The 72,089-nt window shown below is 37.9% G+C and overlaps 1 protein-coding gene across 2 annotated transcripts; it reads left to right on the plus strand.

Annotated features, from left to right (window-relative positions):
• Positions 1-16,426: 16,426 nt before the first annotated feature.
• UAP1 (UDP-N-acetylglucosamine pyrophosphorylase 1) lies at positions 16,427-55,411 on the plus strand (the record flags this gene model as incomplete). Of its 2 annotated transcripts, XM_079696767.1 has the most annotated exons (11): positions 16,427-16,526; positions 26,083-26,419; positions 34,112-34,316; positions 36,407-36,582; positions 37,971-38,143; positions 42,850-43,043; positions 48,121-48,261; positions 49,052-49,240; positions 50,367-50,417; positions 53,997-54,063; positions 54,838-55,411. In XM_079696767.1, 10 exons carry the CDS (start codon positions 26,140-26,142, stop codon positions 54,928-54,930), a joined length of 1,569 nt encoding a protein of 522 aa, XP_079552893.1. In that variant the 3' UTR covers positions 54,931-55,411. The 2 variants fall into 2 exon arrangements, with proteins under 2 accessions (XP_079552893.1, XP_079552894.1); XM_079696768.1 differs by lacking the exons at positions 26,083-26,419; positions 50,367-50,417 and having other exon boundaries at positions 16,433-16,526.
• Positions 55,412-72,089: the final 16,678 nt, after the last annotated feature.

The following is a 72,089-nucleotide window of genomic DNA, read 5'->3' on the forward strand; positions in this document are numbered from 1 at the left end:
GCCAAGCCTGATGGGTAACATAACCCTTCTCTTTCTAATCTAAGGAATTAGTATGATATAGGAAGTTATATTTTTCCAATCCAAAGACATTGTTCGTAAAAAAGCAGGCACCATGTTAAAAAAAATCTAGATGGAATAATTAAGATCCTAGATATAAGTTCTGAACAAGAAACCAGGGAATCCCTGATCATTTTAGCAGAGTTTTGGGGTGGCTTTCACAGATTGAAAAACTATTACGATTTCACAAGCTGCATTTTATAGCTCCAAAGAGAATTCATCTTTTCTTTGGGGGAGCAATTTAATGGGCATTTGGGCTATGTAAAGATAGTTCTCACAGACGAGTGTGTGGAAATAAGGAGCCCAACTGCTTTGTATGTCAAAGGTTGTGTTCCTTGGGTACAGAGCATGTTGAGTGGTCACCTGATTTTCTGCTTGTGGGGAACCCAAAGACATGAAATTGGGAGTATCTTATTTGGATTTCAAAAATATCTTGCTCTCAGAAGCTAAAAAACTACAGTGCAGATGGACTACATATTGGGTCCATTTGAGATAGTTTGGAACTCTGGTGCAGTACCCACATGCATCTTAGACTGATAGCTTCCCTAGAACTGAGTCAAGAGCAGATCCTCACCATGGCTACCAAATGGGTTTTCAGAGTCTGCACTGACTGATCAATCAATCTCTTCTTCCACAACCCCCTCTTCCCTCAGTTCTCCTCTGTTCTCTCACAGCCTCTGCCATCAAACTCCCTCAACTGAGTGGCCTCACGGCTTCTGTTCTCTTGGGAGATTCCAGTCCTATCTACTGGAGAAGGAACTTTTTCCTCTCTCTTTCTCAGCATTTCAGGGGAATGCCTCAGGCTTTGGTTAGATGGTAATGATGACTCCCTTCCACTCAGACTGTGTCAGCTCCTGGGAAAAGAGGAACTAGCTGTCCTTTCTGGACTGAGAGTTATGGGGATACTCCAGTTCTATTTGTTTCCCCATCAATGAGAGCAGCCAACGATTTCCTACTCACTTCACCTAAAAAAAATGATTAAAACTCAAACTAACCAAGAACAGCATTTATTTTTTCCCTCCTGGGAGAAAAAAGACAAGACATTAAAGATTGCTATTGATTTGGCTGCTCCTTTCAACCAACATACCCTTGGTTATTGAAGATTTGCTTTCTCCTGGGCCTGGCTGTAAATTACATTTTGATTCCTATTAAAAAAAAAAAAAAGAAAAAGAAAAAGGGGGAAGCACCAGCTCAAATTAAGATTATTTTCTTCTCTAGTCCAAGTTTTCTCCTGATGGCAGTCTATCCTACTGTTAACAATAATTTTTAAGAGCAAAGCAGTATCAATCCATATTTATATTTTAAAAATTCTTAGAGGATAAAATATGCACCCACAAGGAAAAAAAATCTTGCATATAGAGGGCAATATAGTTTTTGGAGCTAAACATCTGGTTTCTCCTTAAAGAACAGAATCTTTGCTTATCTTTGTATAACCAAAATGTATGTCTTAGGCACTGTTCAAGTTCAAAGGGCTATGGCTTTCTCTTCTACCCCAGTAGTTGGTATGAGAAAAAGATTTTTACAAATCTTAGAACCTTGGAAGAGGGCTATGATCTTGAGAGCAGTAGGAGATTTAATTCCCACCTTCTGCAACTAATTTCAAAACACACACCCACACAGATTTAAAGGGTGGAGGGAGAGAGGGGAAGTAGACTGATATTAAGTATGTCTTTCTCTAGATGGTGACATTATAAAATATTTCTGGAGAGACGAATCTTTTCTGTATTGTTAAATTTTTCAAAAACCAGTTTGTGTTGCATTTACAGTTATAAAAAGCCCACAATCATTATTTTAAAGAGAAATAGAGCATGAGAAAGTGTATCATGCCAGTAGCCTAGTATATGCTCAGTAAATGTAAGTCCCCTGTTATCTCTGATAAAAAGGAACTAGCTGTACTTCCAACAAGAAAAAATAAAGTTAAAATGTGACACTTGGGGCTTCCCTGGTGGCGCAGTGGTTGGGAGTCCGCCTGCCGATGCAGGGGACACGGGTTCGTGCCCCGGTCCGGGAAGATCCCACATGCCGCAGAGCGGCTGGGCCCGTGAGCCATGGCTGCTGGGCCTGCGCGTCCGGAGTCTGTGCTCCGCAACGGGAGAGGCCACAACAATGAGAGGCCCACGTACCACCAAAAAAAATAAATAAATAAAAAATAAAATGTGACACTCTAGAGCAATAAGTTTCTATAATAGGATAGGAAATTACCCCTACTGCCCTGAGCAGCCAAAATTATAAAGCGTTCTTAAGTCAATGGCTGTTCTAAGCATTAAATCCTTTGAGAATATTTAATCTATATAAATCAGAGAGCAGTACTTCTGGCAGAAAATGCTCTCCCCAAAAAACAAGTATAAAACTAGACAAAATTTTCAAAAAATGATCATTTCAGGAGTCTGGGAAAAGACCAAAGACAAACAACAAATTAAGAAATATTTATTTGTGAGAAACGGCTGAACTTCTATACAAGCAGTGGGAGTCTGTGGTATTCTTGCCTGGGGATGTTTCCAACTCCCCAACCCTAATACCTTGATAGTGCTACCAAGGTGGGGCTGGCTGTAAAAACCAGCAGCTTCACTGCTAGAAGGGCTGGCTTGATCTGGGTGGAAAGTGAGAAACCCATATCCATTGGAATTGTCAGTGAAAATAGCAAATTTGATGAGAAATAAATGAGTAAACTTCATGTTCTGGAAAACCATGCTTCAAAAAATGAGGGTAAATTACAAATATTCCCAGATAAAAAAAATCTTAGGGAATTTATTCCTAGCAGGCCTGCCTTCAAGAAATACTAAAGGATGTACTTCAGGCTGACAGGATGTGGTGCCAGTTGGCAGTTTGAATCCATACAAAGAAATGAAGAGCATCAGAAATGGTAAATATGTGTAAATATAAGACAAAGATAGATTTTAATCTTTTCTTCTCTTAACTTAAAAAAAAAAGACCCAAGATCATATAAAAGAATAACTTTAACACTTTACTTTTGGGTTTATAACATATAAATATGTAATATATATGAGAAAATGAAGCTATATTAGAGCAAGTTTGTTAAACTTCACCAGAATTGTGATTATTAACCAAAAGTAGATTGTGAAAACTTACAAGGCATATTGTATTTCTTAAAGTAACCGTAAGAAAATAACACCAAACAACTATAGTTAAATCAGCAGAGGAATTAAAATGCTACACTAAAAATAATTGTTTAGCATAAGGAAAGCAATAAAGGAAGAACGGAGGTCCAAAAAAGACATGAGACATAAAGAAAACAAATAGCAAAATTTCAGGTATAAATCCAACCATATTAATAATCACATTAAATGTAAATGGGCTAAACACTAATAAAGTGGCAGAGGTTGTCAGACTGGAAAAAGGTCAGGATATAACTATAAGCTGTCTATAAGAGATAAACTTCAGAATAAAAGACACAAATTCATTGAAAATAAAAAGATAAAAAATAATATACCAACTCAGTTAAAAAAATGGGCCAAAGACCTTAACAAACACCTCACCAAAGAAAATATGCAGATGGTTGGTAAAGAAGCATATGAAAAGATGCTCCACATCCTATGTCATCAGGGAAGTGCAAATTAAAACAATAAGATATCACTGCATTACTGATTAGAAGTACACAGATATTTAATTTGTCACCATTGCCTTTTTTAGACATCACCAAGCAATATATATCTAAATGGGTGGTGAGTGATGAGGAGAGTACTTACTGGTTTGGAAATTAAAGGGTTGGAGATATGGACTTATTAAAACTGTGATTAAGAGAATGAAATTTTTAGTCAGACAAATATGTGTTCAAATTCAAAATCTGCCACTGGTATGAGACCTTGCAAAAGTCACCTAACATTTCATGTAAAATAGATAGCTAGTGGGAAGCAGCTGCATAGCACAGGGAGATCAGCTCGGTGCTTTGTGACCACCTAGAGGGATGGGGATAGGGAGGGTGGGAGGGAGGTGCAAGAGGGAGGGGATATGGGGATATATGTATACATATAGCTGATTCACTTTGTTTTACAGCAGAAACTAGCACAAAATTGTAAAGCAATTATACTCCAATAAAAATGTTTTTAAAAAATCACTTAACATTTCTAAGCCTAAGGTTTTTGATGTATAAGATGAAGATGATATTGAAATTAGCCTAGTGGATTATTATGAAGATGAAATGAAACTATAAGAAAAAAATGCATGTAAAATTCAATAAAAATTGTTCTGTACATCTTAGTTGTTTTTGAGAAGAGCTCAATGATTTAGAAACATCCTTGCTTTCTAAGCCATGATTCACTTGATTGATATTTATTTCTTTTGTTGAAACTGTTGATTGCTGAGAGAAGTTATGACAGCATAGAATCACTTAAGGGGCACTTTCACATTTTAAAAAAGCTGTATTTTAGGCCTACTGTTTCACAGTATGCACCTAAGAAATAATGGAAATTTACCTATAATTATAAATAACTAAAGGATTTGCATACATTAATTTTATACTAAATTTAGCCAAATGTACTTTGTTGTGCATAACAAATGTCAAGTCAATATATTTAATAATGAAATTCTGGAAATCTGCCAATCTTGTAACTATCATATTTAGGGCATTGTTCATAAATACTTTTTTTTTCAGTTTTTTTTTATTTTGATTAGTTTCTGCTTTATAACAAAGTGAATCAGTCATACATATACATCTGTTCCCACATCCCTTCCCTCATGCATCTCCCTCCCTCCCACCCTCCCCATCCCACCCCTCCAGGCGGTCACAAAGCACTGAGCTGATCTCCCTGTGCTCTGCGGCTGCTTCCCACTATCTATCTACCTTACGTTTGGTAGTGTATATATGTCCATGCCTCTCTTTCACTTTGTCACAGCTTACCCTTCCCCCTCCCCATATCCTCAAGTCCATTCTCAAGTAGGTCTGTGTCTTTATTCCCGTTTTACCCCTAGGTTCTTCATAACATTTTTTTTTAATTCCATATATATGTGTTAGCATACAGTATTTGTCTTTCTCTTCATAAATACTTTTATTGGATCAATTGTGAGGAGAATGGGTGATGAAAAAATGACCAAAATAATTAGTAGAAAATGTTCTTAAATTTTTGTGGTCAGAAAATTTTTAAGCACATAATTGGAAAGATTTCATATTGTTTGTTAATTAAATGTGTACTTGCCTCATTCTAAAAATAATCCAGGGCTTCCCTGGTGGCGCAGTGGTTGAGAGTCCGCCTGCCGATGCAGGGGACGCGGGTTCGTGCCCCGATCCGGGAGGATCCCACATGCTGCGGAGCGTCTGGGTCCGTGAGCCATGGCCGCTGAGCCTGCGCGTCCGGAGCCTGTGCTCCGCAACGGGAGAGGCCACAACAGTGAGGGGCCCGCGTAAAAGCAAAAAAAAAAAAAAAAAAAAAATAATCCAAACTGGCTATAATTGGATGCTGTAATCAATGAGTCACCAACTGCCATTTGGAAAGTTTCATTTATATTTTAAAATTTCTAAATTACTTTTTATCAATTACTATTTCTGTGTACTAAATTGTGACCTAAACTTCATCTTTCATGGCTAACAATAAATAGCAATCTTTAAAGAGTTATTTAAACAAAAATGATGTCCAAACAAAATATTACAACTTTTTAAAAGTTACAATAGAACCTAATAAAACCTAACACTAATAGGATAGTATATTCAGTGACAGATAAATAAAAGGAGAAATCAATTTTTAAAAAACACAGAGATCAGTAGAATTCTATCCTGATATAATTTAATGAGGGATTCTAGTGAGAAGAAGAGAGTTTGTATGGTCATTTCAATTTGAAAAGATTTATTCTATTCTTGGGTAGCCTGCTTATATTTTATCACTCATTCATTAAACTGCTGAAAATGTAGTACAACTAAATTTATCGTTTTTCTATCAAGAGAAAAATCCAGAATCTCTTTTAAAAACAGCCTTATGGCCAAGACAAAACCTAGTCAGAAGTTACTTGAGTGAAATGCCAGAAAAGTCATGGACTCATAAGCAAACCCCAGGAAGTCTTTTCGAAAACTTGTGGGTGAGAAGTGAACTCAGCCAGGGCAGGGTGTGGCATCCTAAATGAAGTCAGGCCTTCAGAGGAGAAGCCACTGTTCCTCCCACTTCCCTGGGGAGGGGAGGGGTGGTGGTGATTTAAAAAGTACTTTAACATAATTGTTAATAGGAACTGTTTCGTGTGGCAGGCTCTTCGGATGATTTTCTTTCCCTTTTCTCCCTTCCTTCCTTCCTTCCTTCTTTCTTTCTTTCTTTCTTTCTTTTTCTTTCTTTCTTTCTCTTTCTTTCTCTTTCTTTCTCCCTTTCTTTCTCTTTCTTTCCTTCATCTCTTTTCTTTCTTTCCCTTCCTTCCTTCCTTCTTTCCTTCCTTCCTTCCCTCCCTCCCTCCTTCCTTCCTTTCTTTTCTTCCTTTCTATCTCTTTTTCTCTCCCTTCCTCTTTCCTCCCTCTCCTTTCCTCCCTTTCTCCCTCCTTCCTTCCTTACCTCTTTTGTACATTCCAAATTTTAATATTTATAATACTTGTATAATACAAAAAATTAAGAAAAAACTTTTAAAAACATTAAGAATATCAGTCTTTAAATTTTCTGCTTTTAATCTTTCTTTTGGCACAAAAAGGAAAATAAGAAATGTATCTCAAGCCCCACCAACTATGCAAAGGGATCCTTTGTGCCCTTGCTGGGGGCAACAAGGCCCATCGCAACAATTTCGTAGTAGTGCAAGTCTGTGATATTAGTTGTCTATCTTTTGTCCTATGTTATAGGCAGAGAAGAAAGAAAGATGGCTTGTAAAACTCATCAGGGGCTTCCCACCACTCTCAGGACAAATTCTAAGCTTCAGTGTGGCTGGAGTCTGGTGAACCAGGGCAGGATATGGAGAACATAAAAGGGGGGAGTTAGAGAAGGACTGTATGTGGGGGTGGGGTGGGGGGGAGATCTTGTAGGACCTTGCGGGTCTTTTGATGATTTTGCCTTTTACTCCCAGTGAGATAAAAAGCCGTTAGAGGGTTTCGTGCAGAAGAGTGATGCAATTCGAGAGATCATCCTGGCTGCTACATTGAGAATGGCTGGCAGAGGGGCAAGGGTAAAAGCAAGGAGATCTGTTGTGGAGTTATTGCTGTGTACAATTCAAGTAAGAGATGATGGTGGATTAGACATGGATGGAAGAAAGTGATGGTGAAAACGGGCAGGATTCTGGATACATTTTGAAGATAGAGTGCATGGGATTTACTGTAAATTGGATCTGGGACGAGAGAAGGTGCCAAGGATGACTCTAAGTTTTTTGGCCTGAGAAACCAGGGGCATGTAGTTACCATAGAGATAGAGGAGACTGAGAGAAGTAGGTTTGTATGTGGGGCAGAGTGGAGAGGATAATAGGAGTAGATCAGGAGCTTAGTTAAAGACATGCCAATTTTGAGATACCTATTAGGAATCATGATATCCTTAAGGAGGCATAAGGGGATGGGACCTTGCTCATGGGTAGAGGGATTGGACCATGATAGTTTATCCTAAGCACTTGGAGACAAGATAAAAATACAGGTACAGATACAGTAGATGGGTGGATGTGGTGGTGGGAGCTTGAGGAAGCTCTTTTCTGATTGTTCCTATTTTCTCAGTGAAAGGAGAAGCAAGGTTATCTGCTGAGAATGAGCATGGAGGAGAAGGTTATTACAAACGTTTCTCTTTGAGAGAAATAAAAGATGTGAAACATGTTATCTAGGAGAATTGAAAAATGAGTGGACTATAGAAATATAGTATATGGTATTTGCATAGTATTGTAGTTATGAATTTAAAGTGACTCCAGTCAGAATGGTTGTGTGTTTTTCTCCAACCTATTCAGCTACCTGGGGCATCTGGTTCAGGGTCTCTCAAAAGGCTGTAATCAAGGTGTTGGGCAAGGCTTAGTCTTCTGCTTCAAGGTCTCACTGCAGTGCAATCAAGGTGTCAGCTGGGCTGCATTCTCTTCTGGAGGCTCAATTGGAGTAGAATCCACTTCCAAGCTGGCAGATTGTTGGCAGAATTTATTTCCTGATGGCTGTAGGACTGCAAACTTCAGGGTTTTTTGTTTATTTGTATTTTTACTGGCTGGAGGCCACTCTCAGCTCCTAGAACATGTGTGAAGTTCCCTGCCATGTGCTCTCTCCATAGGCAGTTCTCAACATAGCAGTTTGTTTCTTCAAGGCCAGTAAAAAAAGTCAAAGTGAGTCTGCTAGCAAAAAGTCTTAAATAATATAACCTAATAATTGGCGTGACATCCCATCACTTCTGTCATATAGCATAATGTATTCATGGGAATAATTATCTCATCACCTTTTCCATATTCTATTGGAAGCGAGTCATGGGTCCTGCCCACCTTTGAGGGGAGGGGATTACACAATCCAGGAGGCAGGGATCATGGGATTTACTTTAGAGTCTGTCTGCTGCACCATTCTAGTCCCAATACCTGACACCCAGTAAGCCAAACTTAGTAAATATTAGTTTTTAAACAAAAGCTTACCAAGGTCTTATTCTGAGTCAGAAACTGCTCTAAGCACTTTAAAAATATTAATCCCCACAGCAACCCTAGTAGGTAGGTCCTATCATTATCCCCATTTTACAGATGGGGGGATGAGGGACAGAGACATCAATTAATTCAGGGTCATTCAGCTAAGTAATTGCATAGTCAGCACTTAAACTCATGCTCTCTGGCTTCAGAGTCCATATTCTTACCTATTATGCTAAGCGGCCAAAAACAAAGTGAATGAATAAATGAGTGCTGTTGAGAGGTAGAGGAAATAATTACCCAGCAGCTCTAAGAACCAAGTAAGTTTTGAAACTGCATTTTGTATTTCAATTTTGATGCTAAGCCAGTTGGCACTATCAGAGACTTTTATTGCGATTTTAGGTCTTTTTTCTATTAATATTAAGTAACACAGGCCAAGTGGAGAGGTGGAGCCTGGAACAAAAAAAATGTGTGGAACTCCTTGCTGTGCCTGAGATTTCTCGGAGGTGACATGCCATTTTTATCTTTTCCTTATTTAAAGATATTACCTGGAAAATATAAAGTAAATTTCAGCTGTAGTAGATTCATAAGGAAGGAATAGGTGACTAGGAGATATCTCCAACAATAACAACTTATGCTCTACCTTGGTTTGTCATTCATATTGAGTTGAGAGGCATAAGAGAACAATGACCAGATAGGTGGTGAGACAGGTTTAGAACAAAATATGTTGCAGCTCTGGTTTCAGTGCTGGCCAGATGCCATTCTAGGCTAAGTTTCTAAGGAATTTCCCCTGGGGACAGCCCCCCTGTGCTTTAGAAATATCCAGCTAAGTGGCCTCCAAAGAGGGTGCATTAAATATTTGACCCAGGACTCAGAATGGTAGAGAGCCTTTTAGCTTGAAGAGAAGAAAATACACTCGAAACATGTATTATGGTGGTTGAGGTTTTTAATGACTGGATTATTTTTCCACTCATTAAATCCAGAAAAACCCTGTTATACAGTGTTAGGCTTCTAATTTTGGTTCTGCTTCTTAATTATCTGTTCTATCCTTCAATAAATCACTTAACTTTAGGTGGGTTTTGTTTCCTTTTCTGTTAATTAAGGGAGATGGACCAGACAATCTCTGGCTAACAGCACTGGAATGGAATTTAAAGTCCACTCTCCCACACCATAACAGCCTACTCAGTTTGGAGTCCTGAGGCTGTGTATCTCTGTAATGATTACACACAGCACTCATCTACTCTCTCCCTGGTTCATTTCTTCCTGTTATTTATTTACTTCCTAGATTATAGTCAGTTTAGTGGGGCTATACTTTGAGTAAATATATATATATATATATATATATATATATATATATATATATATATATATATATATATATATATATAAAACAGGGCGTATTCGTTATTTCACAATATTTCAAAACACAGCCTGAGCTACAGAAAATTTAGAGAGTGGGAGGAGTGATGAGCTATTAAGTTAGGATGACTCAAGTTCTAGGAAAATATCAACAGGAAAGTCAAAGCCCTAATTCCTCCACCACTCATCTGTTTGTCTCTTGGAAATAGTGATCTCATGAAACACTCATGCAAGCCTTGAGCTAAGCCAGACCTCCTGGTGATCTGATGAACTGCTGGGAAATAACCTGGGTCCTTTAGATGTTCAGGGGCCTAGCTGAGACCATCACATTCAGGACAGTGAAGGGAGGACTCCTGGTGTATGCTCACTAATACCAGCCCGCTGTTTGAAAAGTCTGTGGGGATCCTCACTGGTTGTACTACAAAAGGAAGTGTGGACAGACTGGCACATATCCGATACAACTGCAGGGAAAAACAAGCAAGCAAGTAGCCTCTTTACTTGTTAAGTAACATACCTGCTTTTCTGAAATTAAAAAATATATATTCTCTTAATTGTAAAATAATTTTCACTTTAGTAAATTTAGAAAACACCCCAAAGTCACCGGAATCCCATTGTCCCTAAAAGACAAAACATAAGATCTTCTTTGGTATACACTTCTGAATTTTTGAATGTGTCTGATAATAGCCCATTTAAAACACCTTTCTTGGAATCCCAACATGATTCTGTCTGTTTAATAGAGGACCACTCCATTTCCCTTATTTTCTGTATTTTTCTTTCCTTCTCTTATTAATTCACCTAACACTTACTGAATAATTGCTGTGTGATAGGTCCTTTCTCTTTTAATTCTCTTATATTGCATGTACTGTTATCTCTAGTTTGTAGATAAGGAAACGGAAGTTCAGTGAATTAGGGTGATTTTTCCTAATCTCACAGCCTCTACCTACCTATTTTCTCAACTATCTAATCTATCTTACCTATCTATCTAACTAATGAAAGTTTTATCTATTTTTATTTTAAAGCCAAGCTGGGATCATACGTACTACCTAAAATACATACCCTTTGGTAAATATTCCCTTTTCGATGCTTCTGATTTCACAGTTTATTTAGTACCAACCCTACTAGATCTCTTGCTAAGTTCTCTGAGTACAAATTCCTTGGTTTCTTTTGCTAAGGAGGCATCAGGTGTTGCCAGTGTGAAAACAAATAACTGGCTCGTAGAAGCCCCATTATTAAGGCTGAGGATCAAGGGGTGGTGCCTTAAAGAGTGAGGCTTCTCACCTCCTGGCTCTCTCAAACCCTATTGGCCTATCCATTTTTTTTTTTTTTTTTTTTTTTTTTGCGGTACGCGGGCCTCTCCCGTTGTGGAGCACAGGCTCCGGACGCGTAGGCCCGGCGGCCATGGCTCACAGGCCCAGCCGCTCCGCGGCATGTGGGATCTTCCCGGACCGGGGCACGAACCCGTGTACCCTGAATCGGCAGGCGGACTCTCAACCACTGCACCACCAGGGAAGCCCTGGCCTATCCTTTTAAGAAATTTCTTTATTTTATTCTCTCCCTCCTTTGAGCTCTGAAATCCTTCATTTGTGCATTCACTGTGGCACTTACGGCCCCTTGGCTTGAAAAAGGAACATCTCCCCCATGTTTATATATTCCCTGGGGACCCAGACCCTAGCTTTTGATTCCCCTTGGTATCTATCAAAAGGACTGGCACAGAACAACCCAATAAACATATTTTGAAAAAACATCTATTTGTTCTTGATTGAATACTGAAAAATGTGCCAGTTTGTTCTTAAGAGAATAGTTCAAGCCCAGGGACATCCATATAAATATCCAGGGATTCCAGGCCATTCCCCACTCTGCACAACACGTTTCCATACTCCTCATCTAAGCTTCACTGTTTTCAACTGGAAGGTTGAGAATTAGAGAAAAACACTTTCCTAGCATTATTCCTGTCCTAAGGGAGCACAGCTGTCACCCAAAACAGCACTGTGTGGCATTTACAGCTTCCCAGGTGATGAGGCTTTCCAACCCGGTGATTGAGGGCATGTGACAGGGGACAGGCAAACGATTCTGTTGACTCTCACACCCTCGGTCCTTTCCTCCAGAGCTGTGTGCTCCGTGGGTTAAAGATTTTCTTTTTTTGTTTGGACTGATAGTGAAGAACTCCACCATTAGTTGTATTCTAATTTTTTGAACTTTAAAATTTTTATATAATTTCAACCTTACAGAGAAATTGTCGAGCAGTACAAAGAAGTTCCATATACCCGTTACCCAAATTCACTAATTGCTAGCATTTCCCCCCAAATATGCATTTCTATCACATATACACACATAAGTATGCAATTTCTGTACTGGGATTAATAATCATGAGTTCATGCTAACTTCAATTCCAATCTGCACTAAAGAGGTAATTCTAGCCTCTCTGCCTTTCCATATGTGTAATTTTCTTCTCCAGAAGTAACTTCTCTCTCATTATCTTCAATATATTGTCATTTGCTCACCTCCAGGATACAAAGTTTCAGAATTGCTAACCCACACCACTGTGAAAAGCCAACCTACTAACTAGTTTAACACTTGTTTACAATTCATTTTGTCTTTAGATTGAGGGTAGAAAGTTAAAATACTGTGCCCACAGGTATATTCATATGTCAAAATCACCAAATTTTGTCCATTTTAAATATCTGTAGTTTATTTTAACTCAACCTCAATAAAGCTGTGAAAAAATACTGTCTTCAAAAGTTACTTGGGTTAATTCCCCCAAGGAACCTTCTTAAAAAGTTATGTTATTTAAGATATAATTAGGTTGATTTGTTTCTCTTTGGTTTCTGTTTCAGGGTTCAACCTCCCTCTTTGTTATTTTTATTTCATTTTTTGAATATGTAAAGCATTAACAGGGTTCCAAAAGTCAAAACTATACAGAAAGTTGTATTTAGAAAAGTGCGGCTTCCCTCCCCATTCCTCCACTTGATTCCTACCCACCCTCTGCAGGTAACTAATCTTATTGGTTTCTGTGTTGTCTTTCCTGCTTTGTTTTGTTTCCAAAAATAAGCAGATGTTTGTACATTTTCTTATTTCCCCTTCTTTCATTATGTATACTTGTTTGCACTTTGCTTTTTTTCCCACATACCAATGTCCTGAAAGTCACCCCTTTTCGGTTCGTATCAGTCTCTCTTTTTGTTTTTTGTAGTATTCCATGTAGCTATGTAGTATTCCATGTTTTCTTCTACTACCTGTATGATTTCATACTTTACTCTTAGATCTCTGATGTGTTTGGAGTTTATTCTTATGAATGGTGTGAAGTATGGATCTAGTTTCATCTTTTTCCAAGTGGCTACCTAGTTGTCCCATTTACTCAAAAGTCCAGTGGTTTGAGATGCCACCTTTATGATATAGTACTTGGGCCTATTTTGGACTGTCTAGTCTATTCCATTTGACTATCTATTCACAATTGTTCACGTTGTTCACAGCTATTCACAATCTACCACATTGTTTTAATTACAGAGGTTTCATAGAAAATTTTGGTATCTGGTAGGTAGGCTTCTTATTGTAGTTTTTTTTTTTTTCAGTGTTTTCCTAGTTATCCTTTCATGTTTCTTTTTCCATGAGCACTTTGGTATCAGCTTGTCTAGTTTATACATTTATAAGATGGAGTGTAATTTATACACTAACAAAGGGTGTTTTTCCTTTTATCAAGTATCTTTGTGGCTTTTGTGTAGGAATGTTTTACAGCTTTCTTTATACAGGTTTTGCACATTTTGTGTTACATTTAATGTCCTTTGTTGTTATCGTAAATGGGATTTTCCTCTATTATCATGTCTTCTAACTAGTTGTTTGTGTATATGAAAACGATTGACTTCTATCTGTTCATTTTATAGCCTTACTGAAATCTTTTATGATTTAGTCTTATCATTGATTCTCATAGTTTGAATTAATCTTATTGATTTTCTAGAGTTTCCCAGGTACTCTCATGTCATTTGAAATTCAAGGTAGTTCTGCTTATTCTTTTCTAATTCTTAAGTTTCTTACAATTCCTCTTAATTGCATTAGAAGAGATCTTCAGTGTAATGTTAAATAATCATGGATAGTGAGCATCCTCGCCTTCTCTGCCAGTATTTTTTAATTTAATTTTATTAATTTTTTCTGCCCCACGTGGCATGCGGGGTCTTAGTTCCCCAACCAGGGATCGAACCCACACCCCCATGCAGTGGAAGCATGAAGTCTTAACCACTGGACTGCCAGGGAAGTCACTGCTGTTAGTTTTTAAAAGACTATGTATATAAAAAATATTTTAAAAGAGAGAAATAACTCTTTAGGTAAGACGTTTCTGGATATTTATCTGGTAAGATGAGATTATGGACCTTTTTATGCCTAGAAACTAGAAAAATATTTTTAGCACAAAGGGTAAAAGTAAAAATTTGATTTTATAATAGTTCGTTGAAAACACTTGTGTTGGGCTCAGTTCTTCCTTTTTTCTTTAATGAACTCTTTAATAGTGATTTTTCTCTTTATTCATTCATTCATCTAAGATTTATAGAATGCCTATAATACTCCAGACACTATTACAGAGTCTTTATCTTTTAATTTTTACTACACCCATGTGAGTTAGGTATTATCCTCATTTTATAAAGGAAGAAATCAGGGTTGAGCTGTGATTTTGAATCTGGTCTCCTACGTCATATTTTTCTAAATTCTCATATATTTCTTCCTCAGGGAGTAGAAATGTAGATGAGTGACACCCAGTATATTTTTAGAAAGCAATTGTCTTACATTCTCTTCCCTTCCTTAAAGGTCACAAAGCTGTATTATTGTGGGGAGGCTTCTAGGTCTCTTCAAGTGGGAACTCAGCAACATTAATGGGAGTAATTTTGTTTTTAGTTATCATGAAAGGTTTGAGGGAAATGTTCTTTATAGTATCAGGGGTCCAAACAACAGAAGGTTTTCCAGATGATGGTAAGTATATCAAGGTATTCAGGACCTAGAACAGTGCCTGACATAGCATAAGCACTCACATAAAAACAATTACAATTTATTTAGTATTTACTCTGTTCCACATTGTTCTTGTATTGACTGGTTTAATCCTCACAACACCCCTAAGGGGCATAATTATTATTGTCTGTATTTTATAGATGAGAAAACTGATGTAGAAAAGTTAAGTTGCCAAAGATTCCAAGCAATAAAGAAGCTGGAATTCTGCAGATCTCATGTTCATAACCACTACAACTATAAATCTTTCAAACAAATGGATGACATTCTGTGATCATGAAAGATAGTGTTCAATCTCCTGAATGTATAACTACCAGCATTACTCATCCAGGGTAAAATTTTCAGTTACTTAATGCAGTGGATGATTTTGAAATTGATAAAGAAAATTAAAAGGCTCTTGCACTCAAGAAGGTGGAAGAAAGGCACCGAGATGCCTGAATTTCTTAGTCAGGTATTTTGTTAAATCTAGATGTTTTGGTATTTCAACATTTTGGACTTCTTGCAGAAACTGTGCCAAGTGCCACGCGTAAACACATCTTTTAAAGGCACAGTGCCGAGCATATAATCGCATGTGCACATCCACACAAGGTTATATGGTATACAGGCAATAATAAACAGTCGCACAGCAACGGCCTTGGAGGTCAACCAGTCCAACGACACTTTTCGTGTCATATACTGAGGCCCAGGGAGGTTAAGACCACAGTCACACAAAGCTGACATCAGGCTCAGTCTCTATGGCGCGCGCTTTTCATTTTCTCAGGTTACCTAATACATTTGCTTGCATTTCCTCTCTTGGTTTTTTTTTTTTTTTTTTTTTTTTTTGGTGCCCATTTGTGCAAAGGTAAATGGGTCTGGTTTCACGTGCTTGCGACCCCAAACACTACAGAACAGAAACACGGTCAGGGCCCTGACTACCTAGCCAACTTGAGACGAAATAGTAGCGCAAGGTCAGAGGGCGCGACAGGCCCGCCCCTGGGGTTCTGCGCTGAGACGTCTGCTGCCGCGCTTTCGCAACCCTCCGTGTGGGTGGTCGGACAAACGCAACCCGGATGACACAGCTCCCAGTCCAGCTCCGCGGTCCGTTTTGGAAAAAGGGGGGCGCCCCGAGCCGTGGGGCCACAGGAAAGACTAGGAGCCGCAGGAGGGCACCTCGAGGAACAACACAGTGACGTCAGGGATCTTAGGGCCTAGCCGTAGTACCTCCGCTAGGCTCGAAACTCGCCCCACCCAGCGAACGCAAAGGACACCCCTCCCAGCCGGAAGGACGCTGGGGGCGGGGCCACCTACTGACAGGACCCTCGCGCCCTCCCCATTGGACTGGAGAATGAGTGATGCGAGAGGCCCCGCCCCTCCCCGCCCCGCTCCTTCGCGGCGCTCCTCTCCGCGCCCGCCTCGTCTCTTGCGCTGTGGGCGCTGACGTGTCTGGGCGGGTGGTTGCGACGCCTCCCCGCGCGGGCAGCCACTCGTCGCGGCGACGGAGGGGCGGGGTGGCCGGGGCCGGCGCTCCCCCTGGCCCCAGCTCCCGGCCCGCCCCGCCGCCCCGGCCCCCTGGATGAGGGTATATATTCGGAGCGGGCGCTGGACGCCGATGAGTGGCCGCGCCGAAGGAGCCGGAGCCGGGCGGAGCTGTGGGCGCGCCGAGAGAGGTGAGGGCCTCCCAGCTCAGTCGCTGTCTACTCTTGGCACCCTGGAGGAGACGGCGGGACTCGGGACCCGGGGCGGGTGGGGGCCTGGTGCCGCCACGCACACGCTTCCACGGCCACGCGCGCGACGTGGACACGCGGCGCACGTACGTGCAAAGAGCCAGCAACCTGGCACACGCCGAGGAGCGCGCTGCCCACCCACACTGCTCCCGTGTGGCCCGCAGCGCTTCTCAGCCTCGGCGACCCCGCTGGGAGTGCTGGCATGAGGGCGCCCACATGGGCAATGTCTGCAATCAGGGGTTTGTCAAGCGGTTGGGAGCGGAGCCTCGCCTGGACCTGGGATGGGGGCCTTGAGGTTCTCAGGCTAGGGCCTTGTGCACAGTTATGCCAAGCTTGGGGGGCCTACAGTGGGGACAAGTCGTTGGAACTGTGCGGTGGGAGTGAGTTGGGGTGTCCTGTGTAAATGAGGGAAAGACTCTGAAAGCGTTGATGGTAAGGATTGGAGATACTTGTGGGGGCCATGAGAGTGGGACAAAGGCTACTTGCCACTTTCGTTTTGTTTTAATACTGGTGATGGAAGAGGGTTGAAATTTCTGGCTTTCCACTGGCTTGGCCAAGCAGAAACATGGGATTGGAGGGTTCAGAGCACACATGTGCCGTATGGCTTCCCGAAGATTTTGTTAAGTTTGGCCTGACCCTATGCTATATTTATTTGTATATGGTTTATGAAATCTGAAATCAGGGAATAGTGATTATGATAATGTGTGTATGTTATTATGTAGTGCCTTTAGTTTAAGGGTTTTCTGGTGAAATTAACTAGGTGTGGATCGAAGGCAGTTTCTGTTCCTTCACTGTTATTGAGTTGCCTCACTTAGCTTGGGCTAAAAAAGACTTAATAGGCTATGCTGTGAAGCATTTAAAGGGTTCAATGGTCATGTCTCCTACCCATGACTATTTTTCAAACGCTCTAAGAGGTTACTTATCAATTTGGGGGACATAATATAGCTGCAGATACAGAGGTAGGAAGGAGACCAGAAAAGGAGGGGGAAATACTAAATATCTTTTAAACTTGAACTTAAATTCTAATAAAGTTATATTTGATAATGGTGGGCTACTGCCAAATATGTCATTGTTTTAATGCAGATGCATTGCTATGGCCATGTAGCAAGTTCTGTCATAATTTCTAGATCAACTTTTTCAGACTTTGGTTGTCAAAGTAAAAATCCTTGTCTAATTCTCTTATTTACTACTGCTTACCATTACACACATGCACACACCTCTTATCAGAATTAATGGAGAAAATAATACTATTTTTGTGGCATGGAGGTGGTTATGTCTGGTTCATCCTGTAAAGTTCCTCTCCTACTTGTCCTGTACATTTTCTTCCTTTCTCCATTCTGTTGGCTTATGAACTCAGTTTTGCAAAGTGAGTCAGGTATAAGAAAATCAAGTGTGTCTGTATTTTTGAATAAAGTACAAATCACCTGTTTCTCTTGCCACCCCTCTCTTTTTACACACATACACACATGCACATACACACGCACATGGAGATAACATAGTCTCCTGAGGGTCAGTATAGCATGATGGTTAAGAATGTGAACTTAGGAGTCAGGCTGTTAGGGTTTGAATCCTAGCTCTGTCACTTTACTGGTTTTGGACCTTGAGCATGTTATCTCTGTGGCTCAATTTCTTCCTCTGTAAAGCAATCCCAATAACAGTACCTTAGAGTTGTTTTGAGGATTAGCAGCTATCTATAAAGCAATAAGAATCGTGCTGCCATATATATGTTAGTGTTCGTTGTTATTGCCCCTTCTAGGGACCCACAGATGTAGCTTCTCTTAACCTGAGTTTGTAAATGGTGTTTGATGTTTAATAGTCCTCATGAGGTAGAGAGTATTATTAATCCCACTTTACAGGTGGGGAAACGGAGGCATAGGGAAATAAAGCTGAACTCCAGAATTTTGCTCTCAACTACCTTGTATACTGCCTTTTACTATTCTTACAGGAGAAGATACTTGCTTTTTCTTTGGTACCTACTTTTCCTCTGTCCTTTATATCTAAGCTAAGCAATTACAATGCAGTGATGATTCTTTACAGTGTGTCTCAAATTTATCCCTTTCACTCTTATTTCCTCTGCAACAAATCTGGTTGCTCTTTGGTTTTTCACACCTGCAGTTGTCTTTTAACTTGTTTTCCTGCTTCTAATTGTCCCTCCTTACAGTCTGTTTTGTGCCATGCTCTTTTCTCTCATCTCTCTAAAGCATGGTGGAAGGACCCTGTTTAGTAATCTGTGTTGGCTTCCTGTTACCTCCTCTGTTTGGTCTAAATTCCTTTGCTTAGTTTTCAAGGCTCTTCATGGGTTAGCCCTAACCTACATCATTTCCCATCATTCTACATAAAACTTCAACTTTCTTACTGCTCTCCATCCTACACATGTTTACTTATCATGGCCACCAGGCTCTGCTTGTTTCCTAATCTTGTCTATATAATCTCTTCAACCCTTGAGACACAGCTAGATCATACTTACTTTGTGAACTCTTTCTGGACAATGCCTGTCTTCTCTTGCATTTATCTGTATTAGCTGAGTAGATTAAATATTTCCTCATTCTCCTATTTTTTATTACTATTAACATTTGGCTGGATTATCATGGAATGCTCTTAAAAAGCATCTCCTTATCACTTGATTGTTATGTGTGTATTGCTTGTCCTTTAGGGGTCAATTCTTTTTTTTTATTTCATTTATTTTTTATACAGCAGGTTCTTATTAGTTATCTATTTTATACGTATTAGTGTATACGTGTCAATCCCAATCTCCCAGTTCATCCCACTGCCACCCACCACATTCCCCCCTTGGTGTCCATACGTTTGCTCTCTGCATCTGTGTCTCTATTTCTGCCATGCAAAATGGTTCATCTGTACCATTTTTCTGGATTCCACATATACACATTAATATACGATATTTGTTTTTCTCTTTCTGACTTACTTCACTCTGTATGACAGTCTCTAGATCCATCCACGTCTCTAGAAATGACTCAATTTCGTTCCTTTTTATGGCTGAGTAATACTCCATTGTATATATGTACCAAATCTTCGTTATCCATTCGTCTGTCAATGGGAATTTAGGTTGCTTCCATGACCTGGCTATTGTAAATAGTGCTGCAATGAACATTGGGATGCATGTGTCTTTTTGAATAATGGTTTTCTCTGGGTATATGCCCAGTAATGAGATTGCTGGGTCATATGGTAATTCTATTTTTAGTTTTTTAAGGAACCTCCATAGTGGCTGTATCAATTTACATTCCCACTATCAGTGTATGAGGGTTACCTTTCCTCCACACCCTCTCCAGCATTTGTTGTTTGTAGATTTTCTGATGATGCCCATTCTAACTGGTGTGAGGTGATACTTCATTGTAGTTTTGATTTGTATTTCTCTAATAATTAGTGATGTTGAGCACCTTTTAACGTGCTTCTTGGCCATATGTATGTCTTCTTTGGAGAAATGTCTATTTAGGTCTCCTGCCCATTTTTTGGTTGGGTTGTTTTTTTAATATTGAGCTGCTTGAGCTGTTCACATATTTTGGAGATTAATCCTTTGTCCGTTGATTCGTTTGCAAATATTTTCTCCCATTCTGAGTGTTGTCTTTTTGTCTTGTTTGTAGTTTCCTTTGCTTTGCAAAAGCTTTTAAGTTTCATTAGGTCCCATTTATTTATTTTTGTTTTTATTTCCATTACTCTAGGAAGTGGATCAAAAAAGATCTTGCTGTGATTTATGTCAAAGAGTGTTCTTCCTATGTCTTCCTCTAAGAGTTTTATAGTGTCCAGTCTTACATTTAGGTCTCTAATCCATTTTAAGTTTATTTTTGTGTATGGTGTTAGGGAGTGTTCTGATTTCATTCTTCTACATGTAGCTGTCCAGTTTTCCCAGCACCACTTATTGAAGAGACTGTCTTTTCTCCATTGTATATCCTTGTCACCTTTGTCATAGATTAGTTGACCATAGTATGTGGGTTTATCTCTGGGCTTCCTATCCTGTTTCATTGATCTATATTTCTGTTTTTGTGCTAGTACTATATTGTCTTGATTACTGTAGCTTTGTAGTATAGTCTGAAGTCAGGGAGCCTGATTCCTCCAGCTCCATTTTTTTCCCCTCAAGACTGCTTTGGCTATTTGGGATCTTTTGTGTCTCCATACAAACTTTAAGATTTTTTTGTTCTAGTTCTGTAAAAAATGCCACTGGTAATTTGATAGGGATTGCATTGAATGTACGGATTGCTTTGGGTAGTATAGTCATTCTCACAATATTGATTCTTCCAATCCAAGAGCAGAGTATATCTCTCCATCTGTTTGTATCATCTTTGATTTCTTTCATCAGTGTATTATAGGTTTCTGAGTACAGGTCTTTTACCTCCTTAGGTAGGTTTATTCCTAGGTATTTTATTCTTTTCGTTGCAATGGTGAAATTAAGGATTGTTTCCTTAATTTCTCTTTCTGATCTTTCGTTGTTAGTGTGTAGTAATGCAAGAGATTTCTGTGAATTAATTTTGTATCCTGCAACTTTACCAAACTCATTGATGAGCTCTAGTAGTTTTCTGGTGGCATCTTTAGGATTCCCTTTATATAGTATCATGTCATCTGCAAAGAGTGACAGTTTTACTTCTTCTTTTCCAATTTGTATTTCTTTTATTTCTTTTTCTTCTCTGATTGCCATGGCTAGGACTTCCAAAACTATGTGGAATAGTAGTGGTGAGAGTGGACATTCTTGTCTTGTTCCTGATCTTAGAGGAAATGCTTTCAGTTTTTCACTATTGAGAATGATGTTTGCTGTGGGTTTATCATATATGGCCTTTATTATGTTGAGGTAGGTTCCCTCTGTGCCCACTTTCTGGAGAGTTTTTATCATAAATGGGTGTTGAATTTTGTCAAAAGCTTTTTCTGCATCTACTGAGATGATCATATGGATTTTATTCTTCAATTTGTCAATATGGTGTATCACATTGATTGATTTGCATATATTGAAGAATCCTTGCATCCCTGGGATAAATCCTACTTGATCATGGTGTATGATCCTTTTAATCTGCTGTTGGATTCTGTTTGCTAGTATTTTGTTGAGGATTTTTGCATCTATATTCATCAGTGATATTGGTCTGTAATTTTCTTTTTTTGTAGTTTCTTTGTCTGGTTTTGGTATCAGGGTGATAGTGGCCTCATAGAATGAGTTTGGGAGTGTTCCTTCCTCTGCAAGTTTTTGGAAGAGTTTGAGAAGGATGGGTGTTAGCTCTTCTCTAAGTGTTTGATAGAATTCACCTGTGAAGCCATCTGGTCCTGGACTTTGTTGGAAGATTTTGTTTTTTTTTTTTTCTTGTGGTACGCAGGCCTCTCACTGTCGTGGCCTCTCCCATTGCGGAGCACAGGCTCCGGACGCGCAGGCTCAGTGGCCATGGCTCATGGGCCCAGCTGCTCCGTGGCATGTGGGATCTTCCCAGACCGGGGCACGAACCCGTGTCACCTGCATTGGCAGGCGGACTCTCAACCACTGTGCCACCAGGGAAGCCCTGTTGGAAGATTTTTAATCACAGTTTCAATTTCATTACTTGTGATTGGTCTGTTCATATTTTCTATTTCTTCCTGGTTCAGTGTTGGAAGGTTTTACCTTTCTAAGAATTTGTCCATTTCTTCCAGGTTGTCCATTTTATTGGCACAGAGTTGCTTGTACTAGTCTCTTATGATGCTTTGTATTTCTGCGGTGTCCATTGTAACTTCTCCTTTTTCATTTCTAATTTTATTGATTTGAGTCCTCTCCCTCTTTTTCTTGATGAGTCTAGCTAAAGGTTTATCAGTTTTGTTTATCTTCTCAAAGAACCATCTTTTAGTTTTATTGATCTTTGCTATTGTTTTCTTTGTTTCTGTTTCATTTATTTCTGCTCTGATCTTTATGATTTCTTTCCTTCTACTAACTTCAGGTTTTGTTTATTCTTCTTTCTCTAGTTCCTTTAGGTGTAAGGTTAGATTATTTGAGATTTTTCTTGTTTCTTGAGGTAGGATTGTATTGCTATAACTTCCTTCTTAGAACTGCTTTTGCTGCATCCCATATGTTATAGATCTTCATGTTGTCATTGTAATTTGTCTCTAGGTATTTTTTGATTTCCTCTTTGATTTCTTCAGTGATCTCTTGGTTTTTTAGTAGTGCACTGTTTAGCCTCCAAGTATTTGTGTTTTTTACAGTTTTTTTCCTGTAATTGATTTCTGATCTCATAGCGTTTTGGTCAGAAAAGATGCTTGATATTTCAGTTTTCTTAAATTTTCCAAGATGTGATTTGTGACCCAAGATGTGATATTATCCTGGAGAATGTTCCATGTGCACTAGAGAAGAAAGTGTATTCTGCCACTTTTGGGTGGAATGTCCTTTAAATATCAATTAAATATGTCTGCTCTATTGTGTCATTTAAAGCTTGTGTTTCTGTATTAATTTTCTGTCTGGATGATCTGTCCATTGGTGTAAGTGAGATGTTAAAGTCCCCCACTATTATTGTGTTACTCTCAATTTCCTCTTTTATAGCTGTTAGCAGTTGCCTTATGTATTGAGGTGCTCCTATGTTGGGTGCATATATATTTATAATTGCTATATCTTCTTCTTGGATTGATCCCTTGATCATTATGTAGTGTCCTTCCTTGTCTCTTGTAACATTCTTTATTTTAAAGTCTATTTTGTCTGATATGCATATTGATTCTCCAGCTTTCTTTTGATTTCCATTTGCATGGAATATCTTTTTCCATCCCCTCACTTTCAGTCTGTATGTGTCCCTAGGTCTGAAGTGGGTCTCTTGTAGACAGCATATATATTGGTCTTTTTTTTGTATCTGTTCAGCGAGCCTGTGTCTTTTGGTTGGAGCATTTAATCCATTCACTTTTAAGGTAATTATTGACATGTATGTTCATTTTACCATTTTCTGAATTGTTATGGGTTTGTTTTTGTAGGTCCTTTTCCTCTCATGTGTTTCCCACTTAGAGAAGTTCCTTTAGCATTTGTTGTAGAGGTGGTTTGGTGCCGCTGAAATCTCTTAGCTTTTGCTTGTCTGTACAGCTTTTATTTCACCATTGAATCTGAATGAGATCCTTGCTGGGTAGAGTAATCTTGTTTGTACATTCTCCCTTTCATCACTTTAAATAAATTGTGCCACTCCTTTCTGGCTTGTAGAGTTTCTGCTGAGAAATCAGCTGTTAACCTTATGGGAGTTCCCTTATATGTTATTTGGTGTTTTACCCTTGTTGCTTTCAGTAATGTTTCTTTGTCTTTAATTTTTGTCAATTTGATTACTGTGTGTCTTGGCGTGTTTCTCCTTGGGTTTATCCTGCCTGGGACTCTTTGCACTTCCTGGATTTGGGTGGCTATTTCTTTTCCCGTGTTAGGGAAGTTTTCTACTATAATCTCTTCAGGTATTTTCTTGGGTCCTTTCTCTCTCTCTTCTCCTTCTGGGACCCCTGTAATGCAAATGTTGTTGGTTTAATGTTGTCCCAGAGGTCTCTTAGGCTGTCTTCATTTCTTTATTCTGTTCCGCAGCAGTGAATTCCACCATTCTGTCTTCCAGGTCACTTATCCGTTCTTCTTCCTCAGTTATGCTGCTATTGTTTCCTTCTAGTGTATTTTTCATTTCAGTTATTGTACTGTTCATCTCTGTTTGTTTTTTCTTTAATTCTTCTAGAATTTTGTTAAACATTTCTTGCATCTTCTCAATCTTTGCCTCCATTCTTTTTCTGAGGTCCTGTATCATCTTCACTATCATTATTCTGAATTCTTTTTCTGGAAGGTTGCCTGTCTCCACTTCATTTAGTTGTTTTTCTGGGGTTTTATCTTGGTCCTTCATCTGATACAACATCCTCTGCCTTTTCATTTTGTCTCTTTTTCTGTGAATGTGGTTTTCCTTCCATAGGCTGCAGAATTGTAGTTCTTCCTGCTTCTGTTGTCTGCCCTGTGGTGGATGAGGCTATCTAAGAGGCTTGTGCAAGCTTCCCGATGGGAGGGACTGGTGGTGGGTAGAGCTGGGTGTTGCCCTGGTAGGCAGAGCTCAGTAAGACTTTAATCTGCTTGTCTGCTGATGGGTGGGCCTGGGTTCCCTCCCTGTTGGTTGTTTGGCCTGAGAAGACCCAGTACTGGAGCCTACCAGTGGAGCTCTTTGGTGGGGCTAATGGTGGACTCTGGGAGGGCTCACGCCAAGGAGCATTTCCCAGAACTTCTGCTGCCACTGTCCTTGTCCCTGTGGTGAGTCACAGCCACCCCCCACCTCTGCAGTAGGCCCTCCAACACTAGCAGGTAGGTCCAGTTCAGTCTCCCTTGGGCTCACCGCTCTCTCCGCTGGGTCCCGGTGCACACACTACTTCGTGTGTGCCCTCCAAGAGTGGAGTCTCCACTTCCCCCAATCCTGTCAAAGTCCTGCAATCAAATCCCACCAGCCTTCAGAGTCTGATTCTCTAGGAATTCCACCTCCTCTTGCCGACCCACAGTTTGGGAAGCCTGATGTGGGGCTCAGAACCTTCACTTCACTGGGTGGACCTCTGTGGTATAAGTGTTCTCCAGTTGGTGCATCACCCACCCAGCGGCTATGGTATTTGATTTTATTGTGATTGCGCCCCTCCTACCATCTCATTGTGGTTTCTCTCCTGTCTTAGGATGTGAGGCATCTTTTTTGGTGAGTTCCAGTGTCCTCCTGTCGATGATTGTTCAGCAGTTGTGATTCTGGTGCTCTCGCAAGAGGGAGTGAGCACACGTCCTTCTGTTCCACCATCTTGAACCAATCTCCTGGGCTCAGTTCTTAGTAAAGACAGTGGACATATTTTATTGCTTCTTTGTGGAAGTTGCTCTTGAAATAAAATGTATTTTTTATAATTATAGGGTTCCTGTCTTCTTGATATTGTTGTATTCTGAATTCTGTGTTTCTGTCCTTAGAGATAAAAGGAGAAGGGTTGAAATATTAAACAGTCAAGTGTTCTTTCAGCAGTAGCTTAGTGGTCAGAGAGGAGTAGTATAGAGGCAACTAGAGCCCTGGGATCAGACTGTCTGCATTCACACCCTAGCTCCACCAGTCAGCCGGGTTGCTTTGCCTCTCTGTGCCTCATTCTCCTCAACTGTAAAGCGATGATAATAATAGTATTTATGTCATAGAGCTGTTGTAAATTACATGAGACCATGTAGGTAAAGTACTTGGTGCAGTGCCTCGTATATAAGAATAATTAGCATTGTCTTACAAGTTTGATCTCTTATGAGTATGATCATGATGGAAAGGCAGAATTTCCTTAACAGCAAGGGTTTTTAAAATTTTTTTATTTTTTATTTTATTAAAGATTTATTTTGGCCACACTGTGGGGCTTGCAGGATCTTACTTCCCCAACCAGGGATTGAACCCAGGCCCTGGCAGTGAAAGCGCTGAGTCCTAACCACTGGACCACAGGGAACTCCCAAGACTTTTTTTTTTTTTTTTTTTAATGTACTTACTTTTAACAGGAAAAGTCTCCTCAGGTTTTGAGGTTGGACTTTGACCTGCTATTCATTTCTTTTCTCTTTCAGGTTTACAGGTACAGAAATTACACCCCAGTTATCACAAAACTTGGCTACCAGAGCATTATGAACGTTAATGCCCTCAAACTCAGGTTGTCCAAAGCTGGGCAAGAACACCTGTTGCAATTCTGGAATGAGCTGGAAGAAGCCCAACAGGTAGAACTTTTCACAGAGCTCCAGGCCATGAACTTTGAGGAGCTGAACTTCTTTTTCCAAAAGGCCATTGAAGGATTTAACCATTCCTCCCAGCCAGAGAAAGTGGACGCACGGATGGAACCTGTCCCTCGAGAGGTGTTGGGCAGTGCTACCAGGGATCAAGATCAGCTGCAGGACTGGGAAAGTGAAGGTACTGAGCATGGGAAGATTTGCTCTAAGGCTTATTATGAGATGTACTAAAACCATTAAAGTAACAATATTTTCACTTCCTGAAGACCTTAAACCAGGTGACTGATCTGAGAGTGACAGATTGTGTGGCCAAGAGGCCCCAGTGGCTCCTGTTGCCAGTCTCTTCATTCTCTTTTCATTTCTGGTGCCTCATCCAAGGCTCTTCTCATTCAAGTCATAATTTGCCTCTAGCCTCTTTCCTTTCTCAGTGTCCATACTTCTATTAGATTTCCCTTCCTGAAGCACAAGCTGAATGGTTCCGTTTATGCTAGCTTACTCCAAAACCCTCCCCTAACACGGCCCTATCCAATCTTGTCTCTTACGTTTCTCTCCACTGCTACTGCCCCACACCTTTCAGCTGGACCCTGTAATTCACCTTTCTCTGAACATTCTAGTATGCCTTTCCTGCCTTTGCTCATGCTCGTCCTTAGCTGGGTCTGGCCTTTACCCCTTCTCCATGTAGCTGGATCACCTTGTGATGCCACCTGTCTCCTGGAGCTGTGCAGTGAGGTGGCTCTGCCACTTGGGAAACTTACACTCATTCTCCAAGGTTCACCACACATACTCTTTGATCTGTCATCTTTTTGTCAGTGTCCCAGGTTGAAATTATTTGTCCATGCTCATCTTTCATTTTTCTTTATAATAAGGGTTGTTTATGTCTGTCTTCATCATTACATTGTAAACTTTTAAAGAGCAGCCCGTGTCCTAGGTGTCTATGTATGTCACATAGCATTTAGAGCAATGTTTTGCAGTTATATGTTGGTTGATAAATGTTGAATTTCCACAATGCTTTTTCCTCTAAAGCATATCATAAAATCTGTCCCCAGAGCTAGTACTAATGAGTGCTTTTGACAATGGCAAAATAGCTAAAATTTAGCTTTTTTTGGTAGGGTTAAGAACTGTGGTTTTTATAATCTACTACTCCTCCATAAGTAAAAGTGACTAAATATTGCAGGCCCTTGAGTGTTTGTACATGCTTCTTGTCAAATCTGGACCTCATTTCCTCAGCTGTAGAATGAACAGATTGGACTAATACTTTTTCCTTTTTAAAAAAACATTACTTTATCGCAAAAATAATACCAAAGTAACAGATATACTGTAGAGAAATTGCCCATAACCTCATGAAATCTATGTTTTTGTTTGTCCACATTGCCACCTAGTACTTGATTATATACATATTTACTTTTATAGGTATGATTTATAGTCTATATTTGCACCACACTATGGGTATTTTTATTGTCTTTCGCTTTTTGGCACTCCCTGCAACCCCCCAAAAAAGAAACATAACTGCCATTATCAACCTTCTTCTCTGCCATTATCTTCATGTCTTTCTCTGGGCTTACAGATCTACTGTTTTTCAAACTGTTCCAAAGATCTCTAGGGTTTCGACTGCTGGTGAAACTGTGGAGAGGGGGGAACAGATACTAAACAGGTAGGTCTCCAGCCCCTTCATCTCCCCACTCCAGGAGCAGTTCTACTTTGACCTGTTTTTATGTATTTGATACATAAACAAATAAACCTCTTTACATGAGGTTTTACTTAAAAGGGGTTGAAGATTAAAAACATTGAAAATAATTGGATAATCTTCAATGAGGGCCCTTTCATATTTAAAATGCTTGGTAGTGGCTAACCTCGCTTCTTACTTAGAACAGGGCTCTTCCACTAAGATGTGAGAGAGTGACTTCCAGATGGATCCTTCTGAATGGAGGACAGTAGTGACACTGTGACCCTCACTAACTTTGGATTCATTAATCTTTCCCTCCCTCCCTGGGTTTCACCAAAAGCCACACAGGACCTCTTCTTACCCTCTGGTATTCCAGCTGCCTGTATTTCTCCTTGTGATTTTATGGAGATGAAGTCTTAGAATTAACTCTTATGGAAAGCCAAAGCTTTGGCCTTGTATAATGGGGACCATGAGCAACAGTCAAGACTTCCTATAGTTTGAGTCTTCTTTATGGCCTTTTTGTTGGAATCTGTGGAACAAAAGTCTACATTTATGACTTTTCATTTAGATTAAAATCCAGAACTGTTACAAGCAAGTCTAGTATAAGAAGGTGCAAAGCAAACTTCCTTTTGGCTTGCTGTCAAGGGAAGAATATTTATTTGTGGCTTAAGCAATAGGGGTGGAGAGGGAGACTTTTAACTGACATTACAACCTTTTCATTAGGTAGAAACTGCCATATGTGTGCAAATTCCTAACAAAATGAAGTTTCTGTAGTAAGTTATCAAAGGAAAGAGATTGCCATTGCAAAGATTTCAATGCTTTATTTCAGATAGTAGGAAATTCCTGATAATTATATCAAAGACAACCTCCCCCCAGCCCCCGCTGCGCCTGCCCCCATCCCACTGCCCTAGGATAGGGGAAATAAAAGCATTGTGCAATAATTTCAAGGGGTCTGGTGGCTATTGACATTGACATTTTAACACCTAGGGTGGAAAATTATTGGTGAAGGATAAATACCTAAGCTACCACTGTGCTCTTTATTGAAGAGAGATCTTGTTTTGATTTAATTCTTGAAGTGTTCTGGCCAGTTGTAGAAAATGGAATGTAGAGGGGTAACTGAAAAACCTCTGTCTTACAAAACTGATATCTTGGAAGAAGTAATTCAGAAGCTTCAATGAGAGTATCATTTTAGAAAAGATATTCATACTGGGAAAATATATTTGCTTAAAAAAATCCCTTTCTTTATTAAAAGAAATGCATGCTTAAACTGAACACAAAACAATCTTGTAATTCTTTGTTATAATAAGAAATTAATATTCAGTGTTAGCCCTTTTTTTTTTACCTGTGAGACATTTAAAAAATTAATCCATGTAGCACTGTAGAAAAGTAAATGGATTGTTTAGAAAAAATGTATTCATAACATTATCCTCTTCTACATTTCCTGAAATCTAGGACAGTGATATTTCTAATAGATTTGTTTTATTTAAAAAATAACACATACTTATTTTGGAGAAGTTGGAAAATACTAAGAATTACAAAGGAATAAAGATAAATCTCTGCTGTCCCACAATCCAGAGATAAATATTCGCTAGTAATATTTTATAGTATTTTCTTATATATACACACACGTACATTAGGATTATAGTTTATGTATAGCCTGCTCCAGAAATTGTTATTATGAAAAATTTCAGGCATATTTGGAAGCAGATATTTGGTGACAAAAAATAGTATAATGAACTTCTATATATGCATTACCTTAATTAAATAATTATCAAAATTTTGCTAATTTTGTTTAATCTATCCCTCTTTCATTTTTCTCTGCTGTAGTATTTTAAGGCAACTTGCAAACATTGTTTACCCTCATAAAATTCAGTATACATCTCTTAAGTGTAAGGACATTTTCTTCCTAATTACGATGCCATTATTATACCTAATGAAATTCACAATAATCCCCCAGTATCTAAAACCAGTTCAAATAGAGATTTCCCTTATTAGTCTACTTTTTGTGCTTAATATTTTGGGGAAGTAGTTAATCCATAAAATAATTGTTTCACCTGTAAAATGTGATTAAAAATTAAAGACTTAAAATATCTCCTCTCTCGTGTGTAGTCTTTCTTCATTTCCACCAGTTGAATAGCCTTTTTATCCCACCCCTTGTCCAGCAGTCCTGAAAGTTTAGATAGAAAGCTCTGGCAATGCTCTACATCAGAAGCACCTGTGCCATCCTCCTTGTTTCAGGCACATGCTCAAATCAAAAAGTATGTATGAGAGGAACTAGTCCAAGCAGGAAGTTATCCAGGAAGCAGTTGACCTGTGAGAGGCCACTGTAAACTCTTCTCTCTGTTTGTTGTAAATGTTATCAGGAAAAGTGCTCAGACTCTGTTGGGCTAACATGCATGACTCCCCAAGGAGAGAGGTATACCCCTGCCCTGGAAATGGCTCATTCTGGCTTGATTTTTTTTTTAAACTTCTGATTTAGTGTGTGTTAGGTCCTGATTTCTGTGGGAAGGTAATTAACTCTAGTGACCTGTAATGAAAAGATGATATAGTAATGTACTTTTCAGGGTTTTTTTCCCATATATTTGCAGAAGTTTTGGGATAGAAGTTCATAATTTCCTAATTGTCACATGGGTTAAGTACATTTATAATCAGTTAACATTTTTCAAATAGGTGCAGTGCTGCCTGTATAAAATTTATGGTATGACCCATACAGTTTGAAATCATGTATATTGCCATGTAACTAAAAGGCTTACTGAATTTTATTGGCCTGATTAATTTCAAGAAGTATTTTATCTGTCATTATAAGACAGATACTAATTTATGTGTTACACACTTTTGATAAACATTGCAGTTTTATTGTAGTAACACAGTTGAAATGGATGAATACTTCAGCCCCACACGATTTGGTATTGTTAACAACAGCTGTAGCTACATTTATTTAGTTCTTGAATTGCAGCTGGCTTTGATACTCTAGGGACTGCTTTCTTTCCTCTTGTTTTTCTCTGTCCAAAAGTGAGATGCATACGCAGGAAGAAGTTAATGCAGAGACACCTTTTTATCACAAATATTTATGGATTGTGTTATAATTCATTATAATAGTTGTAGCTAGATGGAGATAAGATGTAAATGTAGATCTGCCTGGAAATGTACCCCTGGCAAGCATGGTCTCAATGCTACTTTTAAGACATAGTGATTAGATGGCTTATCAGGTCCACAGATGGAAAGAAGAATTGGAGAAAGTATGGCTGTCGGGGGCTTAGGAAACAAACACATGCCATTTGTTTCAATGAAGAAAGAGACCACTATCAGCTGTTGGTTAGCACAGCTTTAGAATGGAAACATTTGGAAATTTGGAATGAAGCAGTAGTTTAGGGAACTGATCCAAGGAAGAGAAAAGGTTATACAGTGATATTTTGATAACCAGTAAGAATCTGTGCTGGTTGGTGTTGTTTGGCCATCTGGCAAGCAGGAGCTCAGATGTGGAGCTGACTCTGGGAGTGTGGCTCTTACCTTTTACAGGTAAGGGAGCTGAGAGAAGAAACTTACTTTTGGACCGAAGGTAAAAGTAAGAAGGCAGGAAGGATGATTAGAGCCATATTAACAGTACAACTTAAAACACGTGTGCTCTATAAAGAAAATAAATAGTACCAAAAAAAACAAAGACCTTTGTGTCCAGAATATTTATCTGGGACATTTGGGGAACATGTTTAGAAATATTTTTGATTCCAGCACCTTTGGTGGTATGTGAGGGTCCAGACAGACTGAAGTTATTTATCTGCCATTCTAAAATGGTGCAAAACCTGACCTGAACAGACATGAGACTATTGATAAACTTTTTGTATCCCACTTAATGTGATTATAGGGTACTGTCTCAGATCTGCTGGGGTAAAATATAACATATTGTCTGTGTACTATATTCCTTTTTAAATTTTGAAGAGTTCTGCATTCTGAAATAAAATTCTGAAATAAATCTGGTTTAGGTAAGGAATTGTGGACCTGTATTTTAAAATAATGCTTTTTGGGTCAGTGACAGCAGAGTTAAATTTATTTCCTAGAAACCATAGTTTCTTTCATAACTCAAGGAATAATCAAATGTAAAATGGTTTTCAAAACCGCTTTATATGGTTCCCTGTTCCCTTCAGATTGCTTCATCTCAGCCAGTCTTTGTTACATGGTGGTTGTGGGGAGTGTTTAAACACAACACGGAGCTGGAATGCTGTTAGAAATTCAGTGTTTGGCAAGTTTTGGAGAATATGGGCTCTTCCCAGCTCAGCAGCTTTTCCATGTAGGGTGATGGGTAAGATAGATAAGAAAAGGCAGCACAACCTCTCATGAATTCAGTGGAAAAGAGAAGGAAGGGCAAGAAGGAAATAGGAAGGACAGTTTACACCCCTAAAAATTATGGTACTGTATAATTTATCTGTTAAATGTTTGGGTGTGATAAGAGACTGCTGTAGGCAGTGCAGTGCTGGTGAATAGGTCAAGTTCTAATCCTGATTCACACTTTTTAGTTGTGTGACCTTGAGCAAGATCATTAACTCATCTGAGCCTATTATCTCTAAAATGGGGAAAATTATACCTACCTTTTAGATTTTAGTTACTATTTTGGAGTCTAACATTACCCCTGGTATTTTATTTTCAAACTCTGATAAGGTACAATGAAATTCCATGGAGAAAAGGACAAGGACAATCTAGTTATAGGCAAGGAAGAACGAGAGAAAATTAATTCTCAGATAGCTAAACTCTCAGCTTTACATCAAAGGTGAGAATTATGGAAATATCTAATGTACATTAAAATTTTTTGATTGAAAAAATTGCTAGAAAGTTCTTGCATAACATCCTTGGCTGTACTTAGTTACTAGCGAAGACAGATTGTAGAATCAGGACAGTTCTCATTTTATAATGGATTTATTAAGAATATTTCTTTAAGTTCACAATGTACTAGTATATTAGCTTTAGGAAAGCCCAATATATCAAAAACATAAAGCATAAAGCTGGTAAATTAGACAAACCCGCATTCCCTAAAGATGTGAAAAATAATAATAATTGATACTGGCCACCACTGCCCCCTCTGGCTTGGCCTACAATTGTGGATAGTGGCCTGCCTTATTCATAGAATTTCTGAGAATTTTAATGAAAGTATGAAATTCAGAAAATAGAACAAAACCCATCAACCATTGCTTTATCACATCTGAGCTTTTACAGCTTTTCTAGCTTCCCAGAGATCCAGTTTCTTTGTTGCCTCTTCCCACAAGCTACTCTACCTTCTGGTGCTGAAGCTGTCTACCTTAGAGTTATGAGGTAGCTCTTAGAAATGGTACATGGCAAGATTTTATTTTATTTTATTTTTTAATCCAAACTGAGAGCCTCTGTCTCTTAATAACATTTATAGTTTCACTTACAGTTTCAAAAAAACTCCATGTCACATCCTTCTGAGCTGCAATAGATGGCCTATTTAAAAAAAAAGAAGGCATTTTAATAAATTGTACTGAAGTATAATTACATACAATAAAATGCACTAGTTTTATGAGTTTTTAGCAAATTTACACACCCATGTAACTACCACCCCAATCAGATATACAACATTTCCATCATTCCACAAAGTCTCCTGATGCCCTTTTGCAGGCACATCCCCTAAGCTCATTCATTTGAGTTGGGTTTCAAACCCAGGTGTCCTGACTTCAGAGCCCGGCTTCTTAACCGTTGGACTACACTGCTTTCCCAACTCAGGGTTTCTTTTCTTTACATTTACTGGATGGTAGCTTGTCTAGTATGTTTATATGCTCATTGATTGATTAATTGTTATTGATTGATTTATCAGCTGGAGGTAATTTAATAGCATCATCATTCATCCTGAAGCCTAGGGATCTGCTTTTATCCTATCTTTTTCTTAACTTGCCACATCTGATAAGTTGTCAAGTGCTTGTAAAACATTTATAACATCTCTTGGTCTTTGCCTTCCAACCTTATTAGAATAAAAATTATTAGTTCATTAAAGTATATTATTCATTGTTTGGTGTTTGGTTGGGTTATATAAATTTAATTTTTTAATAATAAAAATGTTTTTATTAACAAGACAGTCATCCATGATTACTTGTGAATTCCTTGTCTTTATGGCTTATGCAGATAGGGTGGCTCTTTGCAGCTACCTTTGTATATGTAATCCTAAAGTGTTGAACTATAGAGTGATACACGTATTTTCTTTTTTAGGACTTTTCCAGATTTCTCAGAACAAAGTGGCAGTTCTTCTTCTAGCTGGTGGGCAGGGGACAAGACTTGGTGTTGCATATCCCAAGGGGATGTATGATGTTGGTTTGCCATCCCATAAGACACTTTTTCAGATTCAAGCAGAGCGTATCCTGAAGCTTCAACAGTTAGCTGAAAAATATCATGGCAACAAATGCATCATTCCGTGGTAAGATATTTCTCATTATGGGACAGTGTCTGAACATATATTGGTTTATAATATTCAAAATGCATATGTACTTTATTCATAGGCAGATGTGTTTCCTGTTACTACAGATTTTCTTGGGAGCTATAATTTACTATATATGTTAAAATAATATGTGTTACAGCTAGATAGATAATCACTGTAGCCTTAATGAGCAATATATACTCACCTCCAACTTTTAATCCCTACCTGAGTACCTTTGGGTACTCAGAGGGTTCTCTAGGTCTAGAAACTTCATAATGATTGGTAGTTTGTCTATGTATAGAATTTCTGATTGAAAATCAGTTTCCCTCTGAAATTTGAAAGCATTGCTCCATTGTTTCAGCATTGCTTTGGAGAGGTCCATTGCCACTCTGATTCCCAATCTTTTTTTTTTTTTCTCCCTTTTGCTCTGAAAGAATTTGGGGTCTCTTTTTATCTTTAGTAACTGAAATTTCATGACGACGTGGTATGGATCTATTTTCAGTCACTGCTGTGGGCACTCCGTGGATTCTCTCACTCTAGAAACTCATATCCTTAAATATTGGGTTATCTAGTCCTCCTGAAACCTCACCCTTCTCCCATACACACCAGCTGAAAGCCCCATTGATTTCTCTGCTGTGGGCCAAACTGGGATTCTCAGTCTCTGATAGTATGTCAGGTCACCAGGGCCTATTTCGGCCAGTGTTCATCTTCTAAACACCAAGAGATTACAGGAAATTCTGCTCTGTTTTTTAAAAGGTTTTGATTTAGCTCTTGAATCTGTTTCTCAGAGCAGCTTTGGAAGTTAGCATGTTTTGAGGGGGAAACCAGCTGTGCGTTTGAAATCCCTCAAGTCCCTAATGCTGTTATTTTAGCCCCAGGTGACCAACAAAAGCTCTGCTGGTTTCTCTGTCCTTCTGCCTGGTCCAAGCTCAGATTCTCTACCACTAGCCTTTACCCCCATCAGCAAATACCCCCAGGAAAAGGCAGCTGCATATCTTCAGCTCTCCTTTGAAAGATTCTCACTCTCTTGAATTTTAGTTCTAACCCATGTTGCTTTTGTAGCTCTCTGATGCCTTTAAAAATAGGCTTTTTGTAATTTCCTCAGCTTTTCTAGCTATTAAGGATGGTATTGGCCAGCTGTGAACTATTTTCTTCATTTTGATTCCCTTGGGGATTTTTGAAGGACGTCTGTGTTCTAAGTGGCCAAAATTCTACCTACAGCCCTGGCCTCCCACTATCATGTTGGATTTTCTTCTTTTTCTTTCTTCTCACAGCTCAGAATTTATTTTTCTTATGTGGAACAGTTTAGTCACTTCTTTTGTCATCTAAATCATGATGCCCAAAGTTTTTGTGCCCAGACTTCATAATACTCATAATGCCCAGGATAATTTGTTAATCAGACAGATATTGACTATGCTGGGAAATGATATAATGTTTTTCATTTAACAGATATTAATTGAGTACCTACTTCTGGGTGCTGGGAACCGAGACAGACAGAACCAAAACAGACAAAAATCCCTACTTATATATGGTTTACATTTTAGTAATGGGAAAAGCTATTGTAGTCACTAATTATGGTTTTAGATAGAATTTTTTTCTCTTTTGCTACGGTGACATGGGTTGGAGTTTTGTGACAACAGAGAGTATAATTACACTTTTATGATTTTAAATAAAGGGTGAGCAGAGCCCAGATTCCATTTCAAAATTTTTGTAAAAAGAACCATAAGAGATAATTAGAATGTATTACATTTACCCTTTTCTCCCTATTACTAGAATAGGAGATTTCAACCTAGAATACACTTTTCAGAGTTCTAAAATGTTTACTTGAGCCAGCTGTAGGCTTTCTGTTGCAGGAGATATGTTTTAATATTGTTACAGATTTATTTTATACATAAGGATTGATGAAGTTACTGGAAGAAATTCCCCTTGGGTAGCAGCTAATGCTGCCTTATCCAGGAAGAGGATGAAGGAAGTGAAAACAATAAACAGTGCTCTCAAAAATTTTCTTTAGTTTAGGAAATAGACAAGACTTTACTTTGCCCTAATTCACATAGCGCTATGGCTTAGAAGATTTACTTTTCTCTTGCAAGGTATATAATGACCAGTGGCAGAACAATGGAATCTACAAAGGAATTCTTCACAAAGCACAAGCACTTTGGTTTAAAAAAAGAGAATGTAATCTTTTTTCGGCAGGGAATGCTGCCTGCTATGAGTTTTGATGGGAAAATTATTTTGGAAGAGAAGAACAAGGTTTCTATGGCTCCAGGTTTGTAACCATTCTTATTTAATGGTGACTAGAAGTGGTAGTAACACAACTCATTAAATTGTTTTTTTGAAGTACGGTTGATTTACGATATGTAGCTCTTTAAGTTTTGATTTTTTTAATATGGTGATTCGGATGTTAAAAATTAATATTTTAATTATTTTTAAATTTGGCAATGATTAAAAAAAAGGAAATGCCCATGGGTGAAATGGATATGCTTTTATACTTGCTGTGGATGTCTGCTCTTGAGAGCAATTTGAGCAGCATTCAGAGTATTTATTCTCTTTACCCAGTATTTTATATACAGTATTGTTCATGGCTACATTGTTTATTGTAGTGAAAAATTGGAAACCATCTGCTGCTTAAAAAATAAGAGACTAGATTATAGTTTACCTGTAGCATTAATTCTTAAACAGTATTGAAATAATTGTGTGGAGATAGTAATTGAGAAAGCAAAATAGTTTCAGCAGGTTAAGTAAGAGAATGAGAAATACAGAGCTGCATGCACAGTTGTAGTTTGCTAATGGCATCCCTAGGACTGGGCAGTGTGCTGCCTGTGTAGCCACATATAGTGACCATAAGTATGATCCCACTATAAAAGTAAATGTGTCAACAGATTCTCATCTCTGTGAAGCTCTTCTTGAAGGAAAGGCTGAAAGGAAATGAAAACATTATTTACAGTGGTGCTTTGCAGGTGTAGGCTTTTATTTCATCTCAACTCTTCCCCCCCCACTCAATTCTTTTTAATTAATAGAAGAGTTTACTATTTTTAGCTTTGTTTTGTGAAGTTGTCTAATTTTTTGTCATTTAAACTGTAGCTGAGGTTGTTGTTGGAAGAAGTACATTAAAGCAGCACTAGAAATAGATGGGGAAAGAAGAGGCTTTTACATATATTTAGTTTAAATCACCATAGACCTTCATATTAATCTGGTTTCTTAACAAATCATTTGGTATCAATACTCATGTATTTTTATTGTTGAGATGGATGAAATTGTCAGTGTTGGGGCTATAAATACAGAGCTAACTTGAATCATACAAATAAAACTTGAAATGTTATAGAATAATTATTGCCTGTTAAAGAATTTTATGTTTCACAATATATTATAGGCCAAATTGTTAAAAGGGCTGAGTTAAAAAGAAAAGTATGTTCTTTGGGGTTGCCTAGCCCTTCATTAATAATGTTATTATACTTATGCTAAATTACCTTCAAAATCACGTAGTATAACTTTTTGACACCTGGATCCTTCCTTATGGACATTCAGTTTTCTTGGCCCTGTAATGTAAAACTGGTTTTCAGAGATCTTCATCCCAGTTGAGAAACATTAAACAATCTTTGGGTTGCCGTCACACTGAATTCTGGTGTGCTACTAACAGGCTATTTTATTTCCCAGATGGGAATGGTGGTCTTTATCGGGCTCTTGCAGCCCAGAATATTGTGGAGGATATGGAGCAAAGAGGCATTTGGAGCATTCATGTCTATTGTGTTGACAACATATTAGTAAAAGTGGCAGACCCACGGTTCATTGGATTTTGCATTCAGAAAGGAGCAGACTGTGGAGCAAAGGTAATGCCTTTCTCAACTATAATGAGGCTTTAAGTGGTCTTTCTCTTGTCAGTATATACATTCCAGGAGTCAAACTAGATTTATTAGGGTGATTTGGATATTTTAGAATCATTCATCTTCTAAAGTAACTAAACTATCCCGCACCCACTTTTTTTCTTAAATTGGCAACATTTGATTCTAGAAGTAATGATGTATGCTTAGTCCATCACAAGTAAGAGTTTAAAATATGCGAGGATGACTTGTAAGTACCTGGGAAAGTGAATGGTCATCACTAGGCCTGGGATGGGCTTATTAATATCAAGTTGTCGGATTCATTAATATCAAGTTGTATTTGATCAGATTAACCCAGTTTCTTCCTATGACAAAGTTACTGGAGTAGTAGGTAAAGGAAATATGGTAGAAATAGCAGATGTAGACTTCAGTAAGGCATTTGACAGGGTAACTCATGATAGTCTTGTGAATAAGATGGAAATACGCAGATAGGGGATAAGGACAATTAAAGAGATTAAATAACTGCATGAATGACCACAAACATACTGATATTGAGACAGAGGGAGGTTTGTAATGCCATATAATATGGCTGTCCTTGGCATAGTTCTTTTTAGCATTTTTTTTGGTTTCATAGATGATAATATAAGAGACTTGCCTTTATGACACCAAAGACCTTAATAACACTTTGGAAGATTTGAAAATATTAATGTAAATATTACTTTCCTGGAAATCTGTAAAGGTATCAGTTCTCACAGAATTAAAGTGTAACACAATCCTGATCAAAGTCTTAGTGAGACTATTTTGGGGACATTTAACAAAATGATGGTAAAGTTTAGAATAAATAAATAAAGTTTAGATTGTAAAGATCACCAGGAAAATGTTGAAAAAAGATGATGATAAGGAAGGAAGAGGGTTGAAGACAATCTATCAGATATTAAAATGGCTTGTAAATAAAAAGTAACTAGGAGTGTAGTACTGAAACCAGAATAGAATGACAGGTTAATGGAACAGATCAGTCAGAAACAAACTCACGTAAAGATGGTATTTCAACTCATTGGGGGGAAATGAATGGGATAACTGGCTAAAAATAAAGTAAGATGTCTCCCTCAGAGCTCATACCAAAATCAATTTCAAATGCATTACCAAGTAAAAAACCATAAAGATGATAGAAGAAAGTTTAGAATAATTTTATTTATTTTTATTTTTTTATTTGAGCTTAGTTGATTTACAGTGTTGTGTTAGGATAATTTTATAATCGACATGAAGGGAAGACCTATTTCCCAGAAGCAAAAACCGTATAGGCTTCAGACAAAAGCAAATTAAACTACATATAAAATTTAAATATATGAATTTAAAAAGAAGAGCTGCCATAAGAGACATATCATATCCTTGGTTGGAAATTTTCTATTATAAAGATGTCATTTCTGTCCAAATTAATCTACAAATCTAATGCAAAGTCACAGAAGCTGAAGTCTTAAATTTACTAGTACAAGTTTTGAGAGATTAAGCTGGTAGACCTAAGAAGACTCCTTCTGACTCTGAAAGTAAAGGGTTGGTTTAGTTCATTGATTGAAGACCTCTATCCATTTCAGTACTCTATGAGTATCTGTGCTGTATTGTAAATAGCTACTAAACTGTAATAGAAATAGTGCATTGGATTTTAATTATGTAGCTACTAAGCTTTAAAAAACAAAACAAAACTGTATTTCTGACTTTGTTCCACTTGGTGTCACTCTTCTTTCTAAAATAGAAACTTAAAATTTTACTGCTCTGAGCTTCAGAATCAATTTAAATTCTAAATGATTAGAGAATGTTGAACCTGGGAGGGACCTCAGAGATCATCTATCTGGTCAACCCCTTTGATCTCAGAAATGGACACTCTGAGTTCCAGTACTAAATAAGTTCCAGGCTCAAGGTCCTTCATCACATTAGCAGAGGCAGGATTAGAACTGTTTCCCAACTCTTAGTTTTAGTATTATTTCACATTTATAAAGCCAAATTCTTTAGATTAATTGTGTTTTTGCTGGAAGCTCAAAAAACATTGAATTGGTGTGCCAACTTTTATGAGTATATTAATCATACAGGGATATAAATACAACCATTCTCTCTTCTCCATTTCCCCTGGGTCCTCTAGGACAAATCCTGCCTCAGTCTTCCTGCCTAGTTCTGTGTCTGGCATATAATGTAATAATCACTCAATGAATGCATAAATACATATTCAGATGGAACCGAAATATTACAAGACTGGTATACGTTAAAAACTTTTAGAAATAGTAGAAATCATCTATGTAATCTGTCCTCCCACTCTTTTAATTTAAAAAATCAAGATGTTAAAATATATTTTTAAAAACACCTAAATTAGGGAGTGATTCATAGTGTGTAGTAGAATTCTATGCAGGGAATTCTTTTTTAATTCTTTAATAGGCTCCTGTCTTGGTGAATTAAGTATTTTTTATGGAGTGAGAGCCTTGAGAAAAGACTTAGTGGAGTGGTTTACAAAAGTACGTAGCTGAGAGAGTAGGAATGATTGTTAATTAAAGATAATTTTAGGGCTTCCCTGGTGGCACAGAGGTTAAGAATCCATCTGCCGGTGCAGGGGACATGGGTTTGATCCCTGGTCTGGAAAGATCCCACATGCCGTGGAGCAACTAAGCCTGTGTGCCACAACTACTGAGCCTGCGCTCTAGAGCCCGTGAGCCACAACTACTGAAGCCTGCGTGCCACAACTACTGAAGCTCGCGTGCCTAGAGCCTGTGCTCCGCAGCAAGAGAAGCCACCGCAATGAGAAGCCCACATACCACAACAAAGAGTAGCCCCCGCTCGCCGCAACTAGAGAAAGCCCACACGCAGCGATGAAGACCCAATGCAGCCAAAAATAAATAAATAAATACATAAATTAAATTTAAAAAAAAAAGAAAGAAAAAAATCCTTTAAAAAGTGTTTTAAAAAAGAAAAGATAATTTTGTAAAGCAGTTGCAGTAACTTTGAGGTTAAAGTGTTACTTTGAACTCAGCTTTTCAGGATTTAACTTGTAGGAAATCAAGAGACCTCTTAATTTTATGCTGTAAATCTTTTCTGTAGAATATAAACTGACTTCCAACTTCATGTACTTTACAAATGCTTTCTTTTGTAATCTGGACTTTTATAGTATTTGGAGGTTCATAGTTGTTATAAAAGTAAACCTTTTACTGGCAGATTAACACTTGGGAAGTAAAGTGTGAATACGCTTATTTTTATTTTCTATGGCTGGTTAGGAGTAGGGTTGTATAGAAGTGATTGGAAAACAAACCTCGTGTGTGTGTGTGTGTGTGTGTTTTAATGGGAATGGGAGGAATCTATTCCAGATTCCCTGTCTACCGAGATACCTACTGTAGAGAATGCGAAGTGATAGACTAGAATTGCAAATAGGTCCATGATTGGTCTAAATAATTTTGCTGTATGTTTCCCTCCAGTTTAATCCACTTCTGTGGTAGAAGGTTTCTTTTCATTGAATACTGTACTCCTTTCAGGGCAGCAAACAGTGAAACTACACAGCAGGCCTATGTATCCAGTAGCCCAGCCTCACTGAGCTACACTCAGTGCCTATATCTCTAATTGCTGTGTAAACTAAGTGCTCAATAGTGGCTTTAGTTGTCTGGAAGGGACTGCCACTGGCTGTATTTATTTTAAGAGATCAGTTGCTGAAGAAAAGCTTTAATTTTATTGATATAATTTCATGTATAGTTTGCATAGACTTTTCAAAGTGGGGACAGATTTTTCAAAATACTCTGGAATATGCTGAATTGTTAATCGAACAGGGCAAAAATAATATCTTCATATATTTTAATTGTTTGATTTTCTGCTGGATATTCATCTCATCTGAGGCTTGAGTTTTCTGTTAGTGCATTGCATACAGTTGTTTCATAATTTTATTCTAAACACTTAATTTAGGTCAGTGATATATGCTTAGGGTAGTGGGGTATCAGAATCACCTGTGAGGTTTTTTAAAATTACATACTCTTATGTTTTCCCTCTGATTTTGACCAAATACTTTTCTCTCAGCTCCCTGATCATCCTAGAGTCTTCGCTAGATTATCAAATCACTGGTTTTCAACTTTTTAAAAAAGCATAGAGCCTCTTACTTCAAACAAAACCTAGCCTGCAAAACATAAATATGAGTGGGCTTTTCTGATTGAAGTTGGAGTGGAACACTGTGACCTGCCCGCTCTAACCCTCCTACCTCCTAGCCAAGTCCCTGAAAAATAAGGAATTTGCTGTATTCATGAATGAAAATGAAAGAAACACCATTTTCAAATGAAATATTGGTTTGTGCAAAATGAGAGGCAAAATGCCTTACTTCTTTTGTTTTGTGAATCTCAGAGAGATTTTGTTTCATTTATTCTCAAAGTAGTTGAGTGTGGTTAAGGATAAATTCAATAATAAAAACATATTTGGGGGAACATAGACTCCTCATTTAGTTATTCCCAGTCCAATGTGATTTCTTCTGGGCCCTATGTATATGATGGAATTTCTGCTGTACAGTTTAGTTAGATGATAAATTGGAGGGAGATAATTTACCTCTTCCCAGATAGATGATTATCTAAAGATTCCTCTTGACTTAATACCTTAAAGATAAAATAAGTAAAATTGTAAATGTGGTCTTGGAAAATGACAGATCTCCAATGCAGCGCCTGATTGAATTTCTTTCTCTACTGTTGTCTTCCTTTGGTGGGCAGGTGGTAGAGAAAACGAACCCTACAGAACCAGTTGGAGTGGTTTGCCGAGTGGATGGAGTATACCAGGTGGTGGAATATAGTGAGATTTCTCTGTCTACGGCTCAAAAACGAAGCTCAGATGGACGACTGCTGTTCAATGCGGGGAACATTGCCAACCATTTCTTCACTGTACCGTTTCTGAGAGATGTTGTCAAGTATGGGCAAGATGGGGGCTTTTAAAAATTTTTATTTATTGTTAATCTGAAGCTAAGTCACTTGAGAAGTAGGAAGAAACTTAAAGTCCATATCGTACATGATTCATCTTCCTTTCTGAGGAGCATCTTTATCAAATGGAAGTTTACCTGACATTGTGGCTGTTTTTAGTAAGATATATCATCGAGTGCAAATTTGTAGTAGCCCATTCTCCTCAGTGCATTAACTGGAGTCCAAAGCAGTTCTCGCTCTTCTCTTACTTCCCTCCCTCCAGCTGTGCTAGGTTCTGGAGAAGCAAAGAATAAGAAAGGGAATACCCTCTCTCTACCACAACTGGAAACCTTAAAAAATACAGATGTCTACCCTACATCTACTGAATCAGAATTTCTGGAGGTGGATGCAGACATCCATATTTTTAACAAGCTGTCCACACCATTTAATTTAGCTGGTTCTCAGACTAGCATTTAGGAACTAGTGCATTAGAAAGTAAAGAAAAAAGAACGTGAGACAAGGATGGAAATCAGCATAGTAGTGCCAACTAAGGATAAAATAAGAGCTATTTTATCACACCAGATTTTAAAATGAAGGACATTCTCAATATCTGATTCTTCACTTGATTGCTTTTTAGACATTTAAGATGACTATCTACTTTTTAAAAAGTTACTCAGCTTTACTTTTTTTTTTTTTAACATCTTTACTGGAGTATAATTGCTTTACAGTGTTGTGTTAGTTTCTGCTGTATAGCAAAGTGAATCAGCTGTATGCATATGTATATCCCCATTTCCCCTCCCTCTTGTGTCTCCCTCCCACCCTCCTTATCCCACCCCTCTAGGTGGTCACAAAGCACCGAGCTGATCTGCCTGTGCTATGCAGCTGCTTCCCACTAGCTATCTGTTTTACATTTGGTAGTGTCTGTATGTCCATGCCACTCTCTCACTTCGTCCCAGCTTACCCTTCACCCTCCCCGTGTCCTCAAGTCCATTCTGTATGTCTCTGCCTTTATTCCTGTCCTGCCCTTCGGTTCATCGGAACTTTTTTTTTTAGATTCCATATAATTGTGTTAGCATACGATATTTGTTTTTCTCTTTCTGACTTAGTTCGCTCTGTATGACAGACTTTAGGTCCATCCACCTCACTACAAATAACTCAATTTCGTTTCTTCTTATGGCTGAGTAATATTCCATTGTATATATGTGCCACATCTTCTTTATCCATTCATCTGTCGATGGACACTTAGGATGCTTCCATGTCCTGGCTATTGTAAATAGTGCTGCAGTGAACATTGTGGTACAAGACTCTTTGAATTATGGTTTTCTTAGGGTATATGGCCGGTAGTGGGATTGCTGGGTCATATGGTAGTTCTCTTTTTAGTTTTTTAAGGAATCTCCATACTATTCTCCATAATGGCTATATCAATTTACATTCCACCAACAATGCAAGAGGGTTCCCTTTTCCCCACACCCTCTCCAGCATTTACTGTTTGTAGATTTTTTGATGATGGCCATTCTGACCTGTGTGAGGTGATACCTCATTGTAGTTTTGATTTGCATTTCTCTAATGATCAGTGATGTTGAGCATCCTTTCATGTGTTTGTTGGCAATGTGTATATCTTTTTTGGAGAAATGTCTATTTAGGTCTTCTGCCCATTTTTGGATTGGGTTGTTTGTTTTTTTGATATTGAGCTGCATGAGCTGCTTGTATATTTTGGAGATTAATCCTTTGTCAGTTGCTTCATTTGCAAATATTTTCTCCCATTCTGAGGGTTGTCTTTTCATTTTGTTTGTAGTTTCCTTTGCTGTACAAAAGCTTTTAAGTTTCATTAGATCCCATTTGTTTGTTTTTATTTCCATTTCTCTAGGAGGTGGGTCAAAAAGGATCTTGCTGTTACTTATGTCATAGAGTGTTCTGCCAATGTTTTCCTGTAAGAGTTTTATAGTGCCTGGCCTTACATTTAGTCCATTTGGAGTTTATTTTTGTGTAAGGAAGTGTTCTAATTTCATTCTTTTACATGTAGCTGTGCAGTTTTCCCAGCACCACTTTATTGAAGAGGCTGTCTTTTCTCCATTGTATTCTCTTGCCTCCTTTTATCAAAGATAAGGTGACCATAGATGCATGGGTCTATCTCTGGGCTTTCTATACTGTTCCACTGATCTATATTTCTATTTTTGTGCCAGTACCATACTGCCTTGATTACTGTAGCTTTGTAGTATAGTCTGAAGTCCAGAAGGCTGATTCCTCCAGCTCCATTTTTCTTTCTCAAGATTGCTTTGGCTCTTAGGGGTCTTTTGTGTTTCCATCCAAATTGTGAAATTTTTTGTTCTAGTTTTGTGAAAAATGCAGTTGGTAGTTTGATAGGGATTGCACTGAATCTGTAGATTGCTTTAGGTAGTATAGTCATTTTCACAGTGTTGTTTCTTCTAATCCAAGAACATGGTATATCTCTCCATCTGTTTTTATCATCTTTAATTTCTTTCATCAGTGTCTTATAGTTTTCTGTATACAGGTCTTTTGTCTCCTTAGGTAGGTTTATTCCTAGGTATTTTATTCTTTTTGTTGCATGGTAAATGGGAGTGTTTCCTTAATTTTTCTTTCATATTTTTCATCAGTAGTGTATAGGAATGCAAGAGATATCTGTGCATTAATTTTGTATCTTGCTACTCTACCATATGCATTGGTTAGCTCTAGTAGTTTTTTGGTAGCATCTTTAGGATTCTCTACGTATAGTATCATGTCGTCTGCAAACAGTGACAGTTTTACTTCTTCTTTTCTGATTTGGATTCCTTTTACTTCTTTTTCTTCTCTGATTGCTGTGGCTAAAACTTCCAAAACTATGTTGAATAATAGTGGTGAGAGTGGGCAACCTTGTCTTGTTCTTGATCTTAGAGGAAATGGTTTCAGTTCTTCACCATTGAGAGCGATGTTGGCTGTGGGTTTGTCATATATGGCCTTTATTATGTTGAGGTAGGTTACCTCTGTGCCTACTTTCTGGAGAGTTTTTATCATAAATGGGTGTTGAATTTTGGCAAAAGTTTTTTCTGCATCTATTGAGATTATCATATGGTTTTTATCCTTCAATTTGTTAATATTGTGTATCACATTGATTGATTTGTGTATATTGAAGAATCCTTGCATTCCTGGGATAAACCCCACTTGATCATGGTGTATGATCCTTTTAATCTGCTGTTGGATTATGTTTGCTAGTATTTTGTTGAGGATTTTTGCATCTATGTTAATCAGTGATATTGGCCTGTAGTTTTTCTTTTTTGTGATATCTTTGTCTGGTTTGGGTATCAGGGTGATGGTGGCCTCATAGAATGAGTTTGGGAGTGTTCCTCCCTCCGCTGTATTTTGGAAGAGTTTGAGAAGGGTGGGTGTTAGCTCTTCTCTAAATGTTTGGTAGAATTCACCTGTGAAGCCATCTGGTCCTGAACTTTTGTTAATTGGAAGACTTTTAATCACAGTTTTAATTTCAGTGCTTGTGATTGGTCTGTTTATATTTCCTATTTCTGCCTGGTTCAGTCTCAGAAGGTTGTGCTTTACTGAGGATTTGTCCATTTCTTCCAGATTGTCCATTTTATCGGCATATAATTGCTTGTAGTAATCTCTCATGATCCTTTGTGTTTCTTCAGTGTCAGTTGTTATTTTCCTTTTTCATTTCTAATTCTGTTGATTTTACTTTTCTCCCTTTTTTCTTGATGAGTCTGGCTAATGATTTGTCAATTTTGTTTAACTTCTCAAAGAACCAGCTTTTAGTTTTATTGATCTTTGCTGTTGTTTCCTTCCTTTCTTTTTCATTTATTTCTGACCTGATCTTTATGATTTCTTTACTTCTGTTAACTTTGGGTTTTTTTGTTCTTCTTTCTCTGTTGCTTTAGGTGTAAGTTTAGGTTGTTTATTTGAGATTTTTCTTGTTTCTTGAGGTAGAACTGTATTGCTATAAACTTCCCTCTTAGGACTGCTTTTGCTGCATCCCATAGGTTTTGGGTTGTTATCTTTTCATTGTCATTTGTTTATAGGTATGTTTTGATTTTGTCTTTGATGTCTTCAGTGATCTCTTGGTTATTTAGTAGCATATTGTTTAGCTTCCATGTGTTTGTATTTTTTTACAGTTTTTTTTCCTGTAATTGATATCTAGTCTCATAGCATTGTTGTTGGAAAAGAATCTTGATATGATTTCAATTTTCTTAAATTTACCAAGGCTTGATTTGTGACCTAGATATGGTCTATCCTGGAGAATGTTCCATGAGCACTTGAGAAGAAAGTGTATTCTGTTGTTTTTGGATGGAATGTCCTATAAATATCAGTCATGTCCATCTTGTTCGGTGTGTCATTTAAAGCTTGTGTTTCCTTATTTTTTTTCATTTTGGATGATCTGTCCGTTGATGAAAGTGCGATGTTAAAGTCCGCTACTGTTACTGTGTTACAGTTGATTTCCCCTTTTATGGCTGTTAGCATTTGCCTTATGTACTGACGTGCTCCTATGTTGGGTGCATAAATATTTACAACTGTTATATCTTCTTGGATTGATCCCTTGATCATTATGTAGTGTCCTTCTTTGTCTTTTGTAATAGTCTTTAAAGTCTATTTTGTCTGATATGAGAATTGCTACTCCAGCTTTCTTCTGATTTCCATTTTCAGGTTTACTTTAGAATTTCAACTCCAGTTCCAAAATATTTCCCATTCCACTATGCTTTTTGTAGCTGTGTTATTAATTCATCCAAAGTAATTATAAATACTCTTCTTTCCATCTAACACTTGATGGTATCTCAGTTGGGAAAGTTGGGGCGAAGAGTGGAACATTTTATAAAAGACATGGAAATCATGGGAGAGATGTTGGTGTGAGTTGTGTGTGTATTTTTTTATTTTGGAGATCATGATTTGATTTTTTTAATTTATGGAAATGAATAGGGAAATCTATTCATTTAATATTTAAACTTGAACTGAAATTTAACAAATGCTTTTCCCTTTGAAATCTTAGTACTCATTGTTGGTGCATTTGCTCCTGAGTATGATTATCAGATTCTCTGGCATTTTAAATTTGGAAAGTGATTATGTTTTTTTTTTTCTTTTCCTACTTAGTATTTATGAACCTCAGTTGCAGCACCATGTGGCTCAAAAGAAGATTCCATATGTGGATTCCCAGGGGCAGTTAATTAAGCCAGACAAACCAAATGGAATAAAGATGGAAAAATTTGTCTTTGACATCTTCCAGTTTGCAAAGTATGTTTCAAATAACATCAGTAAGATTAAGTATGTCTTGAAATGTTGCCCTTTACTCTTCTAGGCAGAACACTCTTTTCAGAAAACAGTTGACAGCGTATATTGTCAGTTATGGCATTTTGATTGTGAGTGTATAGTTTTGACTCATTATCATCCTCTAGTGTGAAACCACCAATCCAAGAATATGGTTTGCGTTGCCTGTGGGTACTTTTTAAAAAATTTCAGTTAGTTTATTATCTGACTCTCCTGCAAAATTGTTAAAGTCACTTATTTTGGCTGAGAGACAGAAAAGGTTGAGATAGAGAATTGGCCCATTTTGTGTTTAGGATGTCTTACTGATCTATGAGTAAATGTTTCAGTGAACATGTTTTTATCTTATACAGCTCTCTGTTAAAGATCACATTGATGTTGAGATTTGTGTCTCAGAATTTGACCAATATGAAAATGCAGAAGTCATCTTCCTATATACATTTCTAAATCATCCTTTTTGCCTGTTTTTTTGTTTCAGAATAGATACTAATATGATCTTTTTGTATTAACATTTCTAATCTGACTTAAGATGAAGTATTTTATTGTTGGGATTGGAAATAATTTTTCATTTTGCAGAGAAAAGAGAATTCCAACTTTATTTCATCCAGGGATGAACATTATTTCTTTCAGCATTCGTTTGAAATTGGATTAAGAGAGACTGTAATTGAAGACCAAAGGCTTAGCTATATAGAGAGGAGTCAGAAGCTGTGTGCACAGTTTTATTTCAGAATAAAGCAGTGTTTGTATGGTTCTACTCTAGGAAGTTTGTGGTGTATGAAGTATTACGGGAAGATGAGTTTTCCCCACTGAAGAATGCAGACAGTCAGAACGGGAAGGACAACCCCACTACTGCAAGGCATGCTTTGATGTCCCTCCATCATTGCTGGGTCCTCAATGCCGGGGGCCACTTCATAGATGAAAATGGCTCTCGCCTCCCAGCAATTCCGCGGTAGGTTGATGCCTTTTCTCTTCTGTGTGGATGCTTCCTGGGCTTCTCCTCTTGGACTTCTTTTTCCTCTATCTCTGATGTATTCCTAGAACTTTTAAAAAAGCAAAGTATTGATGTGGGCAGATACTGATGTGAAGTAATGAAGGCTTGGCCTGTTACAAAGAGAACAATAGCTTTACTTCCCCTTAAAGAGGAATCTTCTAAAGCTCTTGGTTTTTTGGATGCCTCTCTACTGTGTCAGTGAACTGACTCCTACTGAATAATGGTCAGTAGGTAATTCTTCTGGTGTGCCCCATGGTTAAAGTCCATCAGAGGCCACTATGCCACAGCACAAGAGGATCGATTTTTGCTGCCCATATATCTGTGGCCTCACTTAAGTGCTATCTACGAGCCCCTGCCCTCCAACCCACAAAAGACCTGCCACCCACAGGCTGCCTATGAGACATAGGCATACTTCAGTTCTCATCATGGCACTTTCAGATTGCTGAGAGAGGTGCCAGGAAGGGATGTGCATGCTACTTACATTCACTGATACTCAAACTTTGGAAACGTTTTAGGATTTTAGAATTAAAAAAAAAAAAAAAAAAGAAGATCCTTGGAGCTATTCAAATGTGAGATAAAGCACTTTTAAGCTATGTCTTATGTTTTTTGATAAAACCCCTTTTGGCACCTAGAATTCCCCCTTTCTAAATCATTCGATGTTTCTATACTTCTGTAAAAAACATTCTGCCATATAATTTATATTCTTAAGGGATAAAAAGACTGTTTGTATGCACAAAAGCTCTAGAATGCCTTGGTAAAGGTTAGAACATTGGGCATTGGAACTTACTGGTCCATAACTATGTTTTTACAAGAAGGAGCAGTGGTAGACTGTCTCGCAGTCCAAGGCTACTTTCAGACTCTGTCTTGTCAACAGGCTTGCTCTGTGCCATGTCAGATTGTCCTCATGCTTCATCTTTGATCACTGAGTTGTTTTTCATTTTTTTTACCCGCACAGATCTCCTTTGCCAAGTTTATAATTTATCATAAATACATGCCTTTCAGTCAAGTATATTTTGCAGTTCCACTTCATTTTTATTGTTTGGTATGTTTCCTTTCCCATTAATGCTTATTTGTTCCTACATAGCAGTGCTACAAATGGAAAGTCAGAGACCATCACAGCTGATGTCAATCACAAGTAAATATACCAGCCTGCCTGCAGTGCATGGTGATGGGGCTGTGCTTCCCTCCATACTAACTGGCATTGTAGTTTAGTGCTCTCTGCCTTTTGGTGGTCTGCGGGGTGGATGGTTGAAGCTTTGGTGGGGGTACTGCTTATTTGGTGGCAGGTATCTCGCTGGATGACACTAACTCAGAATCTCAGTGCATGCTGGAAATGGGGAGCATGCTTTTCTAAAGAATTTGACCATAGGTATTTGAGCCTGTAGTGACAAGTTAACAAGTAAAAGATAAAATCTAGAGCAGGTTACAGGCCAGGGAGAACAAATTTGGATCCCAGCATACCCCTTTTAGCATAAGCTAGATAAAAATAACATTCTGCAGATGTGTCTTATCAAATTGGATATATGCTGTCAGTATAAAGGCTAACTGCTCTTGACATATTTGATGGCTCTTAACGTGGAGAAAACTGTTCTTCTGATTTATTCTCATAGTAACAGCTCCATTTTTGGTCTCTCTGTGTTAATTTTAGTCAGTTACTTCCTGCTCCTAAAGAAAGTGTCTTTTTATCTTAATGGTTGATAATTTTTAGCTAGAAGTAGCATGTATCCTCTCTTGTTTGGGTACTGACAGAGTTTGAAAAAGCCATTATCTTTATAGCTAAAGAGACAGCTTGGTATTCTTGTTACACTTTAAAAGTAATAAGGTTTAGTTTGAGTTTTAAGTTTTTAAGATAATTTGGGAAATGTGTACATAGCAAGGATCTGGAGATGGGAGTTTTCTCAGAAATAGAGTAGCAGTGATGTCAGTTTCATCTGTGTGTTTTTTCCTGCCTGTGCCACTCATCTTTGCCCTGTAGAGACAAGTCCCTGTGAGTGTCAGTGTTTCTGGGATGTGGCCCTGGAGACAAGGAAGTGGACTCACAGAGCTGGCTAGTTTCTTATAGCAGCCATAGCTAACTATTGCCCCTCATGCCATAGCAGCTGGGACGCAGTGCCCTTTGTCATTGTCCCATCCATCGTCTTTAATATGTGGAAGCAAGCTGCTTTTACAATTAAAAAAATAAATTTTTGACCCTAAATTTCCTTCTGATTGAACCACAGCTTTTAACCTGTAAAGTGAAACAGCTTCTTAATTATACAACCGAAAACAACATCCAGCTATCTCAGTTAAGATACAAAAAGTTTTAAACATTATTTAGTTCTTGTTTGAGTTCTTTTATTTCACACTCCCCCCATCCCCATTTACTTCATTTTAACCATTTGTTGAATAGTTAAACTGAAATCAAAGTTTGGCCCCAAATGAGATCATGGAATTAGAAATAGGTCCTGCTGAAATTCTTAGGACTAAAGGATGCCCTCATAGAGTAGAAAAAGATTACTTAAAAATGGGAGATGAAAAGAAAGTATTTTTTATAAAAGAGGGAAGAAACAGCTTGGAGGTATTCTGAAAGAATGGAAGCAAGGATGCTGAATTTTGACGAAATGACATTATTTTTATTTTTTACCTGAATACCTACTCAACAGTGTTAGCTACCAGAAAGATGCTTGACTAAAGAATTAGGGGACAGAGCTGTTTGGGGCTGATTTGCCTGTCTCCTGAGATTTTACATTTGGTGACAGGAGTTCCTCTCTTTTCTCTTCTCGGGCATCCAACTTTCTTAGTTTTTTTTGGTATCTTTGTGGTACTAGAAGGGAAGTTATATTCAGGTTGGCTGTGTGTTCCTCCAGTTCAAAAACACCTTCAGTTCCTGGCACACCAAATCCTTTAGGGGTTCAGGTGGGGCTGGGTTATATACATCTTATCAATGGAATGGGTCCTCATTTTCCCATTTGGTTTTATAGGACTCCAAGCTGCCCCAGAGGGTCTGGACCAGATCTCTTGAGCTCTTTTGATAAAATCTGATACATATCTACATCTCTGCCTGGAGAGAGATGTGCTCCATCTTTTTAGTTCATCTTTTACCTGAATTAGTCTGCCATCCATCTACCCTCAATAGTTCGTTTATTCATTCAGCCAGCAAGCATTTGTAGGCCTGCACACAGACCTTCAGGTACTGTTAGTATCCCAGGTGCTGAAGTAGCTTACACAAGAGAAATAAGTCATTTCTTACAGCCTACTGTGAGATTCAATATGCACATACATAAAAGTAAAGTAACATCATCAGGCAGTATGTATTAAGTGTGTGGTATAAATAATAATTACCCTAGGAGGCAGTGACTTACCACAGGTCTAATAAATTTATTTTTTTTTTATAAATAACTGAATGAGAGCAATCACTATGAAATGCAGTGGTCAAAGGAGGGTTGGGGCTTGAGTTATGTCTTGGAGGGTGGGTATGATTTGGATAGTTAAAGGGACCGTAGTTGAGAATGACTTGGAATAATCTAAGGTACATGTGTCTGGCCTGGTTTGAGTGGGAAGTAGCAGGACAAGTGAGTTGGAGTAGGGTATAGAGTGCCTTGAAGGCTCACTAAATGGTTCTGTTGACAGAAAGATTGGGTGTGGCCAACCTCAGAAGCCCTCTGATTTTATTGACCCCACCAAAGCTTCAGACTACATATTTGGTAAAACAAAGGACAATATGTTTTGAGCCTGCAAAAGAGTAGATTTTTGTGTGCCCTGTATCTTACTGGTAAAATTCTTGAAATGGTGAAAAACCTCGAAGTTAGTGACTTTAAGCATATTAAAAGCACTATTTATTGACTTTTGTGTTACGTAATTTAGAAACTCAGGATCGCAGGTGGCTGTAAATGTTAGAACGTGATCTAGAGGAAGCAAGTGGTGACTTTGGTCTTGCCTTCACTTGGGTGCATTCTGCCTTAGCTCTTAAAAAAGGGACCTTGGTGAAAGTAACCAAGAAGCACCTTGAAACATTGAATAAATCAGCTCAGCTAATCTAATCTAGGAGATTTGGGCTGTACTGGGAAATAATTTAACTGACCTTTTAGTCCAATGGAATTTTATGTAATGAAGGAAATGTTCTATATCTGTGCTATCCAATTTGGTAGTCGTTAGCCATTCATGGCTACAGAGCACTTGAAGTGTGGTTATTATGACTGAGGGACTGAATTTTAAATTTTTAATTAATTTTTAAAATTTTCATTAATCTAAGTTTAAATAACCATATGTGGCTAGTGGCCACTGTCTTGGACAGTGCAGCTTTAGAATGTCGGTCAACGTTAGTACGTAACATGCAAGGCTGTGGCAGGGTTAAAATGAAATACGAAGGATTCAAAATGCCTCGCAGTGAGCCTGGAACACAGTGCGTACTCAGTAACTAGTCCCTTCTCTATGAACTTAAAATTTGGAAATGATAAAAAATGATATGTACATTAAGGGATAAGTATGTCAATGTTGGCGAAGTACTTTGAAGAGCTACTGGTGATTACCCCAGATAGTGTCTTTTGGACCATGATGATTTCATGTTAACTTACTCCTCAGGGAATTAAGTGATCATGAGGGTAGGATCTGTTCTATTTGTTTAGGAGAATTTTGTTATCTGCAGGTTTCTCAGAGGGAAATTATGGTCTGTATCTTCGCTCTGGCAAGTAACATGGGAAGCAGACTCTTTACCGTGTCTGATTTTTTTTCTTAGCTTGAAGGATGCCAATGATGTACCAATACAATGTGAAATCTCTCCTCTTATCTCCTATGCTGGAGAAGTAAGTTTGCTTTTTGCTTTTTTCCCTATTCTTTTAGAAGTAGGATTGTGATATTGTTTTATGTTGAAGTAGAGTTGTCCTTAGAGAAAATACATCATTTTCCAGTGGCCCTGCCCTGAGGAGCTCGTCCTGGGAATGAGAAACCTTCTCTTTGAGAGTTCCTGTTATGGCTTTGCATCTGTCCATTAGTTGCCATGAACAGAATGTTTAATGTTTACTTCATTTCACCTACACATTGAAATGCAATGGGCTTTTAAAAAATAAACCTTGTTTTTTAGGTAAATCATCTGTCATTTTTTAGTGTGATGTAATTTTTCCTTTCAGTGGGTCTGTTTTGTTCATATGCTTAGTACTTTCACCTTTAAGACTGGGGGATGTAGGGACCCCTTTATTCTAATATGTAATATTTTTTTCTGGAGATCCTTGTCAGATTGTTCACTTCTAGCATCAGAAACAGCCACCTTGCTTAGAATGTTAACTCTACTGAGTGATGATTATAAGGAAGAATGATTATCATCTTATTAACTTTAAAACTTTTATTATAATCAGAATAACTTTCCCTCTTTTTGTTGTTTGTTTTATGCTTCCATAAATAGGTCATTAAGCCCAGTTTAAAAAGTATACTAAGTAGATTTTTTATTGACCTGTAAATTCTGTATCTCAACCCAACTTGGCATTCATGCTTTATATCATTATTATAGCCATTAAGTCCAGCATTACATGACTAGTGTCCACCAGTTTTCTAACTGTGTTTCATTTCAACCCTTCTTGTAGGGACTAGAAAGTTATGTGGCAGATAAAGAATTCCATGCACCTTTAATCATTGATGAGAATGGAGTCCATGAGCTGGTGAAGAATGGTATATGAGCCAGATACCAAGTTCCACCACAATAAGAATAGCTTTTATTTTTGATAGACCGACTGTGAACCTACAGGACCTCTCCTGGAATACTCAGTTTTCAATATCCACAGGCTTTCATTTTAATTGTTGAACTCTCGTAACTACTACATATTCCCCAAGATCCAGATGACTGAACTTCAGAAAGTGTTTTTATGATTCTCAACTGATTGAAGGTCTTATTTATATTTTTCAATTGTATACTTTTTTTTCCAAGCTAAGGAAAACATTGGCCATCTAGGAAATTTCCTACAGCTTACGTGTAGTCAGGGTGTTCAACATCACTTTACTTGGAGCTGGCAGCATTTGTTTTTGAAGTTGTACATAGTAATAATATGTCATTGTACATGTTGAAAGGTTTCTATGGTACTAAAAATTTGTTTTATTTTATCAAAAATTAAATTTTTTTAAGAAAATGATTGGACAATAAAATGAACTTTTCTTCTTGTCTCTGGAGTGTCATTTGTACCTTGAGGGAATTATTCCATTGGGAAAATGTGAATCTTTGGAGAAACTCTGAGATAATGCAAAAAATCAAATTGATACCTCTGTGACTGCAATCTTCTAGTTTTTTTTTTATGAATATCTAATTTTGAACTTTATCCTCCTATCACTTTATAATAGTGGCCCTCAACCAGAGATGGTTTTGCCATCCTCCAAGGGACGTTTGGCAATGTCTAGAGACATTTTTTGTTGTCATAACTGAGAGGGTGGGATAGTAGTACTGGCATCTAATGAATAGAGACCAGGAATATTGCTACCCATCCTGCAATGCACAGGACAACCACCTATAAACAAGAATTATCTGGCCCAAACTGTAAAGGTTGAAAACCCTTGTATATCATTGGCTGTTCTCTTTTGCTCAAATATTTGGTGGCACTTGTGATTTCAAAAGAATATAATTCCTGCATTTCCCCAGGTGAGTTAATCACTACTATTCCAGTTTTGTTCTGTGTTTTCAGCTAGAGGATTAAACCGACAAAGGTGGTTTTTGGACTTCCCTGGTGGTCCGGTGGCTAAGACTCCACGCTCCCAGTGCAGCGGGCCTGGGTTGAATCCCTGGTCAGGGAACTAGATCCCACATGTGTGCTGCAAATAAGTGTACTCATGCCACAACTAAAAGAGCCCACATACCGCAACTAAAGATCCGTTTCCACAGCTAAGACCCAGTGCAGCCAAATAAATAAATAAATATTTTTTTTAAAAGATGCCATATTAAAAAAAAAAAGACAAAGGTGGTTCTTTAAATATGGGCTATAGATCATTAGTTGTTAGTAAGGATTCTCTATGTCTAACATGTAGTTTGCATAAAAATGTTGAGCTTTATAAATACATTTTATATAGCCTTTAAGTACTGACCAAAAGCATAAAAATTGACATCTGAATAAATGAAAAATTCTAAAAATTATGTCTAAAGGAGAGATTAGTAAATTTTATTTTCCATTGATAAGTTGTCACATGATAGAATGTCATGGCTGGGTCTTTTCTTTATAAGTACAAAGTTTAAGGATCACTTTTTTTTTTTGAAGACTGTATGATATTTATATCTATTTAAATTTTTTGTATGTGTGTGCTAAGGCTTAAATATTGTATCTAGCATATTTTCTGTTTTATTTCAATAACAGCCCAATTTTGCTATTGTTATCTGTTCCATTTCTCAAAAGGATGTGAGGTTTGAGTTCTTCATCAGAACAATCTCCAAAATGGATTGTGAGTACAGAACTGCCGAGTCTTTAGCATCTGAATGGTATGCTTCATTTCCTTTTTTCTGAACTTTCATCTGCTATTTCCTGTCTCCCTATCTTTAAGATCATACTAATAGTGCCAGGGGAGGGGAGCACTGGCAGTATGGGGTTGTGGTAGTGGTTTTATAGGGGAACAATGGCTGGGGAACACTGGGTATATTAAGGGCAAAGAGTTGGAAAGCCTCTGAGCCATGAAATTATAAGGTGATAGCATTATGTACCTTCATGAGCCCTTGTCAAATTATTGTTCTAATTCAGCAAATATAGAATTGGGTAAAATGTTTATCAAAACATGAATTAGAATCACTTGGCAACAGCATGGTAGAATTTATGTGAGAGTTAATAATCACTGAGTTTGGTCAAAATCACCCTTGCTGTGTGTTAATAACTTTGCTGATAGCCACAAATGAATGTATCACCCCAATAGAGCGTGATATTTGAATATTTCTTTTTCCTCAGTTTCTCTCTTGCTTCTCAAAATTGATCCAATTTTGATGTCTAAAAAGGAATTATTAGTGTTATCTATAAGATGGTGAACAAAAAGAATTCCATTTTCAATTTCTAGTCCTTCTATTCCTAGAAGTTGAGGCTGTCACTGGTAATATGTGATTTCATTTCTAACTCTAACTATCTCCAGCATTTCCTCTTGATGATTCATCATGGTACAGTAAGATCTCAGTTATCAAGGTAAAAAGAGACAAGGAAAAATCATGCATAACCCAGGAGAGTGACTAAAACACAAATCATTCAGTTGGCTTAGAAGTCTGTTCTTCCTCTGGCTGAGACTGATGCTTTTGCAATTCATGATCCTCTTTGGAGCCCCAATTTAGGAAAAGCATGTTGGGAGGTGATGAATGAATGAGTCAGCCAATAAAGGTTGAGTACCTATCACATGTCCAGCACTACTAAGGGATAAAAAGTGTAACATAGGTCCTCTCCTTACAAAGCTTGCATTCTGCTTAAAGAGATAAAATTAACCCACTTAACACATTGGGAAGATAATCTAGTACTAAAATGTAAGGAATGAAAAGTTCAGTAACAGTTAAAGGTCATTGTTATGACCTGGAGTTTGGTGTGGCAGAACTCAACAAAGAACCTCCTCATTTCCCTTCTCAAATTGGGGTCAGAAGTTTATGTTCTAACAAGAAAATGTACGTCAATAATTCTAACATGTATTATGAAAAGTCAGTGAGGTTCTTAGTAATCAGAACCCTGTTATGCCCCTAGTAAGCACTCAATGTTTACTCTAACTTATTGACTTTAATTGCCTTAAAATGCAAATGTATATTGTGATTCAGAAATGGATTATTAAAGGGAGATTATTATTCTGGGAAGAAGGAGTCACTTACCTGTGTGAAGTTGCCAGGTTATGCCCAAGTTATGGGTTAATAAAATCTGTGGCAGTGATTTTCTAAGTGTGGTCTCCTGATCAGGAACATCAGTATCACCTGGAAACTTGTTAGAAATGCAAATTCTCAGAATTGCTACATTACACGTTTGTGGATGGGGCACAGAAATTTGTGTTCCAACAAGCCATCCAGGTGATTCTGTTGCATACTCAAATTTGAGAACCACTGCCATAAGAGAATTCAGGGTGGCTAATCAAACGTTCTGAGATGGTACCAAAAAAAGAACATAAATTAGGGGAGAAACAGAGTTTCCTAGAGCAAGAATAGTTGAGCCAGAAACTAAATAGATATGTCCATTGTGAGCTTTATTCTTTAAAATACCAAGGGAACTCTCTTGCATTCCTATACACTAATGATGAAAAATCTGAAAGAGAAATTAAGGAAACACTCCCATTTACCACTGCAACAAAAAGAATAAAATACCTAGGAATAAACCTACCTAAGGAGACAAAAGACCTGTATACAGAAAACTATAAGACACTGATGAAAGAAAGATGATACAAACAAATGGAGAGATATACCAAGTTCTTGGATTGGAAGAATGAACATTGTGAAAATGACTATACTACCCAAAGCAATCTACAGATTCAGTGCAATCCCTATCAAACTACCAACTTCATTTTTCACAAAACTAGAACAAAAAATTCCACAATTTGTATGGAAACACAAAAGACCCCGAATAGCCAAAGCAATCTTGAGAAAGAAAAACGGAGCTGGAGGAATCAGCCTCCTGGACTTCAGACTATACTACAAAGCTACAGTAATCAAGGCAGTATGGTACTGGCACAAAAATAGAATATAGATCAGTGGAACAGTATAGAAAGCCCAGAGATAGACCCACGCACCTATGGTCACCTTATCTTTGATAAAGGAGGCAAGAGAATACAATGGAGAAAAGACAGCCTCTTCAATAAGTGATGCTGGGAAAACTGCACAGCTACATGTAAAAGAATGAAATTAGAACACTTCCTTACACAAAAATAAACTCCAAATGGATTAAAGACCTAAATGTAAGGCCAGACACTATCAAACTCTTAGAGGAAAACATAGGCAGAACACTGTATGACATAAATCACAGCAAGATCCTTTTTGACCCACCTCCTAGAGAAATGGAAATAAAAACAAACAAATGGGATCTAATGAAACTTAAAAGCTTTTGTACAGCAAAGGAAACTACAAACAAGATGAAAAGACAACCCTCAGAATGGGAGAAAATATTTGCAAATGAAGCAACTGACAAAGGATTAATCTCCAAAATATACAAGCAGCTCATGCAGCTCAATATCAAAAAAAACAAACAACCCAATCCAAAAATGGGCAGAAGACCTAAATAGACATTTCTCCAAAGAGGATATACAGATTGCCAACAAACACATGAAAGGATGCTCAACATCACTGATCATTAGAGAAATGCAAATCAAAACTACAATGAGGTATCACCTCACACAGGTCAGAATGGCCATCATCAAAAAATCTACAAACAATAAATGCTGGAGAGGGTGTGGAGAGAAGGGAACCTTCTTACACTATTGATGGGAATGTAAATTGATATAGCCACTATGGAGAACAGTATGGAGGTTCCTTAAAAAACTAAAAAGAGAACTACCATATGACTCAGCAATCCCACTACTGGGCATATACCCTGAGAAAACCATAATTCAAAAAGAGTCATGTACCAAAATGTTCACTGCAGCACTATTTACAATAGCCAGGACATGGAAGCAACCTAAGTGTCCATCGACAGATGAATGGATAACGAAGATGTGGCACATATATACAATGGAATGTTACTCAACCATAAAAAGAAACAAAATTGAGTTATTTGTAGTGAGGTGGATGGACCTAGAGTCTGTCATACAGAGTGAAGTAAGTCACGAAGAGAAAAATACCATGTGCTAACACATATATATGGAATCTAAAAAAAAAAAATGCTTGTGACGAACATTGGGGCAGGACAGGAATAAAGATGCTTACGTAGAGAATGGACTTGAGGACACGAAGAAGGGGAAAGGGAAGGTGGAACAAAGAGAGTAGCATTTACATATATACATTACCAAATGTAAAATAGATAACTAGTGAGAAGCAGCTGTATCCCACAGGGAGATCAGCTCGGTGCTTTGTGACCGCCTAGAGGGGTGGGATACGGAGGGTGGGAGGGAGGCTCAAGAGGGAGGGGATATGGGGATATATGTATGCATATAGCGGATTCACTTTGTTATACAGCAGAAAGTAACACACCAGTTTAAAGCAATTATACTCCAATAAGGATGTTAAAAAAAAAATACCAAGGGAATGTACAAATACTGGTAGAATAATGGAAGATGGGATTTGCAAGGCCTGACCAGTACAATTATAATCGCTGGAACAGTGGTTTCCAAGCCCTGTAGATTCTCTGAATCACTTGGAGAGCTTTAAGAAAAACATACTCCAGTCCTAGAGATTATGATTCTCAGTCTGGTGGAAGGCCTGGGTAGCTAATTTGTAAAAAACATTCAGTGATTGTAAAGGGCAGCCAGAAGTGAGAATCACTGACTTGGCGATGTTGCCTTAATTTAGAAATCAACAACCAAGGGTGAGAGGGGAAAAGTTTGAATGTGTTCTGGCTTTGGAAAAATAGACAAGGGGTGGGGCAAAGAGTGAAGAAGATTTCACTTGACAAGAACAGCACAAACAATGGATGGATGGGGCCAGGAAACAAACATTCTGGAGACGATTTGATTTTGCAGATATCTCAGACTGCTAGAAAGGAACCACCCTAAACAGTGCTCTTTCTAAATTTTATCCATCTTTGGCTTAGCATTTCCTAAAACAAGGGATGATAGGGGACAAGAGAAAGTTAATGAATAATTTTGTTTAAAAATATATTTCAAGCTGAATGAGAAGTAAAAAGTAAAACGATGTGTTAAGGTGATGGCATTATGGGTGGGGTGTTTTTCTCATAAATTTTTGGATAATTCATTCTTAGTAACTTTATGATAAAAAGTTTTTCCTTTTATGAAGGCTCAAAGGATAAATAAACCGTGGGTATTCACATTAACTAGTTAGGTACAACTGTGAGAGAACTTGGAGGTAAAATGGGCTGTGGTAAAGTTGGGGGGTTGTAAACGTACCTTCAGATAATGGAATATTGACAGTGCACTACTGTAGTGTAGAACAACATGGTCTTCATATGCTGTTCTCTCTGAGCTTGGGCATTACTTGGAACGTCTTTGTGAAATTTGATGATGTAGTTCAGACTGGTGTATGAAGCAAATATGCTATAAGAATTCAAGGTAATCCACTTGGAGTTAAAGATTTTCTGCGAGAGGCTTAACATGAGTCCTCTAGTGTAATACATGAATTCAGTATTTTATTATGGCCTGTTAAAGATGAGAGACCTAATAGGCTTGCCAAAAGCTCAGTGAGTCAGTGTTGACACCAAATATGTTTATATAGACATAGCGTTTTCAAAGTTCTGAACAAAGGACAATGTAAGAACGAAAAGTCTATCATTATAGCTTCATGACTCATTGTTTCCACATCAGTTTCCTTATTTCTATCTCAGTGACTCTACTTCTCAGGAAGTGTTCCTTCACAGATTTTCTTCTGGCAGGCAAAGTTGTTCTTGTTTCTTTTTTTAACAAAATGATGTGTAGGACTCATATATATTTTTATATGGTAAAATATATAACATAGGTGATACGAATAAGATTGAAATGAGACTTGACAGATTTTCTTTTAAAGTTTAAAATTTCTCCTAATTTATGTATTTATAAAAGATCTGAAATTTGACAGAAGGGAGATTAAATCTCATGAACATACAAAGTGAGTAATTAAGTAATGATAACTATGCCCAGCATTTCATTATGGTGCTTAACCGTGAGCCAGGCATGTATTAAGCATGTTATGTACATTGTCTCATCTAATCCTTATTACTTTCCTATGAGGTGAGAACTCTTACTGTTTGGTCCATAAGGAAACTGAGGCTTAGAGGTTAAGTAAATTGTTTAAGATTTTATATCTATCCAGTAAGAAGCAAAGCTGGAAAGTGAACCCAGAGTCTGAATCCAGAGACCCACTCTTTTTGTTAATTTTTTAATCAGAAAATTTCAAACATACACAATAGTAGAGAACAGAATAATGACCCTTTGTTATTTAGTTCCTAACAATTAACATTGGCTAATCCTGTTTCATTTAATTCCCACCTCCCAAACCCCAGTGAGTTACTTTAAATTTAATTCTACATAAAAACCTTAATATAATTCTTTAATATCATCTGCTATAGACTGGATGTTTGTGTCCTCCCAGAATGTATATATTGAAAACTAACCCTCAGTGTGATAATGTTAGGAGGTGAGGCCTTTGGGAAGTGATTAGGTCATGAAGGTGGAGTCCTCATGAATAGGATTAGTGCCCTTATACAAGATACCCCAGAGAGTTCCCTTGCCCCTTCTTCCCTGTGAGGACACAGTGAAAAAAGATAGCCATTTATCTATGAACCAGTAAGTGGAAACTCACCAGACAGTAAATCTGCCAGCACCTTGATCTTAGACTTCCCAGCCTCCAGATATGTGAAAGTAAATTTCTGTTGTCTACAAGTCACCCAGTCTATGGTATTTTTGTTTTAGTAAGCCTGAATGGACCAAGACATCATCTAGTATCCGACCAGTGTTCACATTTCCCCAAGTATCACATATTTATCTTTTTAATATTGATTTATTTGAATCAGGCTCTTCTTGAGTTCATTTATTGCCTTTGACTATTTGTCCGTTTTTTACCTATCCAGGTCCTCCTCCCTCTTTTTTAAAAAGTATTTATTAGTTGGAAAAAATTAGTTGTTTATCCAGTGTCATTTTGCAGATTTTGGATTTCATGTTCATGCTGTCCTTTAACATTTTCCTCTATCTTCCATATTTCCTGAAAACTGTAGTTGAATCTGAGGTCTGATCAGATTCAGGCTTTTTTTTTTTTTGATAAAAAATACTTTGTAGATGGTTCTGCATACTTCCAATACAAGTTAAATCTGGATAATTCCTCCAAACCTCACTGAGGTCACCTTCAAATGAGATTGCAAGCCCTTTAAAGATAGAGGTACCCAGTGGTGCCCAGCAGTGGGAAAGGAGTCCAACTTGTCAAAGGAAGCCATTTCTCCAAAAAGCCTTGGTTCCTTTGAATAAGAAATGTTATTTAGATACTGTAAATATCTAGGCACTAGTAGTATTTATTGCTAGAGGTTCTAGACTCTTTTAGGAGACTGAGCTAGAAAATACATTTTATTTGTTGTGAAAAGAAAAATATGATGTGTTATACTGATAATTCCAATTTTTAAAAATCAGGTGCTTTTTGGACTTTATATTTGTGTCTCTTCTTAAGCTGAAAATCTTGGTTCCTAACAATCAGTGTAATTATTTATTTTCTTTATATTACTGTGATGGTTAATTTTATGTGTCAACTTGGTTGGGCCACGGTGTCCAGATATTTGGTCAAACATTATTCTGGATGTATCTGTGACACTGTTTTTGGGTAAGGTTAACCTTTAAATTGTTAGACTTTGAGTAAAGCAGATTGCCCTTCTTATGTGGGCAATCCCTTCAACTCCAATCACAGTTGAAGTCCTTAATAGAACAAGGACTGACCTGTCCTGGGCAAGAAGGAATTCTGCCAGCAGATGGCCTTTGAACTTGAACTGCAATATTGGCTCTTCCCTGGGTCTCTAGCTTTCTGGCCTACCCTACAGATTTTGGACTTACCAGTCTCTACAATTGCATGAGCTAATTACTTAAAACAAATCTCTCAATATATACACATATCCTATTGGTCTGTTTCTCTGGAGCTTAAGAGAGACAACCTGGGTTTGCCCTCCTACCTGAAACAACTAAAAAACCAGATTAAATAAATGAAACAATGGCACTGAAGACATTGGCCATCAGGCAGTGAAGGTCAGTAATCCCTGGGAGACAGGACACAAATGAAGTAAGCCCTGTGATTGTCCCAGATGGCTGCCTGGAGAGAATTTGCAGGCAATAGCACAGGAAGGAGGAACTAGGAAAAATATGGCTGTCTCCCTGAGTTGAGGAAATAGAGCTAGGAGTTTGGGAAAGCCAAAGTAGCTGGAGTTCATAACACAGCATACTAGAGAAGAGAGAGCTGCACAAAGAAAACAAGATCTGCAAAGGCACTTCTTTGAGTATTCAGTTGAGTATGATCACATGTGTGTAAAGAAACTACTTGAGGCTGAGGAAAGAACCATCTGAAAGAACAGTGCTTGGAGTGGAAAACCTCATAATTCACATTATTGGGTAGAGTACTAAGAAAGTTCTTGTTTAGACTAAGTGCAGTTCTTGTGCAGCCTAACAGCTTAAAAGCAAGACCGAAAGGATCAAACTGTTTCCACATAATTTAATGATGTCTGTATTATTTTTTTATTGCCGCATAACAAAACCATATATATTTTCTTATAGTTTCTGAAGATTCAGAATCCATACTTAGCTGCATGGTCTGGCTCAGGTTCTCTCATCAGGTTGCAATCAATCTGTCATCCAAGGTGGAAATCATCTGATGGCTTGACTAGGGCTGGAGAATCTGATGCTAAACTCACTCATGTGGCCATTGGCAAGAGTCCTCAGTTCCTTTGCTATGGAGCCTCTCCAGATTGCTGCTTATAACATGGAAGCTGGCTTTCCTCAGCATGGGTGATCCAAGCAAGAGAGAGAGCAAGCAAGATGGAAGCCACAGCTTCTATAATCTAATCTCGAGTCACCTAGCAACACTTATTGAATATTGTATTGGTCATTTATTGTGCAATACTGGAAGGGACTGCTTAAAGGTGGCAGAGATTATTGGGAGCCATCTTAGAGGCTGGCTGCCATGAACATAGGTGTAAAATTCTTTTTTTAATTTATTTTTATATTTTTTATTTTTTAATTTTTTATTTTTTTTGGTGGTACGCGGGCCTCTCACTGTTGTGGCCTCTCCCGTTGCGGAGCACAGGCTCCAGACGCGCAGGCTCAGCAGCCATGGCTCACAGGCCTAGCCGCTCTGCAGCATGTGGGATCTTCCCGGACCGGGGCATGAACTCGTGTCCCCTGCATCGGCAGGCAGACTTTCAACCACTGCGCCACCAGGGAAGTCCTAGGTGTAAAATTCTTAACAATATTTTAGCAAATTGAATCCAATGATATATAAAATGGATAATGTATTATAACAAAGTGGGATTTATCCTGGGAATGCATGATTGGTTTAACATTTGAAAATTAATCAATGTGATTCACCATATTAACAGCCTAAAAAAGACAAATTATAGATTAAGAAAATGCATTTGACATAATTCAACATCCTTTGCTGATAAAAAGTCTTACTGCACTAGGGATAGAAGGGATTAATGAGATAAACAAATGTCATGTATGTAGAATCTACAGTTTAATATCACAATGGTGAAAGATTATATGCTTTCTCTCCCAAATCAGGAGCAAGGCAGTATGTTCATCCTCGCCACTTCAATGTTGTATGGAAGTTTTAGCCAGTGTGATAAGGCAAGAAAAAGATATAGAAGGCATCCAGATTGGAAAGGAAGAAGTAAACCTGTCTTTATTTGCAGATGATATGACCATCTACCAAGAAAATCCTGTGGGATCTACATAAAAGTTATTAGAACTAATAAGTTGGTTTACTCTTCGAAGTTGTACCTCAATTAAGAAGAAAAAATAGATATTTTTAATAAAAATATAAAAAATATAAAATATTATATTTTACTCCCTATGCGTTTTGAGTTTTAAAATACATTTAAAAATAATTCATTGATCAAAGAGAAAGTTTAAATAACATCTAAAATTCCATAACTTAGTAGATGGAACAGTAGGAATGAATATCCACCTCTATCTGACTCTAAAACCCGTTTTTCATTACTACGCTATCTGCTTCCTGCCGTGCCTTCTCCTAATCCCAACAACTTTCTAAAAAATGCTATGTTTACCAACTATAGCTTTTGAAAGAGAAAAGTAATGTAATAGTTGTGTGTTGCAATTCCTAAGTTGTCAAGGTTGAGGAGGAATGGAAAAAACTAATAGTGAAGGGAGAGCAGTTGCTCTCAGTGAACTTCACAATTAGCAGTTCAATTGAAAGGCAACTTGGTAAGAGATTGGTTTGGCCTACAGTCTCAAAGGAGGAAGGATTTTAAGCACAACAAGAGAGATACCAGTTGATGATCAGAACCAGATGGCTGTTGCCAGGGCCATGCTCAAGTCAGTGTGAAATAAGGGGAATCACGACAAGGTTATGCAACACCAGTCCCAAGCCAATTATTGTTCTTGAGCCTACGCTACATTTCCTCTTTATACAAAAGTGTGTGTGTGTGTGTGTGTGTGTAGTTGCGGGGAATAGCAAAGAGCAGTTCTGGGAGTAACTAACCAACATTCGAGAGTAGACTTGGGCTATATTTAGATAAGTGTAGTTGTTTCAATGGAAAAGTTTTTCTCATACTTTTCCCCCCTCCCTTTCTTGTATTCTCAGCCCACATCTGTCCACTGTTCATAAAAGCCATACTAAGGGACAGTGCATTTGGCAGGCTGAATTTGGCACTGGTTGGATTGTCTCAGCAGAGAAAAAGGCCAGAGGACACTAAATTCTATTCAATCCCATTTACTGAGCTGTTGGGAAATGGAATGGGAACCTTGATAACTTGCTTCTGGGGAGTGAGAAGAAAAACAAACACAAAGCTACAGTTGTACATTGGGTTGCAGGTGGAAGTTGAAAACTTACCCCCGCAGAGAACAAAGTTGTAAGACTAACTACTTTGCTTATTGGCCTATTCTCAGAGATGAGAATATCCTAATGGTGATCAAATTAAGGGCCCATAGTACTCTTTCGACTAACAGCTATTAGGAAAGAGCTTTTTTGCCTCACCCTATCCTTGTATCCATATTTCAGTGGCCTTCCAATAGTGACACTCCCAGGGACTTGTTTCTGGAGTTTTCTGGAGTCCTCTGGAATGGGGCAGCAGCCCTTGGCCCCCTTGCTTGTCCTACCTTAATCTGCCCGGCTATCAGGGGGCTGGAGTAAGCAAAACTTGAGGGTAATGATGAGGTCATATCTGAGGTACTGGAGCACAATGTATTTGCTTAAGCAGATTTTTATAGCTTGATTTTTCACTTATTTTCTGACTGCATTGTAGGCTAGTTCCTGTGACTCACTTGCCTCCCAGAGGGCCTTGTCCTGGTTGGCTTTGGGTCTTGGAGGCCTCCTAGCCTTCCTGGTGGGATTATTTCTGTGCAGTAGAGGGCAGCAGTTTCAAATGCTCAGCCATTAGGAGAAAAGTGGGAACTTGAGGTTCCAGAATGTTGGAATATGTATGTGTATCTCAGAATGCCAGCATAAGTGCTCCGTGAGTCCACTTCCTGCTCCAGATCAACATTTCAGGAGGAGTCCTACCACAGCCAGACCCACACAAACGTGTCTCCTTCATTACCATTCTTATCTGCGGAAGGCCTAAGAGATCACTCATCTGAGTACTTCACTTTACAGACAAGGCAACCCAGACCCAAAGAGAAGTGACTCCCCCCAGGTCACACGTCTCATTAGTGACAAAGTTCAGACTAGATTCTAGGTCTGAGCTGGAGTTAGGATTTGGGGGTCATCAATTTTTTGAGAGTAATTAAAGGTCTAGATGTGAATAAAATGGTAATGACCGTAGAGTAAGACAAGGAAGGGCAGGGTAGGACGGGGCCTGGACCGAGTTCCAGAAACAGTACCAACAGTATGGGTTAAAGAAATTTGTAAAATTTTCGTACTTTCATATGCTCTCTCCAGATTTCGCTCCAACAAAATCCCTTTTGCAAAAAGGATCTGATAAATTTATTAATACTAAAATGATGCTTCACGGATTTCATTTGTTACTTCCCTTGATGTGTTTAGAAAATTAAGTGATAGTAAAAGGATTATTAAAACAATACTAATCCTCTGCCCCACTTCTACTAAACCTCCCTCCCAGTCCTGTTCTGTAGAAGTAACCATTTTAAATTCTTGTAGCTTTTTCTTCTGGTATTTACTTCCATATTTCCATATACAGATTTTCCTCAACTTACGATGCAGTTACGTCCCAATAAATCCATCTCAGTTGAAAATATTGTAAGTTTAAGTGCGTTTAATACACCTAAGCTACCAAACATTATAGTTTAGCCTCACCTACTTTAAATGTGCTCAGAACACTTACGTTAGCCAGCAGTTGGGCAAAATCACTTAACACAAAGCCTATTTTATAATAAAGTGTTGAATATCTCATGTAATTTGTTGAATACTGTACTGAAAGTGAAAAGCAGAATGGTTGTATGGGTACAGAATTGTTGTAATTATATCCATTGTTTACCCTGATGATCACTGGGTATTGTACCACATGTTGCTAGCTGGAAAAAAAAAATCAAAATTCAAAATTCAAAGTATGCATTCTACTGAATGCATATTGCTTTTGCACCATCTTAAATTTGAAAAACCATAAGTCAGGGACAACTTACACATGTATTTGTATATGTATATACTATGATTTATTAATTTATCAATTTTAGATGTTATCCATTAACTTTCTGTTATTGTAGATGAGGAACTAGCTTTCTAACACCTTGTCTTAAATATCTCCCCTTCATTCTCTTAATATTCTCCTAATATAATTATATCACAATATTTATAGTATTATGTTTATATAAATGTGTCCCATAATTGCTCTAAGTAGTATGCTGTGATTATGCTTTCTTTTATATGTAAATTTTGTTTAACCTAGGGTTAATAATTTCCTCATTTTTTCCATTTGCTTTGCTTTCTATTTACCTACTGCTATTTTATCTGAATACTCCAAAAAATCTGTCAAATACAAGCAATAGTATTTTCAAAATTCTCAAACACCTCAGACCTCCCTTCCACTTCCCTCTATGCTCCCACATGAACTGGTTGTTTTCTAAGCCTTGTTCATGGCTTTTGTCCAGGGTCTTTCTTTCGTACCTTTTTATTGTTGGATTCTGTTTCCATGTCTTCTTCACTGACTTACTCCCTTGCAATGATAGAGAACATACTCCAGTACCTTCCCAAGAAAGTGTGTACGACAGGTAAATTTTTTGAATCCTTGCATACTATAAAATAGTTTTCTTTACTGCCATACTTGATAGATAGTTTGGTTGGGTAAAATTTTTTAGGTTAAAAAAGATTTTCCTTCAGATTTGGGAGGCATTGATTCATTGCCTTCTAGCTTCCAGTACTGCTGCTGAGAAATCTGATGCAATACTGATTCTCAGCATAGATCTCTGTGTGTATTCTTTTCTCTCTATAAGCTTTGAGAATCTTTTATCTCTGTTGTTCTGATTTCATGATAAAATTCCTGTCATTGATTTTGCTGACTTCTTGAGGATGCTTTCAAACTTGAGATTCATGTCTTTCAATTCTGGGAATCTTTTGTATTATTTCTTTGGTAATCTCCTCCCCTTTAATCTCCTTGCTCTTACTGTTGTGAAACTCCAGTGAGATATTGGACCTGCAGAATTTATTCTCTAATTTCTCATATTTTCCAATCTATTTTCCTTTTCTTTTTGTTCTATTTTATGGGGGATTTCCTTGTATTTAGTCCCTAACCCCATTTTTCCTGAATTTTTTATCTTGTCTATCATATTTATTTAATTTCTAGGAGCTCTTCCATAATCAATTATGTTTTTAAAAAAATTTATAACATCTTATTCTTATTTTATGTATAGTGTCATCCCTCCACTTTCTTCCATAAAAACAAACTTTATCTTGAAGGTTTTAAGTTTTGTCTGTATTACCTCTGTTTTCTGCATTAGGTATATTTTCTCCAAATACCCTTCTTTTTTGGTTTATTTTAGTGTATTTCATGTTAGAAGTTTTCCTCTAACATTTATTTATATACAGTAATTGTATTTGTTTTATTTATAAACATATTTAAGAGTAGCTCTTTAAAAAAAAGGGAAACTCCATGTGCACAGCAAGGCTTGTGTCCTTGTGAGTTTGACTGCAGGGTCTCGATGGGTTTTAGCTGGCGGTTTGGTTGGTTCAGGCTGTGCAAACAACTTCACCAAGCTCATTCTGCTTTCAAATCTGTGCTTTATGCTGCCCTGTGCTGTTCCTGATGCTCCTGAGCCCAGAGCCTATCTGGTTAAATTTCCCTGAGAATAAACGTTGGTTCTCCCCTGGCAGAGTGGGCACAAATTGGAGATCCTGACTGCTTGGGTTGTGGAGGAGAGTCTCACTCTCCTGTGAGCCCTGTGCCTCATCCCTGCCTGCTTGGCTACGTGGAGCTTCTCAGTCGTAAACTTTTCCAGTGCTCTCTGGGGACAATGTGGCCCACTTTTCATCCACATCTCCCTGTGGGGGCACTTAAGCTTTATGATACTTCAGCTCTGCTAAGTGTGTTAACAATCCTCAATCTAACTTATCTTCCTAAAATTTGTTGAAATCCTTGTTCACTATTGCTTCCTGTCCCACATGATCAACCCACCATATTTAGTTAGGAAGTATTATGTTTATATTTTAGAATTAGAACTTTAAGTCAGAGAAATTCCTAGTTGTGTAATTTTGGATATAATGACAGCTGTTTCAGAGATTTTTGTGTTGGGGAGGGCAGGGAGATGGAGTGGGATATGTGTTGGGAGACTATAAAGAAATCTTTATTGAAAACTAAACAAGACAAAGTAAAATCTTTTCTGTTTGCTGCCCCTTAGTAGTTTAAAAGGAAAAAAGAGTCTGTCTTTAAAAAAAATACAGATGAATGAGTGAGGGCAGTTTGACTCAGAGAGGAAATAGTAGAGAATTATAAATGAAGAATATCATTTGCTACTTTTCTAAAAAAATAAAATTTTAAAGCACAAATAAAATTCCTCTGTAGAGAAATAAGCTATTGATGACATTTGGGAAGAAAAGTTGAGAGTATTTCTACTCATAGAGCAATAGAAAAGTATTTTAAAAATACCTTCTCAATAGAAACTGCAGAGATTAGGATTGCTATGAGATCTTTTAGTAGTCCCAGAATTGAAACAAAGATTAGAGCCTTTTTATAGCTATAAAGAAACCGAAGATGTAGATACATGAAACTTATAAAGTTACGGTAGACTGAGTAGCAGTAAGCACACCCAGTGTCAGATCTTGGTTTCTAAATACCATTCCTTAGGGCTTCTTGGAGAAACAGCTGATTCTATGGCTGGGACGGAGAAAACACAAATGAGCATCTTGTAGTACCAGGAAGAAAGTACACAATCAACCAAAAGGATGGGGCATGTCAAAGGAACGCAGGAGTCAACTTGAAAGAGCTCCTGATGATCAAAGCTGGAATAATTTGAGTAACAAAATAAATAATGAAATAATGCAGGGTTGGATTATAAGCTAAGGTATGAAATAAAAATACATGAGTCCATACTGATATAAATGAGTGAATGAATGAATGGGGGAGAAGAGACAAATCTTTCTTAGAGAAGAATTCTAGGTGAAATATGCAGATACATCCTTCTCCAGGGGGTGAAGCTTAATTATCATCCACCTTCCCTTGAGAGTGGGCTAGATTTAGTGATTTATCTCCAAAGATTAGAGTAGGGAAAGGGGACACTACTAATTTAACAGTGGAGAAACCTTGCAAACACTGGCTTAACCAAGTGATGAAGGTTAACATCACCAGTGATGTCATGTCTGTGTCATCTATCATCTGATATGCAACAAGACAACTTCAACTCTGTGCTATTTCTTCCAAAAACTTCTAACCTCAGTATAGTCATGAGAAAAACATCAAACAAATCCAGACATTCTACAGGACACTTAGCAGTACTCTTGAAGACTGTCAAAGTCATGAAAAATAAGGAAGGATTGAGAAACTCACAAACCAGAGGAGACAGGAGAGACATGACAGCTAAATGCAATGTGGTACCATTAATTGGATGCTGGAATAGAAAGAGGATATTAATGGAAAAACTAGTGAAATCCAAATAAATCTGAGGTTTAGTTAATAATGTTCCA

Source organism: Hyperoodon ampullatus, assembly GCF_949752795.1.
Source record: "Hyperoodon ampullatus genome assembly, chromosome: 2".
Classification (NCBI taxonomy): Eukaryota; Metazoa; Chordata; class Mammalia; order Artiodactyla; family Ziphiidae; genus Hyperoodon; species Hyperoodon ampullatus.